Source organism: Manacus candei, unplaced genomic scaffold (assembly GCF_025592945.1).
Source record: "Manacus candei isolate 608988 ecotype Guabito, Panama unplaced genomic scaffold, ASM2559294v1 h1tg000159l, whole genome shotgun sequence".
Taxonomy (NCBI): domain Eukaryota; kingdom Metazoa; phylum Chordata; class Aves; order Passeriformes; family Pipridae; genus Manacus; species Manacus candei.
In genome coordinates, this window is record NW_026138207.1 from 3,211,759 (window position 1) to 3,283,543 (window position 71,785).

A 71,785-nucleotide genomic window follows, 5' to 3' on the forward strand; every position below is an offset into this window, starting at 1 on the left:
CTCTGCCCCTTCCCTTCTCCTGCCCCTATCCCTACCCTTTCCCTGCTCCCACCCTGCCCCATCCCTATCCCTGCACCCCTATCCCTCTCTCTCTATCCCTGCCTATATCCCTATCCCTACCCTCCCTATCCCCGCCTCCTGCTCTCGCGAGATCCACCCCATCCCACCCCCGCGCGGGGTCACGTGACGGGCGGGCGGTGCAGTGACGTCAGCGGTCACATGACAGGTCGGGGCCGTCGCCAGAGCGCCCCGAGCGCGGAGCCGCCGTCGCCCCCTGCCCGTGTCCGCCCGCGGCCCGGCCCCGCTCCCGCTGCTCCCGCCCGCACCCGGCCCCGACATGGCGCGGGGGCTGCTGGCGGCGGCCGCCCTGCTCGGTAAGGAAGTGGGGAGCGCGGGCGGCCAGTGCGCCGGGCGAGGGGCGGGCAGGGGGGGCGCCGCGGCCTGGGACGGCCCCAGGGCGGCGGCGGTGGACGCGGCAGCCGCGCACTGTGGCTGGAGATGCTTCACTCCCGCCTGCTGCGGGCATTCCCGGACGGTGACTGACCAGGGGGGTCCTGGGCCTCTGGGGGGGTCACCGGCGCAGCGCCCTGCTGGGGGGTCATCCCGCCCCCGCCGGGCCCGTGTGAGGGCCCGAGGTACGGGGGGAACGGGGGCGGCGGCTGTGCTTGGCGGGGCTGAACCGCGCGGTGCTCGGCAGCGCTGGTCTGAGCACCTGCGTTGGATCTGGGGACAGCGCTCCGGGAAGAACCTGGAAACACGCCTTCAGCTCTCACGAGGCGTGGGGACGCGGGAGCTACTGGTGTCATTGCTGGGAAGTGGCAATTTTCTGTAGGGCATGTAATGCTCCCTTTCTTGATGGTGTCCATCCTGCCGTATCTTGAGTAAAATATGAAACATGTCTGGAGTAGAGAGATTTCAGTGCCTTGATGAGGAGGCTTGTTAAGGGAGTCAGGCTGTTTTAGGAGGAAGTGTGTCTTGCTTGTTTACTGATAACTACCTTGCTCTTGGTTTCTTGTCGTGAAAGCCACATCACACAACGCTCTCAGGTTTCTGAGATGTGGCTTTGGCAGCAAAGGAAACTTCTTCAGCAGTGGCAAAAATATTTCCCGAGTAAAGTAGCAGTTGAGAATGGTTATCTGCCATGGTTTTTGAGATATGACAGTCTGAGTCTCTTCTGATGTCTCTTTGGTTGTAAATATCTTTATTACTGTTGACAGTACTTCAGTTTCACTGAGCCCAGAAGATGCCACTTGCAAAGGGCACTGAGCAGTTCAAATATCCAGCCCTTGTGAGCCAGTTTAGCGAGCATAGTGACTTACAGTGCTCCTTGACTGGCTTTTTAGGGCTGGCAACTGACGTGTTGAACTGGTGTTATGGTGGAAGTTGTTTGTGTGGTTTGTTTAATATATTTACAGCTTCAATGAAGAATTGCCTTATAGTCAGCCTGTGTGGTTTTTAAGTGGTACCACAAGTAATATTTTCTGTGACTGTAGTAGCCTTCCCCTGCTTAATCACCACTTACAAACATCATTCGATGCATTATGTTTGTCACTTTCTGGCATGTAAAATGTGTTGGCATCTGAGGCAACAGACTGGTTTATTTTACCCCAAAGTATTTACTGATAGCTGGGACTTTGTACCAGTGTCTAGTAGCTTAGTAGCTGGGTGGTGTTTCTGCATAACTTTATCCTGCAGTCTTGGGGGGAAATTTTGTGGTCTCTCGAATAGAGACCCCGTTCCTGGAATACAGCAAGCCTCCAACATCTTCTGCCAGACTGTGGGGCTTGGGTTGTAGGTGAGGGGAGAAGAATACAAGATAATGAAAATATATGAGCTGAAGTCTTCAGATATTTTTAGCTCATTTGCAGCCTTTTAGTCATCTGAGTGAACACTGATTAAGGTAAGGTAATGGTCACAGAAGGCTGAAGGATTAGTATGAGTGAGTCAAATGTGAAAGCTTGTTTGGTGATGCCTTGACTTTGGGACAAAAGAAATTTTTTCCTCTTGAATACTTCACCGCACCTCACTTTCCATTCACATTGAGCAGCAAGCACTAAGCTGAATATTTCATGTGTCATTTCATTAAATATTTTGTGATTAATTTCCTCATCAAGCATGCATATGGAATTAAAAAAAAAGGTTTAGGTAGTATAGCGGTAAATGCATGGAAGGGGGGCTGTGGGAAAACAAGTGCCCCTCAAGCTTGGCTGCTACTTTTTGAAATATGAAGTAAAATGGTGCTTGTCTGTAGTTGAGCACGATGAGTCAGTTGGGTTGTGTGCCAAACCCAGCAGAGCTGCTCGTGCTCTCTGAGTTCTAGAGCACCCACAGATTTTTTTTCCTTACTGAGCCACAGACATGTCAGAGAAAACATTTCTGAAAATCCAAGGTTAGAGTCAAACATGGATTCAGTGTTAGTGAGTAAATAACAAAGTGCTTGAGATTTGAGGAAGGAAAAATTAGGTTGTCAAAGTAGCGTGATGCCATTTCAGAGTTATTGACACATAATTCATGTGTTTCTATTGCACAACTCTAGTCCAAAGGGGAATTTCAAACCTTGCTACCAATGATGGGATAGTTGAGGGGAACTTGATAATATATTCCAGCCCATGAGTAATTTGGTGCTGAATTGTTCTTCTCAGTTTTGGCATCAGTAGCTGTATGGAACTGAGATCGAGTAAAACTCAATTTTCATGAAATGTAACTGCTTTTATGTTGAACGACTTTTGAAAGATTGTTTTTACCAAATGCTGCCCTTAACATAGTGTTTGCTTGAGAGCTGCTTGAAGTGTGTTGACATAGTCTCTAAGGATCTGAATTTGTGTGCTAATCATCATGTGACAGGTTACTTACCTTTGACTTCAGCAGCTTTTCTCACTAGTGAAGTTACTTCTAACTTGCTGTGTGAGAACTCTGCAGGCTCCCTGACACGACACTTCTGGGATATGTTCCCTAGGTTTCTGTTTAGGCTCACTGAGGAGTTTCAGTTTTGGCGTAGTCTACTTCTAGATTGTTCTGTAGTGATTAGGATGTTTTCTAATCAGTAGCAGACCATAAACTGAAGAAATGCCTCTAGGTACCGAGGAATCTGACTCAAAAAAATAATGTTCTATTGAGACATTAACTGCTGTTATCTCTAAGCCTTTCTAGGTCTTAAAGATAATAACTTATTTCTAGCACGAAGGAGGCACACCTCACCTTTGCTTGTTGCAGTTTAACTACAAGTTTGTCTTTGCTCTCAAGTCAGACATGATTATTTGGAAATTCCTTGAGAAATCTTGGATTTCTTGGTATTTATTCTCTTTTGCTTGGCAGGAGACACTTTTGGTTATGTGAGTGCTGATAGTTACACCATCTCTTTGAGCACTCCCTTGCATTATCTTAATTCTATATCATATATTTAAAATGTACCTTACGGTTTGGTAAATCAGAGTTCCATGAATTTTGTGCATCTGATTTCAAGACAGACTGGTGTCCCTTTCAGTCTCAGGGTAACAGTTTCTTTACCTTCTCTATCACTTGACAGGAACATGACTGTCAGTACTATTTCTACTGTAATTCCAAGTGTGAGAGTTTTAGGAACACCTTGGCACTAGAGTACAGAGTTTCAAATGTGGTTCAGCTCTGTACAGTGGATTTTACTGCTTTATTTTGTTCCTGAAATATTAGGGTTAGGAAATAGTGTGATCTTTCCAAAAATATGTTATTTTTAAGTTCTTTTTCTTTCTGTACTATCCCAAGGTTCTGAATCCTAAGGAAGCGATCTCAAGTCAGTCTTCTGATAAAGGACTTGGACCAGTTGTCCCTCTGGGAGTGGTGCTTACGTTAGAAGACAGGTCATTAGAGGAGAGCATAACTCCTCGGGGATTTTTCCATTCTCTTCTCTGGCATAGATTTAGGAGTCTAAAGTGTTGACTAAGGTTACCACTTTGTTCACAAAATGGCACTGAGGTGACAGAATCATTCCAAACCATCAGAATGAGTAAACTACTGGCCACTTCGTTTCACATGTACAATAGAAAATAAACCTTCTTTAGATAAGAACCAGCATTTCTTATCTCCTTGGATTAATGCCCCATAGATAGTGGCATAGCTGTGTGTGCCATCAGAACACCTGAGCAAAGGTGCAGGGCAACACATCAGTGCTATAGCTCAGGTAGAGCAGATTGTGCAGGGCTGGCATCTGTCAGCAATCACCCTCTACCTGGGGAGCTGCTGCACAGCAATTACAGGGTGTCTGTATGACCGGGCTGTGGGTGTGGTGCTCTGCACCCCAGTCACAGCGCTTCTGGGGAGGGGTACACTGGGCCCTGCTGCAGGCCTGGTGGGTACACTGGGCCCTGCTGCAGCCCTGGTTTACCTCCCTAGTGCTGTAGGCAGTCAGTGTAACTGCAAACAGTCCCATCCACTGGGTATCTGTATGGCTTAGACTACTGATCATGTGGAATATGTGACCAGATGGATGTGGATGGCTTGCTGTCCTTCATTCCAAGAAGGAGAAAGAAAAATGGTGAAGAGGTTTTTACTTATGCAGAAGAAAATAACTGTGGTAATAAACTCCAGATTATACAGAAGAAGCTTTTGTGTTTTGGATCCTTATTGTCAATGTTCCATGTTTCTAATAAAAACTGGACACAAAGTAAATCATTAACTATAGTAACTGAGGTCCTCTTTGCAAGCAGACAGTGTAAACAATTGCCAGTAATATTTCTTAGAGCACAGGACATCTCTCTCCCTTAGTAGGTTTCCATTATATGGGAGAGTAACCCAAGGGTAGCTGTGCTTGACTATCAGGATTTCAGTTATAAGAAGGTTGAAACCTGAAAGCGTCTTTATGTGGTCAAGACGTGAGGAATCCAGCCATTCTAAGAGCCATATTCGAAAGGGCTTATATTTAGATGTGCTAGATTGTTTTGTTAGCTTTGTAGTTTTCAGTTTAAAACAAACAACTTTATGAAGTAGATTTCTTTAAGATAAATTCTTATACAATCAAGGAAGTATTTGTTTTGTTTGACTTATTAACAGTCTGAGGTAAAATAAATAAACTATTTTTTTGAGTTAGATATGTTAGATAAGGGAAGAGGCTGGATTTAATTCAAGTAACGTGTGTTGCTTTAGCAGTTTTATCTTCAATATTTTCTTGCATGAGACTGTAATTGCAGAAATGAGGTATAAACGGAGAGATTGTCTTATGATTTTTAGTTGAAAGTGTGCAGCTAGAATAAATATATAAGCAGCCTTTTCTTGGGACCTAGTGGAATACAAAGGAAGCGTCTGAACTAAATGAAACATCTTTTATGTTACTACATTTTTGATGATTCCTGTACTAGATATCCATAATGTAGTGTTTTCAGCCAAGTGAATAATGCACCTCAAAAAACTTACTTTTTGCTATTGAAAAGTCAAGGAGCTCTTCAGTACTGCACTTGCTCTGCCACAGATAGTTGTCAAATAGGGCACTGCAGTTTATTAAGAGGAACTTTTAAAGTCTGAAGTTAAGAGTCTGGAAGTTGTATCCATTTTTGTGTTAAATAGCAAAGAATGATATTGTTATGAGATGTACAAACAATATTCTCAACTTTTAGATAAGCCCTGATTGAACTGAGCAATATGTTATGTAACTTAATTAGAAATATTCCCAGGATAAATTGATTCAATATAGGTTTGCTTTTCTGTATTCTTGACATTTTGACTGTAGGCTTTTACTGTTTGTGGGCCCTTACATTTCACTTGGTTTCATCTGCGTTCCTCCAAGTCTTTGTGAGCAGATGATGCTGCAGCACAGTGCTCTCTGATCACCACCCTGCTGCGTGTTGCCTTGCAGTGAAACAGCTCTCTTGCCACTTTGAGGACAGCTCAGTGTCTCATGCTGGATGTGTCTGTCTCATCACTGACACTGCAAATCCATCAGTTGCTGAACATTTCTTAAGAAGGAGTGAAGTTTTAAAGCATTTATTCCACACTAATTAAATCAGGATTCATATAATGGTGTGAACTTAATCTTGCAAAAATCTAATAGTTGTGCAGGTGGTGTTTTTTACTGTTTGTTCATGCCCCTTATTTGTTACTTGAACTTGCTGAGGGTAATTTGTCAGCTCTTCATTACCAGAACTTGTCTTCAATTTAGCGCTTTCTGGTACCTCTGCATTGTCTTTTGTTGTTCTCTGAATCATCTGTAATGGGCAGGTCTGTCACATTTTCCTTTATGTCAGCAACATTTTTCTTAATTGTTTTTTAGTATTTTCTTTCCTCTGCATTTCTTTTAAAGACTTTTTTATCTTTCGTTCTTTTACTGCCTGTTACTTGATTAATTTTAGCTCTAAAATTCTCAAGTTTTTTAATAGCTATCAAACAAGAGAGTTGGCATGCACACTGAAGGTTTTCATGCTAGCACATTTTCCAGTGATAGTGTTAGTTCAAGGAGCAATGGACTCTTATTCCCTGCCTCTACACTGTTTTCTACGCTATGCTAGGAATCTTCAAGAAAGTGTAAGCATCTTGTTCCTGAGAAAGCAAGTGCTTGAGTAAAATGTAAACAAGTTCCAGATGTAAATTCAAATTGAAGGAAACTTTGGAAATTGAAACTTCCATGTGGAAGAGCATCAACTCTTTTTAGTACTGCTGTGAATTGCAATAAATAATGAATATATGTTCCTTAATGAACATTTTAAGCTGGACATAAAGGCAAAGGTAGGACAGATTTTCTTTGAAATAAGTTTTGTACACTATATATTTGTAAGCATTTTCTTTCTTCTGTCTATCTCTGATTTCAAGTCTAGACTTTTCAAACAACTGGGTAAAGTGTATGAATTCCAGCTTAAGTTTTGCCCTGATTGGTGCTGGGGGAGGATATGTTGTTGCTAAGGGGAAGGCAACAAGGGAAATGCTTGATGGGTGCCAGAGAAATAGTTTCCAATGTTTCCCTGCAACTGATGTGCCTTCTACTAAAGTCCAACTTTTCCTAGTAATTGTCTTAATTGTACACACCATAGTTTTGCAGTGAAAAGTTTTAAAATTAGTTGGTTTTTTTTTTTAATTTCTTAGAGAGGGAAGCTAGCTAATGGATAATCCCTCATCTGGATCTTTTTGCTATTATCAACTGTTGAATGGATTAGCTCCTTGAATAGATGTTTGACTTGTTAAAGCTTATTTGCTTGCAGTAGTGGTTTATGTTTTGCAGCTGTTTTTTATCAGGTTTTCTGCAAGAGTAAAGTTGTTGCAAATGCAGACTGATAAATCTCTACCATGCAAATGGTGCAGGCTTTTTGCAGTGAAGTTCACTTTGGGGGGGCGCTGTGTAGTGACAAATTGAGAATCGGAAAAATAAAAGGCTCTACCCTAAAGACCTGGAAGCACCGTGGTATGATTTCAGGTACAGGAGCACTGTCAGTTATCATTTGCCACAAATCAAGATAACCAGCTTTCCAGCTGTATCCAGCCTCCACAACACATCCCATAGGTGAAGTTTCTTTGTGGTCCAAGTCCATGCTGCAGTCAGAAAGGATGACCCTGTGCTCCTCTTGCTGTGTTCTTACCTTGTTAAGTCGGTACTAGTGTGGTCAGTTGTACTCAGTGTGCTCTGAGTGTTGGGGCTGGAGGGAAGCAAGTGGGGAAAGGCTCTTCTCTGCTTTTCCCAGCAGCTCTGTCTGAGTTTAGCTTAAACTAGCCACGAAAATGTAACCTCAGTCTGTGTCAAGGTCTTGGCCCCTTCCTCCTCTCAAGGGCAGAGAGCGTGATGACAGTAAAAAGTAGTTCTCCTGGCAAGGGTAGCATGCTCTATCATGCTATTTCTGGCAATGCCTTCAAAACATCTGCAGTCAGTCCAAGCTTTCTAAATGCTGCATTCAGTGCATGTACAGCTGAGTGTCCTGATACAGCGGGAGTGAAGGGTGCATGGTGTGCTGTGGGGGGAAGGACGAGTATTGTAGGCATGCAGGATCAAATACACTAAGTCAGGTCTGGCTGAAGATTGTAAAATAGTTGCTGTGTAGGGTGAACTCTGAGTAGCTGCCTTGAACAGTATGACTGGTGTTTGTCGCATGTTTTTCTTACCCTCTGAGGACCCAGCATGCCAACAGTTTGGGTGGCTTTGTCTTTTTGTAGAGGAGTTGTTCAATTTGTCCTCTGCGTGTCAGTGATGTTAAAGCTAATACAGAGACCGCTAATGCTCAAGTTTCCAAATTCAGCTCATGTTGAGGTTGTACTCCCAAAATTTACAGTTGTACATATTTGTCTCCTTGGGGTCAAAAATAAAAATTTATGTGATACCAAGTTAACTACTTGTCATTCTTAACAGGCTTTTTACAGGCTTCTTCTTCATTTGAAGTGAAAGATTCAAGTGGTAGGATCTGCATAATTGCTGATTTGACAGTAGCCTTCTCAGTGGAGTACAAAAACCATGGGCAAAAAGAGGTAAGGGGGCTATCTTACTGCTTGTCTCTAGTGTTTATAAAAATGTGTGGTTATTTCTGGGCATCCACAGTATTTAAACTTTCAACAACTATTTATGCATGGAAAACTGCTTCAGCAAAGATTTTTGCCCTCCCAGTCATGTTGCATCAGCTTTTCTTTTGTACTGATGCTTCTTCTAATTAAACAACAGTTAAAGCCACCTGAAACCATCACAAACCATATATGTGTGAAATTACTTTTGTGACTGAAATTCCAAACCAGTCGTATTGATAACTAAAATGGCTTTCACTGGAACTGTAAAGGCAAAAATACTGCCAGTTGTCTTGGTGAACTTGGTCACACTCACATGAAATCTGTGAGCTTCTCACTTGGCAAGTCTCTGAATTTCAGTGTATCTATAGACTAGTGCAGTGCTTACAATATATTGCATAATCCACTTTTTCAGTGGTGCTGATGATCTGAAATCCTACTGATACTGGTATATGTGTTTGCACTCAGGGGTGACTGCTTTCATAACATTTTTTGTCTGTTTCTTACTGTAAACAGTAAGCTCAAAACTTCCCAGTAAACATTGTATTGGTCTTCAGAGACCACATTACTTCACAATGTGTAATAAACTCAAAGTATTATATCTAGACTACGTAGGGTGTACCATTTGCTTTTGTTCTTGCTCATTCATACTACAAGAAGCAAAGCTTAAAGTGTCCAGTTTTTCATGTGTCTGGAGTTTGCCAGATTTTATTCACCTAGTACAGAAGTACTTGCAAATTCATATTGTTATCTTAGGAGGAAAAAAAGTCTTAAGAAGTGCTGTGAGTATGTACTGTTCTGTCCTCAAATTTGAGAGAGCTACATTCTTAAAGCTGAGTGCCAGTACCATGCTACTTGCTGTATACTGGTATATAAGAAAACATCTTATAGCATGTATTAATGTCTGCTCTATGTTTGTAACAGTTTCATAGGATATTTAAAAAGCAGTTAGGAAAAGCTTACATGTGTTTTATTTTCTCCCCCATAGTTTGTACACTTCTTTCTTCCGCAAAATGCTACAGTAGACTCACAGAGCTCATGTGGTAAAGATAATGCATCTCATCCAGTTCTGGTATTGGATTTTGGAGCAGGACATTCGTTAAGCCTGAATTTCTCAGAATCTGCAGATAAGTACCAAGTTGAAGAGTTACTTTTCCACTACAATCTGTCAGATGCAACTTTATTCCCTAATTCAACTACAGGTAAAATGAAAACTTCCTGTTGTTATAGTATAACTCTTCCAGATCTAATTCTGCCTTGTTTCTTTAAATACTCTTCCATACTAATGCAATGTAATCTTTCTACAGGAGACATGAAGACTGTATCACATAAAAGCATTATTCAGGCACATATGGGCACAAAATACAGATGCATCAACTCCAAGCAGTTCAATATGAAGAGTGTGAATGTTACTTTTAGCAATGTCACTTTGGAAGCCTATCTCACAAATGGCACTTTCAGTGTGAACAGTAGGTATCTTGTAATAGAAAATGTACTTGACAAGCTAATATTTCCAATAATAGGTGATTTCTTTTTACGTTCTGACTAATCATATTTAGGTGGATACAAAGTGGATCTGAAGCTCTGATGGCAGCATCTTTTGAAATGAATGGACCTGCCTCAGGTTTTCTCAGTAGGAACGTCAGAATCCATGACTAGAAGATAGTGCATTGTCTTCCCATGGGTATTGTACATGTGCTGGGAACATTTCTGCTGTTGATGAGTATGGGTGTAAACACGTACTGCAGTAGGTTGACTGAACACATGGCCAAGATCTTAGTTTAAGAAGTATCTGATAAGTTCCAAGCATTATGCCTCTAGCAAAGTAATTTGAACTAGTTACTCTGTGCTCTGGGTAAAATTGGTGATATAATGGCAGACAGTTGAGAACTGGTCTGTAGGGAGCAGATATGTGCATCTTCCTACAGGAGGTTTTATGTCTACTGTAACAGTAAGGCTCTTTCTCTTTCAGGCACAATCACAAAGTGATTTTTTTTATGTTGTCCTGATTGTTTGTATTGAAAAGCAGTTTGGAATTTTACTGCTATAATGATTAGAAGATAAACTCTTCATGGTGTTCATGTCCTTTGCTTTTGTGGCAGCACTCCTCAAACATGAAGAACCATGTAAACTGATCAGCCGTGCTATCTTAAGGAGTGATAAGTCTTTGCCTTGCTTTTGGAGCACAAAAAAGTTTTCCTCTTCTCTGGGAAATGTAGAACTTTTCTTATGCTGTTAATCCCATTTATGTACGTGTTAAGTTGAAACAAGTCTTAAAAACTAGGGTAGTCGGTGCTAGCGTGGAATGGACACAAGTGCCTTCTATGGGAATATCTCTACTTTGTCCCATGTCTGTGAAAAATACCTTGCCTGATGCATGGTAACACTGGCATTGACTCCTTTTATGGCTGCTTCACGTGACTGGCTCAGATTTCAGTGCTTATCATTCTCTTGATCAGTTTTTTCCATTCAGTGAACTGGTTTGCAGTAAAGATGCAGACCTGCATTCGTCCTTTAAAAAAATCTCAAATTCTGATTTCTATTACTGCAGTTTTCAGAACTGTCTGATTTTTTGCTTATGATATCTTGATCCAGTTCTTATATTGGATAAGCATGAGAAGTGGTTATTTATCAGCAGGATTGAACATAAGACATGATACTGGGAAAAACTGGTTTTTTAACTTCTGCAAAACTTAGAATCATAGAATCAGCCTGGTTGGAAAGGACCTACGAGATCATCAAGTCCAACCCTTGATCCACTACCACTGTGATTACTAGACTATGGCACTTCAATAAAATCTCCCTACTGTGTAATACTACTCTTTTTAAGACCACCTATTACCTGTTCTTACATAGTCCTCTGGTTAAAAAAAATTGAGTATTGCATTATTTCTAGAGGGTATTTCTTATGGAACTCAAATTTGTCAGCATTTGCTTTGTTTTCTATTCCTATGCTTCCTTCTCTTTTTTTAAGTAAACATAAGTGCTTTAATTTGTCATGATCATATTCTCAAAGTTGCTTTTTTTCATCCTGTGGTATCACTGTCTTGATGAAACTATTGATCCTCATAAAAAACGAGTCATTTCCTATGATCTTGGGGTAGACACTGGTCTGAGTTCAATGGGGAGGTTTTGTGTGTTTTTCTTGTTCTTCACATTCCTGTTATCCATACTACCATGCACAGCTTTTTCTTTAAATTATCATTTTCCCTAAGTTTTTATTAGTCTTGGATCTGATTTTGCCATTCCTAGTGCACATTTGGTTTTGGTTGAAACAAGTCTGTCTTGGTTTTGGTGTTTTGGGGTTTTTTTAGTACAGATGGGTAAAGAATTCTCACTTTATCCTTTTTTTTTTTTAATCTTCTTGACCCCAAAATCTTAGTTCCTTCCCAATCTGTTCCTTCTTTCCTCTCTTGTAGGCTTGAGGCTTCCCTTGTGCCTTTGGCAGCTAGTTATTGATAAACTTTAGTTCTGGGTTTTTCTCTTAACATTTTTTCTCTGCAAATCTTTAATTAAAGGATATTTCTGCTAGTGATCTGGACAAGGCTCATTGAAGGGAAGAAGAGAGTCATTATTCAATGCATCCGTGCATCACTAGAAATGGTGACTTCCATCAGTGTACTAGAATTTAGTGATTGAGCTGATGGTAGTGATTATCTGCAGCTCTGAGAGGGAGGCTTTCATTTTATCTGTGTTAGTAGTTTTGTCAGCTGCTTTCCTGTAACTGTCAAGAAAAGACATAAGAATTTGTCTCACTTTTCAGGATAGATCTGAAGATTACTAGAAACTATGCTGTAAATCAGTTCAGTCAAACTAATGTATCAAGACTCCACCTAGGCTAAACTTCCACTTGATGTGGTTGATGTGATTGTGTGTGATTTAGTTTCCATCTCTGCCAACTTGAGTATGAGGTTCTGTGTGTTGAGGTCTTGCAGATAGAGGGAAATTCTATACTGAAGTTCCAAGACAGCTGCTTTTTAGTTTCTTAGGAAATTACTGTGTTTTGGGATCAGACCAGTATCAAGCTACAAAAACATAGGGTCACTTCTCCATTCATCCATCTTGCCTCTGCTGTTTGACTTTCCAGAAATGGAGTAGAAATAGGAAAGCATGCTATGTTGGAGTGTGTGTACCTTCAGGTGTGATTAGAGTTTCTCTTTCTGAGCCATAATCAAAAGGTAAGTTGCTGTTTAAATTCAGAGGCTATTTATTAGGTATCCCTGCAAGATATGTATGCCTTCAATTTTAGAAGTAGGCCCTTTGAGTCAGAGTCAGTCAGAGCTGCTGTTGCAGCTGCTCTTGTCCTTATAAAGTTGCAAGCTGTTATCCCTGACACATGGAGATGACCTTGGCTTGGGACATGAAAGTCTCTACTACAGTAATGTCTTTGTTATGACCTTTGGTTTTGGCTTAGATGTTCAATGCAGGAACCTTCTTGGCTCCCAGATCAAGTTAAGATCTTGCTGCCAGGTGTTTCTGAGTAAATAAATCAGTCACTGTTCCCTTGGAAGTTGCTGCTAAACTGGATAAAAAGGCCAACTTGCACATCTTCACTCAGTCTTATTACCCTCATGGAGGGTGGTTCCTCATGTGGGACTAAAGGGAGGATGAATGTGAGAGGATATAGCCATCAGCAGCAGTGTCTTAGAATCCCCTTGTTAAGGACAGAAGAGCCAGAGTATTATTTTAAGGTTACTGTGGCTATTGCCAAAATAATGATACAGGGTCCTCACAAACTGGTAGTATAACAGAGGGAGGGGAAGAAGAGCACATCTTCTGGAAGACCACTTTTAACAGTGGGCAGGAAAGCTGTTCTCTGCTTTTAGCACGAGTGCCCAAAGTGTGTGAGGGGAAGGCATGCCAGCCTTGCTGTGAGCACACAGCAGGAACACTGGGTCTGTCAGCATAGCACTGTCTAATTTACCCGGATTTGACAGCAATGTGAAATGATGGATATGAATGAAAGGACATGAGGTGTCTTTTTCACATCCCAGGCTTTAAAAGTGTCTCAAACTTTGCAGCAGGTATTTAGGTAATGCTTTACCATTGTGTTTCTGAGCTTCTATTGTCTTCGGTTAGGAAAAGCTACTTGGAATTGTCTTCATTTCCCTTGAGGATTAAAAAGGTAGATCATCCCACAGCTTCATTTTGTTTAATATCTGTTTTCCTTTCTCTGCAGAGACAGAATGTGCTGAAGATATGGTCTCTACTACTACTGTAGTGTCCACAACTCCTAAACAGACTACTAGCCAGGTTCCAACAACTAGCCCAGCACCAACATCATCTCCCCCAAACCCTGCAGTTGGGAAATACAATGTGACTGGTCCAAATGGAACCTGTGTACTTGCCTACATGGGCTTACAGCTTAATATCACCTATCCAAAAAAAGATGAAAAGGTACATTTTGGGTTTTTGTTTCTTCAAAGCCTTCAGATCCCTTCTTTTGGGGAAGACTTGGTAAATTATTATAAGCTAAACTTTTTTTTTTTTTAAAGCCCAGGTCTTTGTGGTGTTCATCTATCATTATCCTCTATTTGAGTTGCTTTAACTTGGTCTAGGCTAGTGACATTCCAAACAGTTCAACTAGAAGTGGTTGTTAAGGATTTTTCATTCACTAAGAGCAGTATTAAACTTGTCTATTGAATCCAGAAGTGTATGTGACCATTTCACAGAAGCAGTAAAAGTTATCAAGAGTAGGGAGAATCCTGTTATCCAAGTTGCTATCTAAACAAGATTTTTAAACTGTTAAATAAAATACACAAATTCGGCCAGAGGCATCTCCATGAAAACAGGGAATGACTATTATTAGAAAGGAAAATTACTACTGTAAAACTGGACAGACTTGTGACTTAGTTACCTTCCAACCAGCACTGAAGAGGTTTGGGTTTGACTTCAATGCTTAAAAGCTACTTAACGGCTGATTTTAATAGCAAAAAAAAAACATTTAAAAATAAATGGGTTATTTAAAATCTAGCCCTGGCACAGGTTCTTTCCCTCAGCTTTTGATGCAGAGCCCAGCTTGCCAGCCCCATGGACAAACCCGAAGTCCCAAAGGGACTGCTGAAGACCCTCAATAGGAAACAGTGGTGTTGCAAAGAAAGCTATTATATTTATTTATGATTTTGATGACTGAGAGGTAAAATCATGAGCACTGATAGCTAGTGTGTGGCTATACAGTGGCTGGTTATGATGGCAACTGTGTTTTAGCCACCTTAATTGTGTGAAATTCCCTGAGCATGGCATTCTGGCTCTGCTGGAACAGCTGATTTCTAGTGTAATGACCATTGAGGAGGTGGCAAATAGGTTTTCCAAAGTCACATGAGGATCCATGTAAGAGCTACTGAAAGGTTTCTGTTTAATTGTTTGGAAGTATGCTTAACTCACTGCCCTTTGAAGATGCAAGATGGTATAAAATCATGTACCATGGACAAAGCTAAAGCATTTTGAACTGAAGTGACATGCAAGATGGCTGTGCTTAGAGGTGGTTCCTTTAATTGCTTCTACATTATGTCAAAGCAGTATTTTATAGTGTCTTGACCCTTGTGTAGTGTGGTGGCTCTTGAGGTTTTTCCTTATGCTGCAAGGACCAAAGCAGTGTACTGTGGAGAAAGCAGCAGGTTATTGGCTGCAGCCAGTCAGAGCTGCAGAAGGCTTTGTTAGACGTGCAGAGTTGCCCTGAGTTCTCTGTGTCAGCCTGGTAACTGGGTGCGGCTCTCACCAGCCTGTAACCTGCACAGGTGTCTGTAGGGAGCACAACACTGTGAGCACGTGATACAAGCCAGCTCCACATCGACTGAGTGTAAGGTGATGTGTTAGTCTCTTCAGATGTCATAACTGATCCTCTTCTCTCACAGATGGGCCTGGATTTGCTGAATTTCATACCACATAATACAAGTGTTTCTGGGAGATGCAACAGTACATCTGCCTTGTTGAATTTGACTTTTGAGAAAACAAGGGTTATCTTCCAGTTTGCACTGGTAAGAATTTCTGCACAAAGCATGTAACAGGGTCTGCAGGACTTTTCATGTGGGAAAACTAACTGGGGCAAGTACAAGAGGAAAAAAGATGCAACTACAGGAAGGGGAATAACTAATTCCTTTGGTTGTAATACTAGAATTTAATGGGTTTTATACTTGGCGAGTTTTGTGAGAAAAGAATATGTTCATGTATGTATGCACATATACATATGTATACACAGAAAAGTAGTTTGTTTGGAATGGGAATTTCTTTTTAAGATTATATTGCCTGCTAAGGCTTCTTGCCCAAACTGGGAACAACCTGTGACAAGTAGATAACTTATCTAATTGTACAAGTCTGGAACTGGATTTAAGTCCTCACCAATATTCTGTGTACAGCTGAAGGGCTCTGTGCTTCTGGTCTCCTATGATGGTTGGGAATCCTGTTTCCCACAGCTCTGCCCCAGCGCTGTATTGGATCTGTGTATCCTTGAGGACTGAATCCACTGTGTTTGTCAGAGAGCTTCATGCTCCTTTAATGCTGATGGGATTGATCAAATGTGATAACCTTGATGTGTTGCTGTCGAATGACTGTCCTCAGCTCTGGGGTACTGAGATCACTGCAGTAGGCTGGTTAAGGCATGGGTAGAACTATGCCTGCAGTGTGGAATTCAAATCAACAGTTTGAGGGGTAACAAGTCCCCCTTCCTCTGCCTCCCCCTCCCTTCCCCTGGCGTAATCTTTCCTAAGGTGCATAATTTCCTGTAGTTTTTCTCTCCTAAAGTACAATTAATAAACTCTTCTTTGGATGCTAATCCCAGTTCTGGATTACCCTTTGAAAACCTTTCTCGAAATGCATGCAGAATCAAACCTGAATGTTAACAGTGTATGTTGTATATCATTACCTTAAATCACAACTTTTGGGGTTTTTTTTGTTTTTTTAAAGAATGCAAGTGCTGAAAAATTCTTCCTGCAAGGTGTGAATGTGAGCACGACTCTGCCTTCTGAAGCAAAAAGTAAGGACTGTTAAGAAGTCTGCGTTCAGTGACTACTTCTATAAATATTAGGGGTAGCCTGTATTAAATAATGTGTTAGAAATGTTGGGGATGAATGTATCAAAATTTAGCTCTATGAGTTTACAGCTCCTGCTCTTCAGGTTTACATAAGACTTTCTCTTACACAGATCCAAACTTTGAAGCATCAAACAACAGTGTGAGTGGGCTGAGAGCTACAGTAGGGAACTCTTACAAGTGCAATTCAGAGGAGAATCTGCAGGTCACAGATGAAGCCCTTGTCAATGTATTTAATGTTCAGATCCAGGTTTTCAAGATTGATGGAGACAAATTTGGGCCAGGTAAGAGGTTTACATAGGGCAGCTCTTGCCAAACCTGAGATTTGTGAAGTACACTTTGATATAAATATAATATTCTGTGGTCAAATGCCATCTTGTGGGTGCTATGCTTAATTTCTGCCTGCCCCTACAGATGCTGTGGGGAATGATTAGGATGTCCGAGTTGAGGGTAGTGTGAGAAGTATGTAAAAACCTTTGAAATAACTCAGATTTATTCCTGATGGTCCAGAGGAGAGTTAAGGAAGAGTGCTAGTTTTCCCTCCTAACTGTGTGCAGACAGTTGTATGAAAGGGGCAAAGCTGTCCCTTGTGACTATGGTTAAAGCAAAACAGCTTTAGGAGAGTAACACAGATATTTATGATGGCTAAGCTTGTGTGTGATAGCAACAGCTTTTGAGGAGGAAACAATTAGTATAACTCTACATTGTGCATACAGGTAGTTCTAGAAAGACTTCATCCTGAATGATCATAGTGGACTTGGCTTCCTTTTCATTGTTGACGAGAAGTTCACTTAAGGTAGTTTTATCTATGTGCTGAGAGCAGAATCCTGAAGTTCTGGATGTAGCCATCTGTTGGTGCACTAATACCTAACGTGGATCTTTTCCTCTCTTTTCAGTGGAAGAATGTCAACTGGATGAAAATAACATGCTGATCCCTATAATAGTTGGTGCAGCCCTTGCTGGTCTTGTTCTGATTGTGTTGATTGCCTACTTGATTGGCAGAAAGAGAAGTCATGCTGGATATCAAACAATTTAATGACTTGCACTAAAATCCAGTGTAGATGAAAAGCAATTGCAAGAGGCTGGGGAAGAAAAACCCCACACATTTCCCCTGAGCTAAGATTGATATTGTCAGGTAACATCTTTTCTTGCAAATTGCTTCTTTAAAGTCTGCTTTATTAAATGTGAAATCATCTTGCAGCATTTAACTATGCACAAAAATAACTTCTGAAAATTCTGGTGTTTAATTTTGCTAACTAGTTTAAATATTTACCCACTTAGAAACAAGCTAAAAGTTTTTAAGGGTGCTTTTTTGGAATTGGCATAAGATCATGTCAGCTAAAGATTCCAGAGAGGGATGTTGCTAACTCACACTGACTCAATTTCAGAACTCTTAACAAAGGGAAAAGGTTCATTCTTTGCACCGCTGCCATCAATGATGTTAATTATACTGATGATGCATATAAAAAAATATAGTAACAACTGACGAAATTGAAATTTAAAATCTGAACTTCACCTTGTCTCTTAGGTGTGTATTTTTTACTAAGCTTTAAACTCAATGCCTGGCACATGCAGGGTGTGAACGACGCAATACTCAAACCTTACAGGAACTCTTTATGATTGGACAACTCCCCTGTTTGATATTTTTGATGCTATGCCAGCTTGTTAAGAGCTGGTACTTTTTTAAAATGGGTGTTATTTTTATTTACCTTTTTTTGTAAAGTGATTTCAGTCTATTCTGTTGAAAGGTTCAGAGAGATCCTGTTACTGCACATGTGTACAATATAGATCTCGATCTGCCGATTCTTTTGCTTTAAACTTGGCTGGGGGGTTGTACACTTTAAGGATCAGTTCTTATGTATGCATTGCCTGTAACAATGCTAATAAAGACACTTTTTTTTCTGTATTTCTTAGTATTGCTGATCATTCTTAAAACATTTGACCATTTGTTAAGTGCTGAAGTCAAGGTTTGGCTCTGCTTGGGAAGCTTCAAACAATCCTTAGTGTGGAGTTAGGTTAAACAAGTGTATAAGTTTTTTCTTTGTGGCACGAAGGTGAACCTTAACTGTGTTTTCAGAACAGTCCCTTGTTTTGGACTTTGTGCTTGGAAACAAGCAAAGCTGTGTTTCAGTAACGTGAAGCCTGGAGAAGTTAACTCTTCTATTACATTGCCACTTGCTGAGACTTGTCAGTCTCCTACTGGTCTACCCTGCTCAGCGTTGCTTCCTGAAAATGCTGGTAAGGTTCTCAGTGAAAGGACTGTGCAAAGGACAGTTTGTGCTTCATTTTGAAGGTAGGCTCTTTCCACAAAGTAGGAAACACATCTGCTGAGGGCTGTGTGTAGTGTAATGGGCTGGAAATGACATGGCTAGGCTTCACGAATGAAGATTTGGGAAAGGCTCCATCCACATTTGTTACAAGCATGCTGGTGGCTAATAAGGCCAATATGAGATAGACAAGTCCAATTGCAAAAGGCACAGCAGAAAGACTCCTTAGATGGTATATTCTGCGAGGCACGATTCTTCCTGCGTTGTCTTTTCTCCTCAAGAGTGATCCTGCGTGTCTTCTCAAAGGAAGCAGCAGCGTTATAGATGGTGTGTCTCCAGGCCTCCCGATTTGAGGCCAGAGTAGACCAGTTATGGTGATCAATATGGCCAAGGCTGAGATGTTGTTTCAGGGAGTCCTTGTATCTTTTCTTTAGGGCTCCTCTCATGCGGCAGCCGGTGGCAAGTTCACCGCAAAGCAAGATCTTAGGGAGGTGTTGGTCCTTCATCTTTGAGACGTGCCCTGCCCAACGCAGCTGTGTTCTCAGTAACATGGCCTCAATACTTGTGACTGCTGCTTGTTCTAGGACAGATGTATTGGTCACATAATCTGACCAGTGGATGTTTAGGTTTGTACAGAGGCAGCGTCGATGGAAGCGTTCTAGGAGTCGCAGGTGGTGGCGGTAGATGACCCATGATTCGGAACCATACAAGAGAGCAGACAGCACTATGGCTCTGTAAACACTGATCTTGGTACTTTTCTTCAAGTGTTTATTACGCCATACTCTTTTGTGGAGTTTTCCAAAAGCACTATGTACCTTTGTGAACCTGTTGTCTATTTCTCCATCAATCCTATCATCCAAGGAGATGAGGCTACCTAGGTAATTAAACTGCTGGACTGATTTGAGCTCTGATTGGCCAATGGTGATATGGGGATGATGGAAGACTTCCTGAGGTGCAGGTTGATAGAGAACTTCTGTCTTCTTTAAGCTGACTTCCAGCCCAAAGAGCTCAGCAGCGTCTGCAAAGCAGGATGTTAAACGCTGCAGAGCTGCTTCTGTGTGGGCCACAAGGGCGGCGTCATCAGCATAAAGCAGCTCACTTGGAAATGAACCTCTGTGTTAAAAGCTTCCCTGACTCCCTCCTGCAGTCAGGCTTTGGTGTTAACAGTACCAGCTCCAAAGGGCAGGAACTGAGGCACACGGAAACACTGCACAGGACACTCCTCCTGACAGAGAGAACACATGGCAGTAAGGCTGATATACTTTGGACCATCTGCCCTGCTGCCTTGAAGGTATCTGGAAACCATGGATTTTGCCAGTGGTGAATAATACTTCCAATACCTGCTGACATACTAGGACTATGGTACTACTGATGTCTTTATAATTCAGTGCTTGAGTAAAAAGGTGGATGTCTGATACCAGAAAGGGTAGGATAGCTCAGAATCATACTGCTGAGTAGCAGTCTTTACTTGTCTGGAAGAGCATTCATCTACTTTCTCTGAAAAAAGAGGAATGAAAGAAACTTAGTCTGCAGGGTGGGGGGAAGCCTTCCTTGGCAAGGAATGAAGTAAAAGGTGAGGTACTATCCACAGTAGTATAGGGAGCATAAAAACCCACAAATTGCTGATCTCTCCAGTCGTCTTCTCTCCCTTTGGGCAGAGATGTTTGGCCACGAGAGGGCTCTGTAGGGACAAGAAAGCAATTCCCGGCTTCCTGGCCCCAGTATGGCTGGAAATGGGCCGGGGCCAGGAAAGAGATCACATATTTTACTCTCTTTACACCAAGAAACAGGTTCTGACAAATTAAATTACTTTATTTTGTACAAATGGTAGTGGTGTCACAGTTAATACAGTAATACATAATTTCATACACCTATTTTTTTCTAATATTACAAAATGCCCTGGGACTTTTTTAAAAGGAGGGTCCTGACATTTATCACATTCTATACTCTGAAAACACTTTAATCCTTAAAAAATAAAAATAACACACCACCACAAAACACTAACGGAACCACCACTTCCAGTTATCAAATCTGACATACAGTACAAAGTGTTAACACACTTACTTGAAAGGCAGGAAAAATTGGTCAAGTGTCAGTTAACTCATGGAAAGCTTAAAGTGTGCTTTAGTCAGTGCAAATAGAGGAATGTGTCGATTGCTGTAGAATCTGACCACCTAGTTATATCTGGCGAGTTATCCCTGAGAAAGCAACTTCTCCCTGCACGTCTCTCGGAGTTTGTTGACTGTTGTCATGGATAAGCTTCCAGGATCTGTGAATATTTTCTGAGGGTAAAAGGAGAAAATTCTTAGTTAAAATGCTGGCTTTGGACAACGTGCTAGAATTCTCACATAATTCTCTGAAGCATGAAATCCCTGCTTTGATGTCCATACTCTGAAAATGCTTACTTGCTGTTTGGCCTTCCTGTAGCAGGGTAACATCTTGATCTACTCTGGTGTAAAGACATGGTAAACCTGCAGCTTGTAACAAGTGTTGCAAGTCACGCAAAAGCAGCAATACAAAATCTGGCTTGAATGTGTGTCCAGTTAAAATTATTTTAGAAGGCAGTGGTGGTGGTGGAAGGCAGGCATATTTAGAACATATTAAGTTGTCCTGGGTACTGCTACAAAGCCCCAGTGTACTTTTAGTGTGGTGCTGGCAGAGGTAGCTCAGGCTCTGGAACATACATAAATCAATATGTTCCTACTGCAAAAATCAGTCTTGATCCCTCGTTATACTACCTCTGCTCCTCTTCTCTACCAGGCTTTCCAGGGTAGTAATATATGGATGTAGGAACTTGATGCATTTTAAATGCCATCACACATCTGCAATTAGTTTTTTTTCTTTTTTGCTTTGACTTGTTGCTCAAGAACAATACACTGTTGTTTCCACTTCTTACCTAAAACTTCCGAGTGAACAGAACTGTGAATCAAGCTACAAGTTTATGCACTTTAATCTATGGTTAAGATGTGTGGGCCCCTTAGTTCCCTGGAGTTGTTAAATGACAGCTCTGGAGATGAGATTGTCATTGAACCAGTTCTAAACAGCTTTCTGGTGAAAGAGCCTGCATTGCATTAAACTAAAAACAAAGGTTCTGTTGGGGGGAGAGAGGCATAAAATACTCAGCTGTCATTGCTTGTATCTGTACTATTGAGAAAAACCCCAAACAAATCCAAACACAAAAGTATGTGTTTCAAAGTTACAGAAGAACCTAATGTAAATGATTATTTAACTGTCTTCAAAGCCCCCTTACTACAGTAACTAACACAGATAAAATAAATTGTTTTATTCAGGATAACTGCAAGAAAAAGGTAGTTGATTTTCTAAAAACAGTTGATGTAAAATTTAACATAATTAAAGGGGGCAAGGAAAGTCCTTCAAGGACAAATGTTAGTATCAGCCTCTGAATTGGTGTTCTCATGGCAGTTAACATTTAATAAAATTCTAAAGTGTTTATGGAATTGGAAAACCTCTCAAACATCTCCCTTCTGAATTCAAGCTGTGATTTGTTTTTCTCTTACTCCTTTAATCAACTCACAAACACCAGTAAGATTAGCTTATTTTTCTTCTATATGAGCAAAAGTGAAACAATATAAATGGCATCCTACTACGCACAGACATCTGATATGAGCATGGAACTCTTGGGTGGTAAAAGTCATCCTCTGGGATATAGTTCTGTGTGCACTTAGCCAATGATAGTGGAGTTGACCAAGTGATTTATGACAGATATGCTCCTGTTACTTTTTGCAGCTAACCTCTTTTACGTTTCCATCTTCTGAGTTAAGCTCCAAATCTAATGTTTTATACCAATTTGGCACCCACTGTATTAATAATTCTTAGTGTGCAGATTGTCATAAGACTTACACACTTAATGATTTTTTTGTCTGATAACTTGGTGCTACTGTTTTGTTCTAAACAGAATGCTTTATATTCTGGCACCACAGGAATTTATCACCGCAAGTTTAAAATGCACTTTGTGTCTATTCTACAATACTCTACTGCAATTACCCTCAAAAAAAAAGCACAGGAACACAATCCATAATCCACTGAAAAAATGCACTAAAATCATTATTTTCTCATCAGACTTTCTGCCTTAACTGGTAAAAAGGGCAAAAAGAATATTTTCCCCAGTATGACAAATAATGTAAATGGATTGCTATATGTGGAATTACATAATAATTATTTAAGACAAGTTCTTAGAAAGGTTTGAGTTTCTTATGTAAAAACATTCATCATTGTTTTGGCAATCCCAACAGCTACATTTCTCCTAACTATCTTGCCGAATGAAAAACATTTCTAAGTCAGTCTTGGGTTTAATTTGGAATAACTAAAAGCTGCAGAGAATTTACCTGCATGAAACTGTGACACTCTGTTACAAATGCTCCTTTGGTGATCTGCTTAAATTTTTCACAAATGTCAGGGAAATTTGTAGCTTCCAAAATAAAAGCTTGGTGTTGCTTAATCAATGTTAAGGCCACACGGAAGATGATCTTTGACCCTTCATAGAATAAACAATCCCATATTCGGAGCACAGTCTGCAGGAAAGGAGAGAATTCAGATTACAGATTGACTTCCAGTAGGTAATTATTACTAAAGCAGTACAAATGAAACAAGATGGAGTGTATAGTAAGAGAACTCTATGTTACCAATTACCTCTACTGGAAGAATGTCAATGAACAAGCATATAAACCAGCGTGACACCACTAGGGTCCACATGACTCCGTGTCTTTCCATCAGCTCTGCCACTGCTGGAACTTTCATTTTCACAAGTTCTCCAAGGACTTCCTGATCAGTTTTCAGACCCAACATCGCAGGACTGTAATAATCTTGGAGAGAAGAAACCAAAATTCAGGAATCTGTGGACATGATCTTTTCATGCAATTGAAGAGAATGTTCTGTGCAACTGAGTGTATAAAGGCATGTTAAGCCTATGCATCCCAAGGTGAAGTAAATTAAACCACACCACAGAGATCTCTGCACTATGGACATACAGTGCTTCTCTTTCAGCCAAGGCTGATCTTCTGCACAAACACCTCATTCATGCCTACCGAAGTATCTTCTTTCTCTCTGATGTTTTTTGGCAATTTCCTCTTCCTTCCTAAGGAAGGGTAATCTAGGTAGTTTTTAAATATTAGTAAAAGTCTTGTAGTTTAAGCTAGCAGTTAAACAGTTCAATATAACCACCCCCTCCTTCCCATGTTGGGGGGCTGCACAACTCCCAGTCCACACAATACCCAGACAGGTAACAAAAAAACCCCAAACGACCTATAGCCTTTAGGCTGGGTCCAGTCACAAACTGGAAATGTGAACTTCAGGATGTGTCAGCTGTGCAGGAGTGCTGAAGGCCAGGTACCCCTTCTCCTAGAGTGTGACCTAGCCATTAATTTAGAAGTTTTCCTCTCCTTTCTCCAAGCCGCAAAAATCCCACTTTTCACAGAATAATCCTGAAAGGAAGTGAATGACAGATCCCTCAGACAACATCTCTTCCTGCTTAATTTACTTGCAAGACAGGGATTGAAATTAGACCTCCTCCTACTCTTCTGGTCACTGCACTAGACCAGTAAGCTCACAATAACAAGAGAGTACACTGGCTGTCACTCCACAGCCTCTTTGTCAGGGTAAGCATTTTCATTACCAAGGTACAGACTGAATACCAGGCATCTCAGCTCTATAAACAAGTAGTTCAGGGTATACTTAAGGGAAGAAAAAGATTGTTGCAGTTCATAAGAGTTCAAATGCCCCATCAAGGGACAAGAATTACACAAACGTTTAAGAAATTAATATTTTGGGTTTATATGTTGACAGAAACATTTAAGTTGGATTTGAAGGCTCCAGTCCTAGGAAGCAACCTTTGATGGTTCACTAGTGCTTTGCTGACAAGACCTATGTTATTTTAACTTTATTTGCGGGAAGAAATCACTGGTAACACAAAGCACCTTTCTATGCCTTTTTTCCTTCACTGATTCTGGAAAGCTGCAATTCAGGTTTCTCTGTCTTAAATGGTTTCTGCCAAGGTTCCCAGACACACAGCATAGGCTAATGGTTTATATGAAGGTGAAGGAATCAGAAAGAGCAAAGTCCATTTGACTGAAATAATTTTAAGAAAACCTCCCAGTTCCAGAAATAAGTTTAAAAATATGTCCAAATTATGCAGTACATTTGTAACCATTTTAATTTCTGTAGTGAAATCAAAAGAGCAGTTTAATACTCCACTCTTTTCTGTGTCAATGGTTTTCCTGAACTTCCCACCTCACAACCTATTTGCTCTTCATTTGTCCTGTCCAAACTGCAGAAAATCTACAGGAGCTTTTAATGGCGCTATGAAGCATCACATTCAACCTTTAGGAATCAGGAATCTGGCTTTCTCCGTCTGGGATTCTTTTCTTTGTTCCCACTGAAGACTGAAGACTGTAAAACTCCTCTACAGAGTTAGAGTCACTGCCACTATATACATTCCTTTTAACCATTTGCCTTTCAATTGCTTGTAGGGAAAGCTCTGAGAGCTAAAACACAAGTATTCCCATGAAAAAGTGTATTAAATCCAAATGCAGTTGTCACACGACTATTTCAAAGCCAACACAAAACCCTCTCTTTCTCCATATGTTGTGTTAGTGTTATGCTCCTTTGTGAACTGGAATGCATTCATCAGCTGAGTAGACCTTTTTTAAAATGCTTCTTTATTGTAAGTGAAAAACTAATCACATCTCAAGTAACAAATTACAAATAACAGAACCTTTCCTACCCCTCCTCCTCTTCTCATACATCCACAAACTACTTTTTTTTTTTGTGCTCCTGAGACGTGTGAGCACTTAAACTTCTTCAAGTTACCACTGTTGAATGTCCTCTGGAGGAAGGACAACAGCCCACTCGCTCTCTGCTCTGCTGCAATCATCCGATACGTGAAACCAACAGCAGCTGCTATTTTTAATTTGTACAGCAAAGCAAATGTCAGGATCTCAGGAACACAACCAGACACCTACCCAGCCTTCTGCACACTGGCAAGCAAAAAGTTAATAGACAGGCAACGTGGATGCATCACTCTGTGAGTTACTGAAGCAGCCAGGAAGCTTTGGCATAAATTAAAATTTCGTTCAAGTCTGTTAGATTGTACTGCTGGACAGAAAGGAAAAAAAAGAACTATTCATCTATCTGGGGCAGCCTCCTGCCGTTCCTCGTGCAGCAGGAGTGGCTCCCATGTGCCCGGGGACACAGCACTGCAACGTTCAGCCCAGCGCCGCTGGGAGGAGTGATTAACGATTTATGCAAATACCAGTAACTGAGTAGCAGGGTTCCTCCAGGATATCAATTGCCACTTCACAGCAGGAGTTAGGTTAAAAGAATCTACATCCAAGACATTCTTACATGTAATTATTATATATTAATTGTAGTTACTTTGGGTATTATTACACATAATTAATATGCAATTATAATTTTATATTTTTTGCTGTATATACATACATAAATTTTACGCATAAATGTATGTATATAAAGTTAGCTCCTCAAATTAGGAAAGACACATTTTCAAATCCTTCAGAAATACTTCTGGAGGACCCCATATTTGTGCAAAACTTACCCACAGATCGTTTACAAGGAACACCTTTCACAGTCCACATCTGGTTTCACTAGGGAAAGTGATTCTGTAACTTGGTTCAGTGCCAAAGTGCTTGGTAACATTTAACCTACATGGTTCTTCTATTCCCTTCTTATTTGCTCGAGATTCCCAGTCACTAAGCCTTCCGGAAATGTCCCCTCGGCAAAAATCCTGCAACTCTCACTTGTTGCAAATGCTTCACTGTGTGCCCTATTTTCCTGATATTTTATAATTGCCTGCTCTGCCCGGAGTCTCTCCCTGAAGTCAAAATATCCTTGTTTATAAACAAGCCTACACAAACCAACCTCTCCCATACACCACAAAACTGTTTTTCACAAGATACAGTGCAGTATTTTTACTCACCTGCCATCAAAACACATTAGCTTTATGTTCCTTCCATATCTTGTCTTACAAATTACTTGAAATTTCTAGATTTGCATGATCCACATTTAATTAGCATCTTAATTTTTTTTTCCCTCTCAACAATCTGGCAAAATACTGAGAGCAGCTGATGACCCAGAACTGACCCGAGTCAGTAACAGCTCCTAATCTGCCACTTATTAATTAAAAAAAAAAAAGTAGGCTAATTATGTTGTATATCTGTTGAGGTAGGTTGCTTAATAGGAAAGTCCTCTGACAATATCTTATTCCCCTGAAAAAACACAAAGCCGGATTGCTTCCTTTTATTCTTCAAATTGTCAAATGCAAGTGATACTGTTAATTTTTAGGTGACCACACACTACATTACTTTTCATCACATCTTCTTCTGGAAGGCAACAAATACTGTATTATCAATTATTATTGTAATTTCTAAATTCCAGAAAAATGTCTATATGAAAACTTTCTCATTTTGCAACTGTGCTTTTTCAAGCTCCTGTAGGCTGATCCAAGGCCTTCCATGCTTTCCTTTCAGCTTTCCTTTGTGTGTTGCTTACCCACGTGCACCTGCTTTGCCTAGTCCATTGTTCTGAGCACCTGCCTATGGATTTTGGGTGCCTTGCAAAGTTTAGGAGTGCAGCAGAGGGCAATGTGGGCAGCACCCTGCATGGAATTCACCCTTCCTCATCAAAGTCCTGACCACAAACAGCAGCACCTCTGCTGAGATCATCATGCTCTTCCTCTTAGAGTCAGGCAGCTAACAGGAAAAGACGGATTCACCAACTGCCAGGTACTTGATTGCTACAGTATAACACACGTGACTAGATGAAGGGACTTTTTTCCTTGTTCAAAGGCCTTTTTGTTACTAACACTGCACCGTGGCATCCAGTCACTGAGCTGGAAACTTGTTCTAGCTCTGCAAAGAAATATTCCTTAAACTACACATCACTGTCTCCCTGTCACAGTAATTAGCACCTCTCTGAATCCTACCAGGATGTCCAGGACTAAGACATCCCTGTCTGCTTGTGCTCCAGACAGTAATGAGATTTGTAGGAAATAAGGATAAAGCTTGTAGGGACTGTATGACCTTGTTCTCTGATACAAATAGATTAAGAGCTTCCAAAAATAAAAGTTTAAGAAGCAGTACTCTTGTACAGATAATTTAAGGCTATAAGTCAGAGCTGCATCAGTTAAAAAAAGAATGCTTCAAGTCTGTTGTGCATATGTCAGGTTAAATATACATACTCCTACTGGGACTAAATTCTTAAGTGTTACAGAAATACCCAAAACAAGACCTCAGCTCTGCTGCTTATCTCCCAGCATTTCTAACTATTTAGTTCAAGAGCTTACGTAGCCCAGCCTGAGACAGAGTGATTTGTCTTGGTGATCCAAACCAAACTGAAAAATTAAAAATTAGCTGATTTAACTTTTCTCACAATCAAAAGCAATGTAAAAATGTTTTATTCAAAAGAATATGTTTATAACGTCCATGAGAGTTTTTTGTGTGTGATGATGAGGATGATAACATTCTCTATCCTCTCCAAAGAGCAAAAATAGTTTCTTTTTATACCATGCAACATTCAAAAATGTCTCTTCGCTGGAGATGCACGTTACCATTTGCTACCAGACTTCACTGGAATCCAGAAAACTGTTAAATAGAGCAGGCCTAAGTGTTGGCAGGCAAAAATCAGAGGTTTCCAGGAACAGAATTGGCCAACTTCATGAAAAGCACTTAGTTCTACATCTTCTACATTTGAAGTCTAAACAGAAGCAGATTCCACCATGTGCATTAGTAAGGGGGGGGGGGGGAAATCTTTTCTAGTAATCCTTCACTTTAAAATGGACCATTTTTCATGTCTAAGTATCTACATCATGAACCTGGTGTACAAAGTTGAACAACCTGCGTTTGGGAAGAAATCAGAAAGCCACAACAGGAAAAGGAGGAAACCCAAAAAAGTACTGCCAATTCCTTCTGCAGTATCAGGCCAGAGTGACCCCCTGAAGATGTCCTGGCCAGAGCAATATCCTGCAGATACGTGGTTAAATGGCAAGATAAAAACTCTTAACTATGTTATTTTTAAAATACAAGTTCCTAATCTTCCAAGGAACTGAAAAAAAAAAAAATTCAAACTCAAAACAAGCTCAAACCATATTTTATCTTTTCCTTCATCAAACCAAGCTGACCCAGAACTTCTGTCCTATAGTACTGAACTCACACAAGAACCAGCCGTAGCTGTATCATTCACACTGAGATTACACAACATTTAGCATAATAATATTTTGACGAATAACTTACTATTAATACCTTTTCAGCAAGCACAAAAAGGCAGTGGTTGGTTGTTTCTACATAATCCCATCCCATCTGCCTGTATCCATCTTTTGCTTCTGGTCCCAAACTTGGAAAATGGATCCTTTGGAGCAGAAAGAGCCCTTTGGTTTCCCATTTCCATTTCACACAGCACAGGGGGATTCCAAGCAGATGTAGTAGCTACCTACCCCGTGGAAACTGAAGAAAGATGCTCTTTAATTAGGAAGACAATGGAAAGATGACATCCTTCCAGACACTGCAGAAGGCAGAGATGAAATACAAAGAAACAAAGACTTCATAGGTAACCTCTCAGAGAAACAAACTGAAGGTTCAAAAGCACAAATGAAACTTTCAGACATTCTAGTTACAGAGAATGAAACTGGCTATGTTAATTATTTATTGACATACTAGCTCTGTTATGTGCTGCTCAGTAGAGACATTTGCATCATTAAAAACTAGTCTACTTTAAAATTATAGCTACCAAAATGCTCTCTCATACCTTAGATACAAATCTGAGCAAAATACTATTGGGCCAGCTCTCCTCTCTTCCCTCTCTCCCCTCTTCATATCCACTACCATTGGAATTGCTCCTGTTGTGGATAGTGGTTTTTTCATAGTATCACTTAGCTGACAGACACCAGGGGACACAAGGTATTCCCCACTCAGTTGTTTCCAAACAGCCTGGCCTGACTCCAGTCATTGCACTCCCTGAATTGTGCCTGTCTAAAGAGCTGCATGCTTTGGAGAAGTCTGCAGCTTACTGGGCTGACAGTGGCCCCAGGAGCCAAGACTTTTAATTCACAAAACATTGACAGACTTATCACCAATTTCCTCAAATAGAGAGGAAATTCATGAACAAGCATTAAAAACTACAATTGCTTATCAGGCCTGTTGAGAAAACAAACTAAAAAAAAAAAAAAAAAAAAAAAGAGTTTACAATTGTACAGTGAGTCAATGGCTGATGACTTTGGCTGAATAAGGATTCCTGGGTTTGTGCTTTTTTAATTCCTCCATGGGATTAGGAAGGATATTATCAGTTCACTGCACTGACAAGATTATTCTTAACACCTCAGCACAAAACACAGCATTTATATCCTCTCACACTTAAGAATAATAACCCCAGTGCTACATTTTCTTCAGCTCTTTACCAGAACACTATAGTCATGCCATAGGGACCACTGAGCACATTACTTCAGACTAGGACAGAAGCAGGCACCTTAAATTGAGAGTTGGACCAACACATACAGTTCTAGCCTGGTATTGGAAGAGGGAAACCAATCCAAGCCATCTGAAGAGAAGGGGAATGAAAGCCACAATCCTCTTACTTAAAGCTAACAAGAGAATTAATTGTAATCATGAAACTACAGGTTTTCAAACTATAAGAGGAACAAGTTAGACTTCTCCCCTAGCCATAAACTGGCAGCTTAGGAAAGCATTCAAGTCTTCTGAACATAAAACACATGAAGCAGGCAGGGTTGTATTTCCCAGGCACCGCTCTAAAAGCAACAGTCACTTCTTGTACATTTAGGTGGACAAAAGTTACCACTGTACACTGCACACAATTTTCTTAATTTCCTTTACTCTCAAAGCACATCTCCTTCCAAAAACACATTCCTTATGTAGCCAACTATGCTGCATGTGCATTTTACTATATTTTGGAACAACATCAAAGCCTGCTGTCAATTCTTCATACTAATACATATTTCAAAAAACCCAACACTTAGTAATAGAGTTGAGCAATTGAAAAAAAAGCAACCACGATTTTGCAGTACCTCAAGTTTAAAATACAATAAATCCAGAGTAAGCACATCTTAACTCAGAAAAAGCCAAAGGAATCCTTGGATATATTAACTACTGAGGAGAGGGTATGTCATCTCCGTATATGACAATAGCAAAACTGAGGTTAGAAAACTGCATCCAGCTCTGATATTCACATTTAAGGCAGGAAGTTGAAGTGGAAAGGACATGAAAGAAAAGGTTATAAACACTACTAAGAAAAGCTGGTCTCCATAGGGAACTTCTTTGTAGAATTTATACAAGCAAAATGAAAAGCAAAGTCGACCACTTCACAGAGAAAACACGTGAGCCATTATGGGCTTTTCAGTGTAGTAAGAGAAAGTCTTAAAAAAAAGTAATACCCACAAATTAGGACAAGACAAATTCCAACAAAAACATAGCAAGGATTTTTACTAAGAGTGATTTATAGTTTGAGTACACTACTAGCAGTGGTCCTTGGGTCTCTCTTTCAAACCAAGGCTAGGAAGTTTCACAAAGACAAGCTGTGGTCAAATGAGTCTGCTGCAGAGGCACTCAGAAGGGTTTGGAAGGGACCTTGCAGGTATCTTGGCTTGGCCTTGAACACTTGTAGGGATGTGGCATCCACAACTTCTCCGGGCAACCTGTTCCAGTGCCTCACTACCTTCTGAGTAAAAATTTCCTAACATCTAATCTAAATCTCCCCTCTTTTAGTTTAAAACCATTCCCCCTCATCCTATCACTATCTGCTCCTGTACAAAGTTGCTCTTCACCTTTTTTAAAAGCTCCCTTTAAGTACTGAAAGGCCACAATGGGAGGGAATTACTGCTGTTTCCTCACCTGGCTTCTTGTATAGCAAATCCAGTTACATTTCCAGTTTTATGAGTCTTGGTATTTTATACACAGCTTACTTCAAGCATATGAATACATTTTACAGGAATTTACAAGTTAAAACACAAAACTGTATATTAGGATCTGCACTCAGCATGTATAACCCCATCATACATCTGTCAGCAATTATATTATGCTTCTTACTCTAAAAATGACATATTCAGGAAGCTTCTATTATTAAAATTATAATTGAACATGCAGAGCCCTGGCTGACCATCAGAAAGCAAACAAACAAAAAACCAACAGCTATGTGCAATGAAATAAGCTACTTGCTTTGGCTCTGTGCCTTTGCTGTGTTAATTCCACAGGTAAAACAGCACAATCCCTCTAACATGGAGATGGCTCTGTCAAAACTACAGTCACTAGCTAAAACTAAAAACCAAAATAGAACATTCCTTCAACATGGCTATTCCAGTAAAATATAAAGCATCCATTAAGAAAACCTTGTGCTGCATGCCAAGGCTTGGTTGCTAATTGGTTTTTACACATCCAAATAAAAGGTGACTTCTTCTCCCAAATCTACACTACTGTGTTTGTACCACTCTACCCACATTCCTCCTTTGTATGCAGCCAGGGAATTCTACCTTTGATCAGTCCTGTAAGATTTCATCCGACAAGTTATTTTGCTGGTAGCTTTTGAAAGGGATGAAACTTTGATTTACTAGGGAGATAAACTTGCAAATACCACTGCCTGCACAGAGAGCCAAAGGCTGTAGTCCTACCCAGAGTAGTACCATGGAAGGCCTACTGAAGATACTTCAAGTTCAACATAGTCAAATTACATCAGTAGGCAGCTCGCTCATCAGAAGGAAAGAGGCATACTTTTTTGGTGGAATAGTTCCTGCTTCCAGTGTAAATACAGCCATAGCAAGGAACACAATATTTTTAAACACTATGGGTGCTTTTGCTGCATGACAAACTTAGCATGCTTCCTCACAAAATTAAGGCTGACAGCACGTATATTCTTCTCATATACAGCAAACTTCTATTTCAGACAAAACTGTAAGATTTCTACCCAGCCACCTAAAGCACACCTACTAAATAATGGGATTTTTCTTTCATTGATGAGGTTTGTGACTGGAGGGGAAAAAGGGGGATATGATACATAAAGTTAATAAAATATTTCAAAGGTATAAATACATACATAACTTCAAAGAGAAAAAAACCCCATCAGTTACTCATTTCCTGCTTGCTCAAGTCTCACAAATCTCTTAGCAGTTTAGATTTGTAAGTAATGAGCATTTCAGGCTTATCACAGTTTCTAAATACAGGCACATGATTCCTTCAGTCCACCTTCAGCTTAACAGGACACTGCATACTTAACTCCTAGGTAAATTTGACTGACCTCTAATGTTCAATGATTAATGCTCTCATCATGGCTGGTGGTTAACAGTAAAACATGATTAAGTCCCATATTTCAAAGCTCCTAATTATTCAGCCAACGAGCCAAACATTCCTGTCTCCTAGTAGTAGCTGGAGTAGATGTTGTACTCCAGAGATGTGCACCACTACAGCTTCACAGGAAATCACAGAGGAACTCTAAGGATGAGCAAGAATTCTGCCAACCCATGGCCCTGTAGCTGACTGCTGCCAGAGGAGGAAGATAAGCAAACAGCCCAGAACTGATCAATCTCCTGAAATTTTCTGGGTTGTTGGGGCTATAAAAAAAGCTTGGTCACCAAATTCTACTTTGCAAATATGATGTTGTCTATGTCACACATAGCCTTGCAAGGGGTTTTCCACACCAAAAGCACATGCCTGTGGTGCTCAAGCCTTCCCTGTGAAAGGACATGCTTTTCCTCACAACAGTCCCCACTGCAGGCTGCAAATTCAGCTCAGTTCAGGTCAAGCAGTGATTTTACCCACACAGCTAAATAAAGTGCTTTGTGTGAAACAGTTCTACTCCCCTTTCAAGATGCACGTCTTAAAAGACAGCTGCAAAGCCAGTTCTGCATTCTGAGGTTCTCTGGCAATACCCAATTAAGGTATTTAAATAAATTAAATATAACAAATACATGTTTAACTGCAATTAAAAGCAAACAGTCTAAATAAAAATACTTCACAGGTTAGTACAGCATTTTGCATTTCTCCAGTGGTCCTTCCCTTCAAACCTGGAAGTCTGTATCATGGGGACTTAATGTTGTAACACGAATCACTCAAAAGAGAAGGACATACAAGAGTTTGATATGTAGCTATGGTATCATTCAGTTAAAATATTCATGTCTCTATTCATTACTATGCCTAGCCCTCTTGTGCAACAGTACCTGCAAGTCTCTGGCTGATACAACTGCAAACCATAGAGAGCTCAGCAGAAATGTGTTAGATAACCATTATCTCAGCATCCAGACATTTGCCTTAACCAGCAGTCACCAGGCTCCCCAGCAAAGTCACACCTCGCTTTGCACCTTATGTCCTTGCAGATAGTGCCAGTTAGTTCCCTGCAGTCCACTACTTCGGTGACTATTTCATCATTCACAACTCTGTTCTCATTTTTAATAACTGATAAACAACCAGGCAGTACATGTGGGTAAATAAATTTTAAAACAAAAGGCTAAAAAGCAGCCAGCTAAAGGAAGGTTGTCAGACTTATCCTTGAAGAATGCTAAACCTCATGTAAGATTTTTATTTAGAACACTGGAGAAAAAGAAAAAGCTAGCATGTGTTAACAATCCCAAACTAAGAGATACTGTCCCATGCTAATACATGAGGCCCAACAGAATAACATAGTGAAAAGACTGGAATAAGAGACACATGATATTTAAAACAACAAGAATGTGCAAATAAAGTTTAGTGAAAAGGTGTTATGAATTCTTATACACTGTGTAAAAAACATGTTGACAATGAGAGAGGAGCAATAGCACATGCATTATTACAGAGATCACAAATAACAACCAAAGTGCCTCAAGGGAAAAAAGGAAAGGGAGGTCCTACAGTTTTTCTCTCTAAAATAAAACACTTTCTGCTGTGAAAAGAGCCACTGCACAAGGCACTAGGTGATTTTCCACTGAAAAAAGAAAAAAAAAAAAAAGAAGGTGCCATTGTGATCAAGTTTCAAAAAGAAATAAAAAAAAATCAATTCTGATCAAAACTGGAACAAGCGTGCAAAATAATTATTAAGCTAAAATGGGAACAGAGAAGAGTTTCATGCAAGAGAAAAGTCTGACTGCTGTAGCTTAGTTAGAAAAAACATAAAATTAATTGACTGTACCCTACAAATACATGAAGAGCAAGCACAAAAGGGGACCTTTTCACCCCCAAAAGTCAGCACTGACATAAGATTAAAAAGATACAAAATTGGCTGTGAACAAGCTAGTGCAGAAATCATGAGACCTCTCTAACCACTGGAGGAGTAATCTACAACTGGTTTTCAGTAATTCCATTATAATAGTCCAGTAGACTAATTTTAGCTTGATAAAACACTGCTGCTTCCAGAACCACTGCGGGGAGGTGGAGGGAGGGGAATTATTCTGCTATATATAAGCATAACTGACATGCTAAAGTGAGAACAAATTGTCAAGTTTTTCTTCTCTTAAACTCACCATTTAATCACAAATATGTAAGCCATGATAAATATACTCCTTAAATTACATCCTGAAGTACTACAGTTCAAAGGTCTCACCTACAGGGTACTTTCTAAAGCAACCTCCCCAGTATTTCCTCAACAGAACATAAATTTCTCAACGAGAGTCAGAGTAACAAAAAGAACAGAAACATTAGAGCTATGCTGAGTACAAACTGCAGGCACATCCACTTTGAGTTTGAATTGAATCCATACTGCTGCTTGTGGGCAATACTGTCTGCTCCAGCCATCTGTTTGAATGAGCCTAGGAATAAAAACAAGCTTGATAACACCCAAAACTTCCGTTAAAACAAATAATTCTCCCCCCCCTTGCTGCATTTAAATGATATGCTCCTAATCCCTCCAAAACCCTGGCTGAGCAGCTGACAGGCTGTTCATGAGCTTGCCTTCAGGAGAATCAGGAACGTTCTGGCCTCACCCAGCCGTACTCAGTAGTGCTACATACAGGCAAACAAATGGCATGCACACAACTCCACACACCAACAAACCAAACCCCAATTTTTGTTGGCTCTCTCTTCCAGCTGTGCTAACTCCATTTGGATGTAACAGAACAATTCGGCCAGAAAATTTCTACTGATGGGCTCCCATTCTCTGTCACTTCCCCAGAATGCTCCCATCTGTCCCACTGTGCATTTTCCCATCAATGACATTGATCTGTGGCTGGCTCAGCTCATGGTTGACCAAAAGGCCACTCTCAGCATCAAGGTACTGGAGCGGCTGTTTAATGTAATGAAACGTGTGTGGGCAGGGGAGGGAGCATCCACAGGGACACTGCAGAGGGCAGAGGATGGTTTTCTAAACTGTCCTAAATCACCACTGGCAGCAACAGGACACACTCAAAAATGAGGACATGACCTGGAGGCGTATTTGTTGCAATGACAGGGGGAAAACATGGAGATTATAACGTAAACAGATCAAGAAAAGAGCATCCACAATGGAACTAATGGAAAAAACGTTGGCTGATCGAACTGTTAGCATCCAACAAAAATTATTGCTAATTTTCCCTCTGAAGATATGGAAAATATACAGTGCTTCTCTGCTTTCCGAACCAATATCTGTATGGCTTTAAAACTGAAATGTGCCTTACCTTGCACTAGTAACAGAAGGGTAGTAACTACTTAGCCCAGTAAATTTCTTTATTGATACAGTCTGTCTGTCTGATTCTCTCTCTCACATATGCACACACAGTATTTCACTGAAATTATGCCAATTATCCATCATGCTTTTAATTTTAAAAATACACAAATCAAGGACGATATAGGAGAGTGGTGGGAATAAAAGGGATAAAAATATTTTTTAAAATGTTATGAGTTTCTTCTCATCACCAATGCCGCTTGCCTAAGATAAATTCAACAACTAAGAGGGAAAAATAAGAGCAACTTTTGTCACTTCAGTATCAGCAATGCATAGAAGAAAGATATACAAGAGGAACTGAAGGTTTTATGACAAACTGAGTTAAGTTCCCTACTAAAAACAATGAACATAAAATTCTGACTCTACCTCTCTTGCCTCAAATAAAACCATATAAGACTACTGAGAAGATTTACAGCAAAAGTTTCTACACATCACTTCACAATGAAACTTGTCTTTTACTGAGGGACTTATCCTTCACACAGTGGTGTTGAAAAAAAACATCCACCCATGTCAGCCAGTGACAGGTCATATGGCAGACAGCAGCCCCATCCCCTACCTGTTTGTGCAGAACAAAAGCAACAGACAGTTGATTTCTTTAGACTATTTTTATAGCTTGAAAGTAAACTTTAAGGCTGCAAAATGTCAAATATTTGCAGATTGATTCAACAACTCAATAGCACTCCCTGCCTCCCTCTACTTTTTCAGTTTGGAAACAAAGTCCACCCACCCTGGTCATTTGCAAGGAAAATACAAGTTCCCATGTGGTGGATTCAGTGTAAAAGATAATTTCTTACAGTCATTCAAAAACATGAAAAGACTCTCTCAGCTCTTCCTCCTTATTTCTGAAAGACGTTTCTGTTAATAAGAGAACAAAAATTATACCTTTTTTTTTGTTTAAAGTTAAACAAGAAAAGAAAGAAGGAAAAGTGAAAGTATCAACCTTGATGTCCTTGACCAGCACTTAGTTGACAGTATAATACTGAATTCCGCCTTCAACCACTTGAGATAAAGATCTGTGCAAAAGCAAAACTGGGCCAATAAGGAATTAGTCTTCCATTTCCTACTAGTCTTCCAATTAGACTTTCCATGTACATTACAGGTATAGCTGTAGTCAGTCCTGTGCAATGCTAATGGGAATTTATGATGAAACCATTCTCCCTCTAATTAAATCTCAAGAAAGAACATTCCCAAGCGTATTTTATTGGAGTATAAAACATAGCTGTGCCTGATGCCCTTTGGTTTTAAAGTATCTCACCTGTGCAGTGAGGTTCAGCTTACACAGTGGACAAAACTGATTGTATAAACACCTCCTGCAAACCCAGAGATCCAGGCAAGGAAACCCAAAGAGCTACTGAACAGACCAGATGCAGATATTGTCTATAGCTTAGGGTGTGCTGAATTTCCCTCTGGACTCTATTGACCAGCCTGGCTAGATCACCATGGATTGTAACAGAGCCTTAACAAGAACTTCCCATACAGACAGAGATTTTGACATTTGTTTGCTTTGTTGCAAAATCACGCTGTAAAGTGTCCAAGAATTTTCCACTCAGAAGAGGGAGACACAGCAGGAACTACCACCACCTTGTCAAAAACCTCTGAAAAAAGCTCACATTGCCTCCTGCCGAGCCACTGGGAAGTCCTACTTCAGGCTGGGTGCTCAAATTGTGCACATCTCCCATCTTCGCTCTGCTCTGCCACCACTGTCTGTGTGTTGTGTTACATTCCTGCAAACAGAAGTACCAAATCCCAGACACCTTTCCAAGCCCTGTTCCCCAGTTTCATACTGACAGAGGAAGACACCTACCTAACAGATATAAGTAGGAAGTGAGAAGACAGAGTGCAAATTGACAAACATAAACCACTGCTTCAGAACTAAAATCTGACCAGAAAACATGGGCAAATTTTGCCTGTGTGCTGTTTTTCCAGGACCCTAGAAAAATCTTCAGTCCAGCAAGTCCATTTTAACATCTAAACCCTCTAAAACTGGAGAAGAATGCAAAAATAAAAGCCAAGGTCCAATATATGAATACAACTATCTATGTTTTTAGCATACCAGGCAATATTCTTCCAATAAGAGCATCTAGCAACCAGAAGGACTCCTCTTCATTCTTTGTAATAAGAATCAGGTATCCAGCAATGAAGTTCATGCCCTGAAACAGAAAAAAGGGTTTTATGTACACACTTATCTTAACAGTTTCCAGTTTATTTCTTTTGATTAAGGGCTAAGTTACTGCAGTTCTACAAAGTGTGCATATTAAGTAAAATCTAATAATGGAGGCCGCTGGTTGAGTAACCTGTTAAACCTGCATGACAACAGCTAACAAGAATTATTAACAAAGATCAAGGAGAGGAAAATTAAAAGTTTAGTAGTCTACACTTTACTTTCAATTTTCCTTTTTTTTTTTGTAATTCCAAAGCCCTGGCCCAGTGTAACTGAAAACTGCTTTGATCAGAACCAAAACACAGCTGTATTAGATGAGCAATACAAACACAACACACCTCACCTGCAGATAGACAGTGAGGCTACAGGAGGAGAATGCCTGATGCAAACACTCTTTAAACTTGCAGTTCCAGCAGCTTTTACAAGCTGTTGCTGCTTAAGTCATCCAAAGGCTGTCTACAAACCACTTGCTCCAGTACATATAATAACACTTATCCTCTGAGGAAACCAAACACGTAAAGAAACCACATAAGGTTTTTTTAATCTTCTTCTTTCATTAGCCCATTAAACAGTTAATGTACCAAAACATTTTAGGAACAATTGGACATCTACTTTGAGCAGAAGCTACCATGGTTTAGAAGTTGTGTATGTGTTATGGTGTGTAAAACCACCTCTACATAGGAGCCTGACACTTGCAAAAGTGAGTCTTCATAATTCTACCCCTTTTGTTATTATAAAAATAATAAAATTATATTTTAATAAATATATCTTACTGACAATAATAAAAATCACTCATCTGTTGAAGAATGGGAGTAAGCTGCTTGGGATACACAAAAAGGTTTTTTTAGTGACTTCAGTGTAGGTTTAAGTCCATCTAAGTATCCCTCTCTCCAACTTTGGAGCAGTTGTATTTACTGTACTAACTTTCTCAACTAACAAGAAGTATATGTTAGCACACATATCCTTGCTGAGGAAGGGAAGGAAAAAGGAGAGGACTTAAGTGAACTGAAAACATGTTCTGCTTATGACAATTCCCACTTCTTAATGATCCTTAAAGATAGACGCTTTTTTTCTTGACTGTCAGACTGTCATGAATCAGCTTTTATCTTCTTTGTGTCCCACAGGAAACTTTGCAGTACTTGACAGTAACAACAGAAGCTTTTTTGAGCTGCCATCAAAGCAGTATCAGGTTGAACTTCAAAGAAATTTTCTTCCTACTTGCCTTATCTATATTGGGAGACTGGCACCAAATAAATGCTACCAGCCCCCAACATGATGTCACATTAATGTTGGTCTTTCTGTATTTTGAAAAACATGACAGTGAAAACAAAGGAAATTGAGATCTCATGATGCTTTGTACATATGAAGGACCGTTTTGGGAAAGATGGCAGGAGGGAGGAGGTGGGAAAGGCAAACTCACTTCCTCTCCAAAGCAACTAATCTTGGTATAACCATGCATGATAAAATATTTATTTTGCAGCTAACAAATGGAGCCAAATATGATCAAGCTAGCTATGAAAACAGCCATGGAGTAACTCACAGGGATATTTGAATTTGCCTGAAGCAATTCATACCCCACTCCCCTCCCCCAGAGCAATTTTAAAAACAGAAATAATTTGTGGATGTGCTTCTGAAAAACACACACTCAAATGGACAAGAACAATTACCATGCTGAAATGCAGTACTGTCTAAAGAACAGTGATTACATACCTGACAGTATCCTACTGCTTTATTATGATGCCCATATGCCACCAACACGTTGTAGAGTGAATGCTGCAAACATGGATCAGCGGTTTTGCGGAATTTTACGTTATCTGGAAATGTTCTGTTCATGTCTAGACAAAAGGAAAAAAAGACCGAAATTAAGAGCTGTTCCCTCTTTCACATTCCAAATAACTTCTACAGCTCTTCTGAAGTACAACTGAAGCTTCACTATGGTGCATTGAACTGTTGTTTGGGTGGATTAATTTTAAGAAACAGCTTTACTTCCATTTTGGCTAAAAGGGCACTTGCATTCAAGGATAATCCATTCCTAGAAAGAATAATCCTATTAGTGTACAGAAACCAATTTCAAGCAGGCCTAAAGAAATTCTCCTGCAGATTGGACTCTCTCAACATTTGACTGCAAAGGCTTAAATGAAAGCAAACCAGGTATTTAGACTGACAGGAACAACACACGCCAAAGGTATCAAGTCAAGAGGCATGAAATGAGCTGTGCTTCTGGGAAAGTATAGTCTCCCAACAAATCAGATGAACTTGCAATTGATTTATTCATTGAACTGCTACCAAACTCCCAAACGGCTAAAAAACCAGCCCTGTTCCTGCAACTGGTGACTTCCACTTAAAAATCACTTTTTAAAAGTTAATTTTTCTCCATGATGTGACCATGAGAAGAGTTGTCTTCATTGGTGCAAGACCATAGAGAAGGAGAGCCATTTTTAATATCCAAACAGCAGAGCACATTCTTACATGCTTCAATCTCAGTAAGGATTATGCAATTACTGACATTGCCAACCATTAATTTCTTTCAGACCTAACCTGAACAGTAGGACTAATCTCTTATTACAAAGGTCTAAAAATTAGACATAGAAGTTTGAGCTAATCACTCCAAAACACCCTTTAGTTGTTGGAAAGAAACAGGCAGAGTTAATTTTTGGCCTGCTTCAGTCTACAAGGGAGAACCCAAGGTCACTAGTCCAGACTTGTGCATTTGATTTTTGAACAGGATTTTTCTCCCCAACTTAAACTTCTAAATGTAACTTTGGAGATTTTCAAAACCCAAGAGTTATTAATAAAATATGAATAGTTGCTTGGGTTATATTTAACAACAACAAAACTAAATTGGGTTAAAGTTAAAAACAAAATTCAGGAACAGTACCTCTGTACAGATCTCCATGTCCTAAGAATTATCACTTCTTATCACCCTTTTCCGGCATAAAGGAAGAAGTCTGTTACAGCTTTGACACAAAGTTTAACTGGAAGCAACCAAAGGAAGAAAGCTCCCCAAAATCACAAGGAGTGTAATGGAAGTCACAAGCATTAAGATGTTGTCACACTAATCTGTATTTCTTCCTTTTAAAGTGAACAAATAATTTACAAGAAAATATTTCACTTCACCTCTCATGTGACTGAAAAGAAAAACACAAGGAAAAAGACAACATTTTAAGAGGACCTGAACAACAAACAGTTATGGGATAAATAGATTTGTTTTGTTTCTTGGTAGGAATAGCAGCATAGTATTTGCATAATAAAAATTCACTGTTTATTAAAGTATATGCTGGGTGCTACAGAAAAGACTAATTTTAACATTTTAGCCATGGCTCTTCTCCTCAGCTATAAAGACCAAGGGTGAGGGGGGAGTACAAAAAGTGTCATATACAGAGCAGAGACTACTCAAACTGAACTCATCTGTCATTTTACAACCTGAGGAAGGCTTCCAGTTGAGAGAATCAGCTCCAACTTGCTTTCTGATTGCAGAGCATGTTTTTCCCCACAAGGACTGGAGGAAGCCTTCCCTAGTTTTATGAAGGATTTAAAATATTCCTTTATATTTAGTAACAGTATTTTAGTTTAGGGGGAGGAGACAGAGAGAAAAACAAGATACAAGAGCTAGAAGGCTTTATCCTTAACAGAAGATACGGGGCATGGTCTCACAGGTGCACACAAACCAATACTGTAAGACAACGGTCAGAGATGACTTGGGGCAAATGGCAGGAGCGTGCAAGAGCTGTTCATTTGGCTTCAGCACTTACACACACTTTACTATACCTGTTCCAGAGGTGACTTCCAAACACCACCTCCTCACACTCTGCACAGCCTACCCGCCCACCCTCTGACTTGTTAGCCACTGATCTGCTTCATTCTTAATAGACATTGGTGTCCAAAGGAACACAGCCTCAAACTAGTCCAGTTTGGGAGGGGGAAAGTTATTTATTAAAAAAAATATATTAAAAAATATATATATTAAAAAAATTTGGAATTCTTTTCAAGCAGAGAAATGAACATTAGAGCTTTATACTGCTAGATAAATCCCCAAATTACAACTATCATGTCATTGTGTGCAGATCTACTGCTTATAAACAACTTAGGTATGGGAGCACAGAATTAGGAAGAAGGCCGCAAAGAAGGTCAGATATGTCTCAGAAACTCTGCAAACATCAGATAACCTGAGACTAGGAAAAACATTCTGAGGAAGTACCACTACACACTTTACTCCTCCAGTTCTCCCTTTAGCTGTTCTGGTTGACCAAAGACCAGAGGAGGCAGCCATTTGGATATGACCTGATATGGCTCCTCTTACAGAGAGCCAGAAGACCTCACACTGCTGTTCCCCTTCCTCTTGCATGGTTAAATGCCCTAAACTCATGTGAAAATTCCCAACCTTCACTAATTAACATTCAGAGAAGCTTATTAGTGCTTTGATAATAAAATATTCCCTGTCTCCAGTGAAATGGCAATGACCATTGTTTGAATTACTTTTTTGAACCCATCATAAACTCAACTAGGATCCTACAACTACCATCACACAGTCAGATCCTTGTGTCAGCAGTCACACAGCACAGTACAGGCTCAGAGGATTCTCTGATAAATATCAGACCTTGGGTTTCACAGCCCCTACAACTCCTCATGAAACACATAAGTGGAAATGCCAATATTAGCTGCACAGACACATCTACTCTGAAATTCAATGGCCCAGCCTAAGGGGAGATTACTGCAAGGAAGACATGACAACTTACCCCCCAGCCTTTTGGTAACTAGGACATAACTCTGAATTAGAAGGACAGCCACTTTTTATCCTGCCAACATCATTTCTCCTACTAAACTTTACCATAACAGGACATGAACAACAAAGAATAGTAGGAACGCATGCCCTTCTAAATGTGCACATAAACTAAGACATGACAATTTCCATCAAAATTTAAAGACCTGCATTCTCCACACTCTTGTTTTTATGCTTGGAATATGAAGCCTGCTCTCTCCTATATTTCTCTTTTTTTTTAAAAAAATGTTCAAACAGCAAATACTATATAAAAAAAAAGAAATCAGCAATACAGTTCATCAGTTAAGAACCAGGAAGTTAAAGGGCAAAACTGGTGAAAGAACAGATTAAAGATTTAATTAGCTGAAAGACTTCTGTTGCCATTACTAATCAGACTTTTCTTTAAAGATTAGACCACTTCTTTACACAGTCTACCTTGCCTTTTTTAACCTTATTAACACCATTAAAGACTCTCCCATATAAAAACCAGTCCCAAACATACATGAATATTGTTGGGAGCTTCTGGGCACGTAAACAAAAGAGGACACACTGGCTCTTACACATTTGAAATTGAATTTGAAATTAAGTCTTTCACTGACCTTGTCCTCCTGCCCCTCCCCTGGAAAAAAAAGTGTTGTTGCTGTTCCCTTGTTTTTAAACCACAGCATTGTGCTGGGCTGTAACTTTACAGCTAGAATGTGGGACTAAACACAGCACATTTGTGTGAAAATTTTGGAAACTGCAACCATGAAAAGTGAACAGCAGTAGGATTCCACATCTTACCTTAGTCTACTGTTAAAGACAACTACAGTAATGGGAAACTAAGAGGCAAAACCAAAATCAGTGTCAGACAATAATTCAAACTGAAACAGTTCTCAGCTAAATCGCACTATAAAATCTGCACACTCATCAGGAGCACTGAATTCATTAAATACATTAAACACAAAGTTTGCATTCACCTTAAGTACTTTCCTGCTTCCATCACTTCTATGTTCACGTTGTTTCTTCCTTTCTAAAGGGAAATCTACCACTCTGGAGTTTGAGGCCCTCATTTTATTTTTACCCCCTTCAATAAAATCTTACAAGCTGTTTTTCTTTATATTTTCCCTCACTTTAAATTTTCTCTTCTGCAGTTTTCCAATCAATGCACTAGCTCTTCCAAAAGTCTCTTTCCTCAATAGTTCACAAACAGATCTTTATCTTCTTCCAATATTTTTCCTCCCCCACAAAAATATTTTCATTTCATTTTAACCTGTGCAAAAAGCCACCTACCGACACAACATCACCCTTCATGTCTTTGTCTAGTACTGGAAAAGAAATTGTTTTCAACTCTGCTGCAGCAATTGTATCCCAACTGAATAGTCTGAACCTTCTCGAGGCCCTTACCGAGGCTGACTTTAGAAAGTCATCTTAGTAGCTCTCTCTGTATTCATAGTTAGAGCTCTACTGTTTCAAATCCTGAGCAGCACATAAGGCTGGCTAGTCTTCATATTCATAGGAATGTGAAAGTTTATGCTCCAAAATGCCTTACTAAGGCGTGTAGTCCCAAAAGCCCAAAGTGCTGCTTGTTGCAGGGAGAGGCAAAGAAGAAACTCAGCATAAACCGAAAGTGTTCAGATGATTATCCTAATTCAAATAAAAATCCATACAGCCCAAACTTTAAATACCTGGGTTTTGCAAGAGGAAGAAGACAACAACTGTACCTGCCCTTCTAGCCAAACCACCTCAGCATTGTCCTTGTCTGGAGCGCAGCCCAACCTCTTGATTTATTAACTGGGCAATTCAGCCAACATCAGCTTCTCTATAAAAGCTCTGCTGTAGCAGGTTGACTAGTTTCAGGACAAACATCACTTACATCAAACCTCTACTTCCTTGCCCTTACCTGCTGCCTCTTTTTACTCCCAGTGGCTCAGTCTAAGGTCTGGTTGCCCTTATTCCCTGTCACCAGTATTGGCCACTGATCAAAGTTCACAGAAAGCGCACATGAAACTGGATTAGTACAGGAGGGGTATTCCACCTCCTCCACTTCTCCCAGGGATTTGCATTTAGTGTTTAGTATTTTGTGTACCAGGTGGATTCCTCCACCTGTCATTTTACCAAATTCCCTCTTAAACTAGTTCATGCTTCTTGTAATCTCCGCAGCACAGTAACAAATACCACAAGGCAGTGATATGGCAAATTTCATTGTATCCTTGGTTCCTAAGTTACGAGAAACAAATAACAATTGCTCCCCATTCATCCTCTTTGCACCATTTATAATTCATATAAATCTATTAACAGCTTTTTCTTAGCAGTCTTTTTCCTCAAGCTGAAATCCTAGCATATTCCACCTGCCTCATATGGCCTGTGTACCACACCTTCAACAATCCCTGCTGCTTCTCCAGTATCCTACTGGAAAAGAAATATGGAGAAACAAACTCAAAGGCAGGTCTCATGGCACAAAGTTATAACTCTTCAATCACTTAGGACATAATACTGTTTTCTAGTTTGTTCCTTCCCAAATAATTTCTAATCTTCCTTAAATGCATTCCTTAATGCTTTTAACCACATGATGAACCTGGAGAGATCTGTGCTGGTAAAGAGCTTATGGCTAATCTAATTTACATTAATTCAGCACTTAAATCACTACTACAGAAACATTAAGTTTTCCATGACATAACTTGATCTCTAACATTTAGGACATAGGATGGGTGACATGGATAAACTGTATTATCAAGACAATAACCTGTTTTGATTGCTTCAAGCAGCTTGTCATTCTTCTCTCCTTCAAGCAGCCTGTGGTAATATCCAGGGTTTTGTTCCATGTTGGTTTGGGCCCCACTCACAATCATCCAGATCAGTGCACGGTGTTCATTGGGGATGCCTTTCCTGATATATCTCTTCACTGCAAAACAAGAAGTTTGGTTTTGTTTGTTCCTTTTTTAAATAAACAAAAAAATCCAGCTGTATCATTCTTTTGGAAATGAGCAACCAAAAGTTAAGAAGTCATAGGAAAACTCTTGATTAGAGATTATTATGTTTTCTTTCCTATGCTACCATTAAGGACAAGCATTTACTTCTCAGCTGCATAGTACAGTTTAGATTCACTACTAAATTCCTGTCACTCAGACTCCCCACACAGATCTCCAGACTCAGGCTCTCCTTCCTCCTCTCTTCCCCCACTAGAATTTTTAATCCTTTCCTCTTCTTCTTCTTCCTTTCTGGATGGAGATTTGAACAGCAAAGTTTGCCCTTGATCTTTGTTCTTTTTCATTCAGACGAGCACTGATTTTTCCTACATTACCAGTGGCCTCTGACATGACAGCTCTTTCCTTTTAGTTATGCTCTAGTATCAATCGCTATGTTAACTCACCCCAGGGTTTCAGCTTAGCATCTCACCACTGAGATCATGGCTGAAACTGAGGAATATGAAATATGTGCCTGCTGTTTAAAGGACCCCTTGGAAGAACCGGAGATGTGAGTGAGCAGCAGATGATTTTCCCTGGAATAACCGGCGAACTCTTTTCAAATCTAAAGTAGCTCTTATCTCCTGCATCGTATTCATCATTAGGGTGTGCTTTAGGTTTTTTTAAAGCTGATGATTCAGTCTAAATAACTGGGATGCAAGATTACAGGAAGAAGCATCAGGCTAATGATACCCAAAGCAGCTTCCTCCTGGGAATGGTATGAAAAATATTAATATGGAGCCAATGCTGCTCATTGGTACATAATCCTAAATCAGCATTACCTCTTCTGACAAAAAAAGAGCAGCTGAATGTTTGAGATTTTCTGGGTTTTTTTCAGGGAGAATAAAATGATAAAGCAACCAGACATTTCCTACTAAATGAATGAGACATTATGAATTAAAGCATCAACTTCTCGTCCCTAACTTCTATGAGACTCAAATGAGAGTTGGGACTTATTACACACACAAAGTATCATTACCTAGCCAGGTTTTATCCAGTCATGAAGATCTGTAAGTCAAAGTAAATGCTGCCTAAATTAAAGGCCTTAAAAACAGCAGACTTAAACAAGGTTTTACAACTCAGACAGACCTAAATACATTCCATCTAATTGCAGCCACCTCTCCTTTAGGAAACAAAGCTGCTTCCCCAGTGTCAACAGATAAATCTATGCACATATAATGGGCATTTCACCCATCTAAAATCTGGTACTTTCCCTCAAAGAAATAAATTTGTAATAAACACTTGGTCTTCAGGGTAGTTTTTGTTTATCTTTTTGATAAGGATCTATACTATGGGTTACAGTCTCTACTATTGCAGCTGTAAAGTAACTTTAACTACAACCTTCTTTCAGACAGACTGGAAATAACTCACTTGTTTCCATGGTGGCTCAATAATTCTCATATCATCTTTTTTTACAAGTTTTTGAACTCTAATGCTCAAGAAATCCTATAGATGGATATAGCAAATATAGGAATGAGTATGAAGAACCAGTCCCATTTAGGTTAACAAGAACAGACATTCAGATGACCTTGTAAATGTCTCTAGGAGCAAACTTATTGGCTAAAATACTGGATATGATCATATTTTAACACAAAATTCCAATGGTATTTTTTTCTGGAACAACTGTAAATTCTGGAAGCATAGCCAACATCCACATCCAACAACACACATTAAATTCAAGAGAAGCAGGGACAGTGGCACAAGGGGAAAGCAGCCCTGCAGCACAGCATACACTCATTATTCCTCAGTGTCATCGTTCTCATGCTAATTGCCAGAAGCTTGTATCATCCCAAGTGACTACTGACCCAGCTCCCCCACTCCCTGAGGAATGGAAAAAGCCCTTTACGTGGTGCTTTTCATCCTCACACCATTATCATGCTTGCTAGAATCTGCAAACCGGCACACAGGAGCAGCAAAGCAGTTTTGAAAACAAGGACAGTTGCAATTTTATATATAAACATATTATTTATACATGTCATATTCTATGCACAAAACTGTGTTGTTTTATACAAATACGTTCAAATACGTTCTTATGGTTTGCTTTTTTTCCCCACATTAACCTCAGGAACTGAAAAGCCCACAAAACTCAACTGCAGAATATCCTCCCACTCTAACACCTAAGAAGCTTTCACAGATGAAGCCGGATCGTGCATGAGTCTCCAGTCACGCATCCAATGCCAGCTGTAAAGCAAGGGCTTGATCTCAGAAGCAGCACTGTTGAATAACACCCAGTCCTGAGCATCCGCACACAGAATTACACTCAGGACAACCAGAATGTACACAACATAATCTAAGTTTTAAAACACACACAGTAAAGAAATATTTTTATGTAAAATTTTTCCTCTGTTCATTAGGAACAGGGGCAATACGAAACATTAATTTTAAAGCAAAAAAACTCCTCTTTTAATAATCCAATTATCTCTGACACTTAGTGACAGTTTCACAAGTTTAGAGTCACACTTTTTGAATGTGTTTTTCTCGTCACAAGAAAAAACAGGTGCATGATAGGGTAGTAGTCTAAAAGTGCTACTTTAGTCTAAAAGTAACTTCAAATATGCAGAAAATAACATTTTTCTAGTACTGTGCACTACTTATAGTAGCAAGATATAAAAGTAAGTCACACCTGCCTGTCCTCATTTAATGGTAGAATATAAGAATTTTGATGGCTTCTGCTTCTAGATAAAACTTGTATTTACCTTTTTGCCCCTTTAACATTGTTTCACTCTACAACACAGACTAGGTTTATGCAGCAAAAAACCCATTTTAAAAAAAAGCTATCTCATCTTAAAAATATTAGAAGAGTGTCATCTTGAGAAGCATCTGCACTTATTACTTTTTCAGTTACTAACAATTACTGTTGCATGCTAAGGAAACAAACAAACAAACTTGGGCCCCAGAAGAATTCTACAAAAGAACTGAAAATTTTATTTTATGAATACATCACAGAAGAAACAAAGCAGACTTGTGTCTGTAAACGTTCAAGTTCCAGTCAAACACAAAAACTGATTTTCTAAGAAGCTCCTTCCTCCAGCCCCTGGCTGGAACAGAAGTGCTCCTGTTAAAACCACTGTTTAGTACATTTACTTTCACCTTTCACTGTATTTTATCAAAGACCAGAAAGCATCTTCTGCTACTGGTCAGTTTTGACCAATCCACTTACAGCCAAATTCTGTCATGTGGCACAATTTTGGTCAGAATTAGGCTACTTTGAGCAATTATGTCAAACAGTTTGCTGCCCACTTGCAAGCAAGCCAGAGTAGAAAGCTGTATTTTGGTCCCATAAAGACAGCTGAATGGAGAAGAGAAAACATTAAGAGGATCTCAGTAGTGGCAGAGGGAGAGAGAAAGGAGGCAAGTGATGGATAATAACTAAAAGTTCTCATGTGCAGTGGAAACTACGTGAAGATAACAAGGGTAGAGGGAGAAAAAAAATACCAAAAAAATAACAAACAGACTGGAGAGTGAGTGAAAGGAACTGTCAGCCAAAATTCCCTGACCCACCCTGCCAGCAGGTTGTAATACAGAACAACAGGATACACTGCCTAATTACCATTGCTATAAACCTCCTCTAATTATTCTTCTTTATAGTAGAACAGAATTATATACATACATACCACACTGGATATGAGGCAAACACAGTAGCATGTGAACACGCCACATTTCCAAACTGGAAAATTAACACAAGTTCTCACTTCTTCCTGTTCACCCAGACAGAAATTATGAGGTTCTCTGTGTACAGACAAATGGGTGTGGAACTTCTGAGCTACCACATGTACAATGCCTCTCTCATGTCTGCTCATAGTAAGACATTTTGAAATGGCCCTGATAGAACTCAAAATGGGATCACAAATACAGCTATTGCATTCTGGGAGGGAAGTGGCAAATTAAATATTCTTCTCAGTTCTAGCTTATGGCAGAGCCAGCAGCTCCTGATCAAAGCTTCAGAGCAATCAAGGATTGGAGGAGGGAAATTCAGTGCATAACCAAGCAGACCTTCTGCTCTCCAACTGCCTGCGAGGAAATCACGGTAAGATCATCTTGCAGGATAAAGCACACACCTAAACAATTGCTTACACAATTCCATGTGCATATGCAATGGACTTTAATCTTAACACTGATATAAGAAGGAAAGTATTTTAAAAAATCAGTAATTGCACAGGTCAACCTTTCACTCTCCTCCAAGGTATCAGTTGAGGATAATGCGGGAAGCTGTTTGTAATAACTTTGAATCTACACTTGAACTACATTTCCTCAACATTGCTTATTCCTGTCACTCTCCTTAGAATTACATATTACATATGTACATGAGAATGCATAGCCTACAAATACAAGTATCTTTAGCAAAAGTTACCAATGTCACAGATGATGCACCAGACCACAAGGGTTTGTGAAATTCAAGAGCCACTGCCCATGTCCACCCAGTGGATTTACAGAATCCCCTTTATCACACAGAGCAGCCTGTTAAGAGACAATTAAAGCCAGGCTAAAGGTTACTGTCATTATGTGGCTGGTAAGGCAGCATGACCATCTGAAACTTGGTGGAGTTTGGGGCAAAGTTTTGGCTCCAAAATAAGACCAGAGGCATTTGCACCGTTTGTATCACAGTAACATTCTGTGCCTACACTGCTGGAACTGAGAACACAAAGAGAAATGAAATGAACTCACAGAAATTTCTAAAAGCTACCACTGTTACCATTAACACATTTTAAGAGGAGGAGATAAATCAAAACCTGAGATTATTTTTCCATAACAACTAGAAGACTAAGTTCTGCAGAATCTCAAAATCCTCACCAATTCAAAATACCACGAAGTTATCGCTATATTCAAACTTGACACCCCAAACAAAAACTTCTTTACATTTGTAAGAAAAATAAGATAGTAGAAGTAGATAACTTTCTGGATAGCAGCATATGATCTAGCAGCTACAGCTCAAACCTACATTTTCTGGGATTTCTCAGACTTAAAATGGACATCTATACACAAAATACACTGTTACACTTAAAAACTCTCACTAGTTATCATCCTATTCCTGGTGCCAAGAAAAAAACCCCAAAAACCAAACCCATCAGAATCACCAATCAAAGTCTGCGCCTCGAGCACAGCTCTAAATATTTAGCTATGTTACAGTCAATGCCTGATTAACTTTCGCTTAGTTTTACTCACTTTTTCTTTAACATACTTATGGAGAACTCTGCCCAACTCCAAAAGACACCCAAAAGAAAGTAAGTTGAATAGCACCATTAAAAGCAAAATTTAGATGCTTATATGAAAACATAACGCAAAGAAAGAGTGTGAGAAAACCCCCACCCTTTAGTTCAACAGGACTCTCTGGCACCTTCTGATTCTTTCCATTTATTTCTACCTGTCTGTTTTTCAAGATTACTAGAAATTCATTACTAGAGATTTTCTTGCTTTTTGAAGCAGACATTAACACTTCATCAGCAGTGTATCCAATGTTGCATTAGCTCCCACATTCATTTTACTTTCTTCACTTTATAAGGCATTTATCATCACTTCTTACTATGCACCTTGTCAGCTGTGTGGTAAATGTCATTTTAGAAAACAAAGATAAGGAAAGCTAGAACATCTCAGCAATCTAAAGAACTGTTAAAGAGTCAGCACCTGAAAGCCCTAACATCCTGATCCCTAGAGTTCAAGAGAGCAGATTACAATACAACAAACAGCTGCAAAACAGCATCTTGAAGTGCCAGTGGCCATATCTGGGTTACAGATGTAATAAGATATTATAGCATATGCCAAAAAAGGATTACTCCTTTGTAAGCTTTAAATCAAATCCCTCTAACAACAGCATACCTGCTTATGTATTATCACTGTTTCCACTACCAGTTTTCACTTGAAGACAGAAATAGTATTTAACATCCCAAACCACAAAGCCATTGAATACCATTTATATTGGTTCCAACATAATGCACTTTTACCTATAAGCAGCCACAGCTCACCTTTTAAGCTCTTCTGTATACTGTTATTCCCCTTTAGGAGCTTGGACCATTTTATTGCTCTTCTAGTGAGTACCACTAGGTACCTGGAAAAGAATGCTTCATAGGATGCATAATCAAAGTCTTCTGGCCTTTCAAACCCATATGGATCAACCCTACAAAATAAAAAAGAATTCTTGTACATGTTTCAACATACCTACAGCTGAAAAAAAACATGCTCAAAACTCCCTCCTCCCAGCAAAAACCTATTTTACACAAACTATTACACTCCATTTAGCATATCAAAGGTGCTTAAGTACATTAATTTAAACACAAACTGTTCAATCAGTTTTACAGATTTCACTGCTTTTACAAGCAAGGAGTTTTTGGACCAGAGGATGTGTTGTCTGCAAAGTGACCCAAATTATGACCACACAGAAATCTGGGAGGAGTTTTCCTCCACAATACAGAGAAACAGTGGAAAAGCATGAAGGTATAGCATAACAGCTCCAATATGACCTCAGCTCTCTTTCCACACAGTTCTGCACAGAAAAGTGACAACAAATAGTGCAAGTTACAAAAATTATTTTTCAAATGGGTAATTTCTGAAATCTTCGTAAAAATGTACGACTTGGAAAAAGAGACAAATCCTTGTATCAATCCACCTACTTCATATGTGTACCAAAACCACTTATTATCTTTTACAATTTTTCACTGTACAGCACATTATCTCAGGCAGCACGACACTAACAGAGTTCAGAACTGCATGGCTGATTCTAAGATTGATATATCAAGTCACTTTGCTAAATTAGATTTATGGCAACTTCCCAGGGCGCTTTATACCTGCCAGCTATCACCATTACAGGACACTCACAGGCTCTGTAGAAGTTAAACAGGTAGAGGGGGTCTGTTCACTCAGAAAAGGTTTCAAGACAGTCTTCGGGGCTTAACTTCCTAAAACACTGCCCCTTTCATTCATGGAAAAGGAATTAGGCCATGGAGCAGCACTGACACAGCCTTGGGAAAACTGGCTCACGGGAGCGTCACAGGTAGTAAAGCATGAATCAGAAGAGGAACAATTAAATATTCAGACCTCAAATTGTCATTACCTAGTTGGCTGTTCAGAAAAGTCACCTTAGTATTCGTGTACTCCTCGTATCCAACACAAAAGTCACAGGTGTAAAAGACATCGAGACCCCCGACACAGGTTTCTCATAAGACACAGAACGTGAAAACACCCAAAAACCCCCCCTAACACGTCAATGAACACACATCTCATATGTACGACTGCGACTGCCCAGGCAGCAAGCACAGATAAATATCATGCTCAACTCCGTTCCTGAGGTAGAAAGGCGAAACGAGTCAGGAGGCGAGGTTCTAAGGAAGCTGCCCTCCCTAACCTGCCGTCGGGCAAGGGAGGTTTCACGGTCGCTGCTCGGTGCCCTCCGCCGCGCCGTGGCCGGTTCGTGGGGGGTTTCCCCTCCTCGCAGCCCCTCGGCCGCCCCTGGCGGCTCCGAGCGCTCAGGGCGGCACAGCTCGCCCTCCCTGCGCGGGTCACCCGGCTCCGGACCCACCGCTCGTCCCCCCGGCCCTACCTGTACGCCCAGTCCCGCCCGTCCTCTCGCCTGTCCATCGGCCGCCCGCGCTCGGCCCCCGGCGGGCGGGCGCTCCCCAGGCCGAGCAGCGCCGCGGCCGCGGCCCCGGACGGAGCTGCGGCTCCCAAGTTCAACACTCCTGCCGCCTGCGAGGGGCGGGGGCGGCCGCCGGGTCCCGCCTCCCGTGCCCGGGGCCGGGCGCTGGGCAGGGCTGCTCCGCGCCCGCGGGGCTGGGCGGCGGCGGAGCGGCTTCCCTTTGCTCGGGCTGCTCGGCGAGGAGGTGCTGGTCTGGTTGATAGAGTTTTAGGTTTGTGTATTTCACATTTCTCTCGTCTTTGAAAAAAAAAATTCTTTTTTTTTTTTGGAAAAAAACCCCCAAATGTCTCACTAATACAAAGTGAGAGGGGCTTCAGGTACGGCCCTTCAAACCAAAGGAATTTCCCCATAAGCAGTGAAGAGAAATCACCCCAAATCACCACAATCGTCCTTTTAATTTCCTTCAATTATTCATTTAAGTCAATGCTGTGTTATACGGAATCATAGAATATTCTGAGTTGGAAGGGACTCACGAGGACCATTGAAGTAAAACTCCCAGCCTTGCACAGGACAGCCCCAAGAATCACATCATATGCCTGAGAGTATCATCTGAACGCTTCTTGAAGGCTGTCAGGCTTGGTGCTGTGACCACTTCCCTGGGGAATCTGTTCCTGTGCCCTGACACCCTCTGGGTGAAGAACCTTTTTCTAATAAACTGAAGTATTACCAACTTTAGCTTCTGCTGATCAGTTTCCACCATAAACTAACATTCACATGAATATGATTTAAATAATAAATGGCAGGTTGTCAAAAATGTGGAGTGATAATACAGAAAATTGTACCCAAAAATTGGCTTCCCCATTTCTAGAACCCAGCTCTAAAACTAGCACACTGCTCTTATCTTCAGAGGTATCAAACAAAGCCCGAAACCCACAAGGACTCTGCCCTACCTGACTGCCAGCAGCTTAATTCATAACACACTGTGAAACAGAAGGGAGAGAGCAAAATTATATCCCTGCTTGTCCTTTCTGAATCAAGTCCTGACTTTGCACCCAGCAAAGTGCTTGGAAAATTACAGCTACTGCTGGAGAAACATTATCTTGTTCAGCCAGCAAGTAAGAGTTGCTGAAGACAACAGATGGGATTTCACAAGGGAGATCAACAGTTGTTGGAAGCTACCTTCTCCTGTGGGATCAAAGGCAATCACCCACACAGAAATGTAAAAGTAGCTCGACTCTAATGGCAGGGAAAAAAGTATAGAGATTTGTACTTGGTTCAACTGCCATTGCAGTGCTGTAAAAGTTCGTGGTTGTTCAGCAAAACATAATTATTACCTTTTTTTGTGGGAAAATTCTGTGCTTCAGCAGGGCTAGGGCTTCTCCTGCTGGAGTGTGGTCCTGCTCAAATTACTGTGTGGCATCACAAGCACGCTCGGGTACTGGCAGAACTGGAAAGTGATTACAAACCAGCCCAGGCAGAGCTGGCCGGTGCCTGTGCCAAGCCTGTGCTTGACTTCCCGCCAGCATTGCCTTGGTGGAGCGTAGGCAGAGGCAGGCTCTGCAAACAGCTCTGCCCCAGTGAATTGGTCACAGTCTCATAGAAAATCCTTGGCAGAGGTGTGAATAGGAGGTGATGCTGTCCCACAGAAGAGAAGAAGGAAGCCTCAGTTAACCAGAATATCTTCTCCCACAAATCCTGAAGCCCCAGGCTTGTTTAGTAGCAGGGTTATACTTCACCTGACAAGGTTAAGCTCTTTGGTACATGTTCCTTTTAAAATGGATCCATCAAAGGTTTCCTGCAAACAGCACATTGTTTCTGTGATTAATTAAGAGTACATCTGCAGTGCATCAAGGGTAGCCTTGTGTATACCACAGTGCATTTTCACTGTTAGCAAGCCTCAAATGTTATATACAGTTTGTGTTGCTCTAACACTAGCAGAACAACTGAGTGGTTCACTCAGATTTATGCCTTTTACACACAAAGGCTCCCATTAAGAATACTTAGAATATTAATCGATTAATAGAAATAATTCTTAAATTTCAGCACAATAATTGGATCCCCATATTTTGTCTGATAATATGAGCCAGCCCACTGTCTGGTAAGAGATAATACCTTGGTTGTCCTTCACAGGGCATCAATGCTGCTCTCGTCTGGGCAAATGATATCATGTTGCTTTCAAAGGCATTCAAAGAAACTAGTGCATAAACCCTCAAATCTGAAAACTGCATGTGCTTGATGTTGTGATCAGCAGAAAAGGCTACTGTTAACTTTTAATCCTTTACTTCTGAAGGAGGTAGTGACAGTGGCAGACTGCAAGAGGGCAGACTTAGCTGACATTCAGACCAGTGAAGCTCACAGTCTTCCTACCTGCCACCTAGTGCAAAGGAAACTACTTTATATAACTTCTCCCTTACCACCTCACCCCCTTTTTGCATCTGAACCTTATTCCTGAAGTTTTTGTTATGATGAAAGTGTTTGGTAGAAATTCCCATCCTGCTGCTGCCAGAGTGACTCCTTAAAATAGTGACTTCCCTTTAAGGGTAGGCATTTAGATGTGTTCCTTGCAAAGGCAGATGAAGACAGCAGAGAATGCTTCATGGGCTGAGGAATTCAAAGCTTTGCTTGTCTCATACCCTGTATTTTAATGAGCAAGGCTTCCCTTCTTATGTTTGCAGAGCAGTTTATAAATAACAATACCAGGAAGATTTTCAGCCTTATCAGGAATTAGTCTGAAGTGTCTTCACACCTCCCAAGGCTGTGAAATGTGTGCTACAACACCTATGCTTGATGTATCATCAGTGCTGAAATGTAGTCCAGCTTCTCACATACCACCCCACAGCTGTTGTTACTTTTAGGCCACAACTGGGGAAGGAGCGTCAGGAGAAACTCCTCCATAATATTTGTGCTTAAAAGTATTTCTTCGGCTGCTTGTGGGGGCCATAAGGATTCTTTATCCATCCAAGAATGACAGAAATATATTTATTATTTTGTACATCATAAATGTGTTTAGAGTTTTTTTTCCTGACGTTCTTTTCTTCCTGACTCCAGGAAAGCCAAAGAATAGAAATGCATAGGGGAATGAAAAGTGCTATAGGAGTGAGAAAGGATAAGGTGTACGTGGATATATTGTGCCTAATATTTTTAAAACAGCATGAGTGAATCTGTTCATTATGAAATACCAGTGAGAAACACCATTTCCAGGCAAGGTAGCAGCTCTGCTTTTCCAGATCCAGACAGTAAGTTTTAAAAAAAAACCCTAACTACTCACAAAATGGTTAATAGCCACTGCTTAGAAAACACAAATACAGCAGCACTGGAGAAGAGATAAAAAGATAATTTTTCTCGCTACTGACTGGGTGTTGTAGTTTCCTAAGTGAGGGATGAAATTCCCACATCATATGTGGCTTCCCTAGCTCATGTGATTTGCCATACAGCCACTAATCTCTGTGTCTGTACTTAGTAAACCACAGCACCCAAGTATACCCTGCTTTGTTGGAGCTCAACTCTGCATCCATTTGGCTTGAGCTACTTTCCCATGACCTGAAATAAATCTGCTGCTCCATAGCTGAGGAAAACAGTTTAGATTAAGTGGATTTGGAGTACAGAATATCCAGTCAGAAGTAAACATATATGTATATATGTATATGTATATATATGTGTGTGTGTGCATATGTGTGTATATATATGCATACCTATAAATATATATATATTTTCTATATTCTAACCTGGGCACAATGTGCTCCAGGACTAGACAATTCATCTATCTAATAAGGTTAAGGAATGCCACCATCACACCCAGACACATTTGGTTCCTGTTACAACCAGCTACCTACCAAGTTTAGTCAACCTTCTCCTATGTATGGATTGAGGCTCTCAATCCATAATGAAATGTAATGAAATGCTGAACTTGCTCCATATTTTTGTCCCAGAAAATTGCACCATGCTTACATAATTGTAGTCTGCAGGCTTGATTAGAGCTGCTCATGTGAATTGTTCCAGCAGCAATCACTGAACTTTAGAACAGACTGCATAGCAAGAACAGAAATGTATTTTAAAAAGTTAAATTCCAGTATTCCCTGAAGGCTTCACAGTTTCATGTCTATTAAGGTTACTAGCTGTTAGGACAAGTCACGAATCCATGTGTGGTCTGGGAACTGCCAGTATTTTGATTATCCTCGGTATGACTGTGGCCCTGGGAGTCAAAGCATAGTGATATGAGCATCTATAAAAAGGAGCACTAAAGCTTGCTGCATACCACTGCAGCTGCCTGGAGAATCAGCATTACCCATGGAAATCTCTGCAGAAAAGTTTTTGTACTCGGCTACCATCCTCCACCTGCATCAGAAAAGAAGGCTCAAGGCTGTAAGTGACAATACTGGAAACAGCAGGGACAGAGAAATGATATGGTAGTGCCCTCAGTGTGAAAAACATGGCAAAATTGTATGTCAAAAGTGATATGGAAAAAATACTTGACCATTATTAGCAGCAAGGGTTCCTAAGACAGGGACAAGGGTGTCCTTAGAAAAAGGTCAGTAGCTATCACAGACTGGTAACCAAACGGTGTGGAACTGAGTAGACCGGGTTCTGTGGTTCATAGTGACCTGATGAATCTAGCTTAGGTCAGGCTGCAACTCTGTAAAATGTGTTTGTTATTTCAACTGACAAAACGAAGTATTTTCTAGATGGCTTTATTCTGTTTTATTTTCTCCTTATCTACTTGAATGATCATGAGGGGTATGCTGAAAGCCCTTTAAATCATGCTGATGATGTTTGCCTTATGAGTACAAGGCTTATAACTGAACTTTGAAATTTCCTAGGAAGAGATGACAGACAAGATTGGAGATTATTAACTCCTTACTTATCCCATCCCCTTTTTCTTTCTTATCCCCAATTGTAAAAGTATCATGCATAGCAAATTTAGTAGCTACAAGATCTACTGTTTAGAGATAGGGTTTAACCTGGCTAGGGTTCTCTGGCTGTCTGCTACAATTTCACATTTGGTCATAATTGAGAAAAGTGAACGCAAACCTTCTCTTGCCTTCACTTGCCTCTGCATTAGGACTCCTGCAAGGAGTCTTATTTCAGTTGTCTCAAGTATCTCGTTCTGTAAAGAACAGGCAGAGTTATGATTACAGGTATTTACATACAATAATTGCATGTAAATACATAGTGTTAGCTGTAAAGAACATTATCTATTTCACTTAATTGTCTCTATACAGGGTTTCTCTAAAAATCATGCATTAAGGAAAAATATCCTTAAAGTAACAACATGGTTTGGTGTAAGAAGGTATAGCTACCCAGTCAGGAACAGACATCCATTTCTCTCATGGAATAAGGCAAGAGTTTTCTGGGAGCACAGATTTTAAGTTTATATAATTAAATACTATTTTATAATGCATACATAAAGAAGTACTGAGTTTAAGTCAGATCAGCATATTCCCTTTCTATAAATTCCCAGCTTTGGAGTGCTGAACTCTGCAAAGGTAGTGTGCTCCCAGGGAGGTTGTTCTTCACCATAGCTTTCTGTGTATTTATTCCCTACGCATTTTTCAAACTCACAGACTGAAAGAAAAATAAGATTTGTGAAAACCTAAAACTGGGTTTAACAGCAAGAGCAGCTGAAGCTTCTTGGAACTGCAGGGTTACAGCAACAGCCATCAGTACAGACATGCCTCAGTATTTACATGGGATCAAGATATCGGCTGAAGTATCGTGTTTTTAAATTCCTTTGAGAGGTAAGAAACTTTGATTGCAACATCTAGGATCAAATTATGCCTTTCTTCTGGCTTATTTTGTCACGTTAGAGATTATATAATATGACTAATAGCAGAGGAAAAATATCATTCTCATTTTGTTTTCATTCGTAATGTCCCCCAAATACTAATGCTCTCACAAACAAATACATTGTCAAAATTGAAATAATTTAATTTAAATGTCCTTTTTCTTATTTCAGGTACTGCTGTCACTGTTCTATCTTGTCTCAAAGTAATCAAATAGAAGAGGGAAGTGTAACACTGAAAACCATCAGTAACATTTTGGTATTTCCATGGTTTACTGCATAATTAGTTACAAAAATAGTATGTTCTCTGCCAGCTGTTTGATTCTTTTTTCCATTTAAAGTGTAGCTCAGTTGTCAACAGTTCAGCAGCTTGTTTTTTTTCAACTGAGAAATTTTATTTTAGCTGTGTATGAATTTAAGAAAACCATAAAAGTTAATATACTGTAATTATTCATTGAACCATAGCAGTCATTGAGTGCAATAGTGTTCTACATTTGTGTTGCTTCTGCAACAGGTACCTTCTATTTCTGTGTTTTCTCATTTCTCCGCAACATATTTTTCATGAATTTTCTTCTCAGACAATCCAATTGTACCATTTTTATAATAATTTCCTTTTACATAATATCTTGTCACTGCCAGTCCTCCATGAGCAATTGCTTAATTTCCAAACACAGTCAAGTAAACTTTACAGCAATTATTATCTTTTCTGATCTATGCAAAGTATTTTTTATATGGTTGCAAAAGTGTTGTCTTATTAGATGTTGATGGAAAAGTGTTGATGAAAAATGGACTGTAGTCATAATCCACATGTAAATGCAAATTATCTCACCAAAATACATTAAGTAATAGTTAGAATTGACATTACAGTTTGCCTGCTGTGGACATACCCTGATTCTCTGCCCCACTCAGTTACGGTTTAGCCCATGTTATCTACATATGATGACACCATTTAGCATTCCAAAGAATGACTCTATAAGTAATTCCAGCTGCAATTCTCTTAAATATGCTGTTCTAGAAATCTCTATCGGACATAAGTTTTTGTATTTTGATGGCAGCAGTAGTGCCCTTTATAAAATTTGTTGAGAATTAGACTTTCAGAATTTAATGTTTCTTTATATGTGTGCTACAGATTAGGTTGTGTAAATGAATCACCTTTCAGCAGAGATAGCTCAGATTTGATCCCACAGAAGTCACTGGGATGGAGGAGGGAAGGGGCTGAGTGTTTGTCATGACTCTCCTAATAATTTTCAGTTCTTCGTTTCAGCCGGTCTGTCTTAGTCCCTGGGGTTCAAGCAGCTGTGGCAGTGCAGGATCAGAGGGAATGTATGGATCACTCAAGAAGAGATGATTCTCCTCCAGTGTGAAAAACTGTCACTCAGGCCTTCACCTAAGAAAAAAGGTGATTTCTCTCTGCAGCTCCAGTGCCCAGCTCTGAAACCAACCCAAGTCTCGGAACCTTCCAAGGCTCAGTAGGGAGTTACCAAGCCAGAAAAAAACCACTGCTGGGAAGCTCTAGCACTCCTCCTAGGCAGAAATATCCAGGAACCAGCTTGAAGCAACCAGCTGGCTCTCACAAAATATATTACATGTGGCTGTTCTGTCTCTCATATATCTTTGCTTGTGTTACAAAAAAATAGAAGTAGGGGCTGTATGTTAAAGCAGGCCAGATCATAAATGTGAAGGTATAGCCATAGTTTTACTCTGCAATTGAATAGTCTGGGAAAGTAAACAGAAGGAGCTGCAAGTAGAACAAAAGCAAGTTCAGCCTTCCATCCAGTAGAAAAAAACCTGCTGGTGTGTTGGATATTGTACAGAACACCTCAGAATTTCTCCCCTGCACATCATGGGATCAAATATACCTCACAGCTGAGTTGCAACTCTAGCACCTGTATGCAAACTGAGAATCAAATGGTCAGATACCAGGAAGAAGGATACCTTGCTGAGAACTTCCTCAGATTCACCCAGTGCTTCAGACAAAAAAAAAAAAAGAAAGAAAGAAAGAAAGAAAGAAAGAGGGCACTATTTCTTGGAATTCCTCTTCTAGGACTCAGCTTTCAAAGTGCACCATCAGTATTTGTCAGCATGACTGGGACTTACTCTTTGTGGAAAAACACCGGTGGCTCTTTTGATTGCACTGGATGTATTTGAGAGTACTGATGTGTGTTTACTACAGTGGGTGGTTAGCATTCACGGTGTTGTTTCTAGCACGGAACAAATGCCAGATTATCAAGGTATTTTATTTCCCACAGCAATGATAGTGTGTCCCTGACAATACCGTTCATATTCCCCCAGGGGAGAAAGTTAATGCTGCTCCTTGCAGTCAAGCTTATGTAGTGATAATAAACAGCACTTAAGAAACTCACAGTTGCTGTCAAGGGTCTTCACAAAGGGGTCATTTGTAATGAAACAAAAGACATATCTGGTGGACTGACTTCTGGAAAGAAAAAACAATTAGATAACACTTACATGAGAATCAGTGGCTGGTTTTAGCTCTTCAGTGGTCTGATTTGCTGCTCGAGCACCCTTCAGTACCTTTTATAAATACATCCCCCTGTGCAGTTATTGGCTTTTGCAACTTGCACTTCCTTGACCCACAAAGCTATCTTCAGTTGTCTGAGTACAGCCTGCATCTAACATTGCTCGCTAAACAATTTTGAAAACCAGTGGCGTAACATCAAATAGTATTCAAGAAATTGCAGCAGATGATTGCAAGGAGCAAAGCTGTGAGCACTGAAATATTGATAATAAGGAAATGCAAGATGCTTATCTTGTTACTTCCATTTTAGCACTTACCTTTAATAAAAATAAAAACCAAAGGCATCTTGGATCTCCTCCCTGAACAAACATACTTCAATACAGTAATTGAGTTGATAGCCTGTGCTATTAAAAATGGGTAAAAATAGTTTAGAAGAATGTGAGACAAAATCTGTCTTTGATGAGTGTGAGGAGAGATGAGGCAGAACACCACGGAGTTTCACTTCATCATGGTTTTTGCAGCTCTAATTTGAACATGGCTATTTTTAGAAGACTTGTACATATCAACAACACTAATGACTGCCAACAGAGACAACCATGTTCTTAGAGCCAGCGGCATCGTGTGCAGCTCTCGGGATTTAACTAAACCATGTTTTTGGCAAATAGTAATAAAAGTAATTAATTCTGTTTGTTTCCAACAAATTGAATTATGCTTTTATTTTACCTCTCTTTCCCTCTGGGAAATTAGTCCAGAGAGTAATTTAATGGCCTTTAGTTCTTACTATTTAATGTGGTGAATGGCTTTTCTACAAATTTCTGACTTTTGTGTGTGTGTATGTATGCGTGCATTTGTATGTTGTTGATGGAAGCCATGACTTTCCCATTGCCCTTATTTTATTGCTATTCTGTGATCCTTCTAACATTTTGGGAAGCGAAACAATCCCTACCAAGAAACTTGTCTGCCTCATTACTAAATGGTGAAAACAACACAGACCAAGACTGTAATCTCTGTCAGGGGACATGCAAACATGTTTGCTATACAAACCCACATTTGTAAGAGAGGCATCCTGAGTTGGCTCAGAATAAGGGAGCTATCGCAGGTCAATATTCCATGTGCCTTTGCCAAAGGCATCTTTCTTATCAGCATTTCTTATTAGCAAGCTGCTCACTCATAGATCTATCCACAGTGCCGAATGATAATATTCATAAGTGATAAAGCAACCTTATTAGAAAAGTTTCTGACTAGCTATGGTGGCTGGGGAATGCAAGTTGAATGGTAAGCAATGGGGAGTCAGAGAGAACACCTTGACCTATGCCTGCAGCAGAATAACAGCTAAAGAAATAATTGTGCAGGCATTATCAATGAATGTCAAAAGGGCCTTGAAGTAAATTGCAGAGGATTTGATTGCTGATCTCAGCAAAACACCATCTGGACCTTGTCAGCTGTGGAAAATGGAAAGAAAGAGCCAGAACCTACGAAATGCAGGGTATCCAGCTAGGCAAAGCTCTTTAGCTGTTGGTTTGTGCTTAGTGCCCTTTGCCAGCAGCATGCTCTTCTGAGCAGAAATCAAGATTTCCTGTTACCACTCAGCCTTTGCTGTGCATTTCTCCTGTACTGTAGGAAACCTCCACTCTTTTCCACCTCCACAGCTGCTTGTTTTTTCAGAGAGCGTCCCTGCAGCAGTCCTCAAGGCAGCTTCCACCATGGCATCAGCCCTGCAGCACTGGATGTTGTATGAGCAGAGGGAAACCCACGGGCAGATACACTCATGTATGTGTCCAGGTTCGGGGACAGTGGTGGCTGAGCAAAGGTAGGCTGGTATTTATAGGAGGTTTCGAAGCAGTGCATTACAGCACACGGCTCATCTGGTCATGAGGCCTGTAGAGACAATCATGAGGGCAGAGTCACCTTGTGCAAATATAACAGGCCTGTCTGTTATATTATGCAGAGGACCCGGCCCTCCTTACTGCCAGGTTCCTCCTGCAGCTGGGGTGGTAGCAGAGGAAAAAATCCCAAGGTATGGAGAGATGAATGGGTACTGCCCCGGAGTACAGGAGGGGTGAAAACATCCCGCTCCCTGTCCTCCCCACCCCCAATATTTCAGTTGTTTGAGCACCAAATTGTCACCAACTTTGATATTTGCTACCAGAGTGCAGTATATGTGTGCATCTGTGTAGCTGATCAAAATAGCACATTCAAAATCAGGTTTTCTTTTAATGTCTCTGAGTGTTTTCTTTAAAAAAATAACGATGAAACTTCAGAAAGGAAAGATTACTACGTTACTGAAAACTCTGTTTGTTTTCGGGGTTTTCCCAGGATTTAATGAGCAGCTGCATGTTGGAAAGAAATTCTTTCTCCTGAGGCTCTTTGGAGGGCTCAGAAATCTTTATTGAAAAATAACTGGAAAATTTGACCCAGAGAGCAAGTTCTCTATGTTTCTTGGAAACTCATGATTCATGTTTCAGTCTCATTTTTTGTCCCTTGAACAAGACAGAAATGTAAGGGGAGAAGTAGGAAAGTGGAAAGGAAAAGCGGAAAGCCAGCAGTAGGGAAGCCAGCAATAGGAAATGTGTGTGTCACAGGATGAGCTTAACAGAGTTTCCACATGGGCAGTCAGGGAAAAACATGTATTCTTGTGTCTATTAAAAGTACGCTTTTCAACATCATCTTTTTACTTTTGTGAAGTATTCTTTTTTTTTCTTTTGTGAATTGGTGAAGGAGCCCAGAAGAGTTCAAATCACAGATATGGATTTTGAAAAACAGGTATGGAAAACATATTTTCCTAGAAGTATGTGATAATTCAGTGGGGCCCAGACTCAATATTTTTTAACTCTTTGGAGAATTTCGTTTATGGTGGCATGGAGATCAGTAATGCTGCAAGTCATTGCTTGAGTCTTAGTCTTGGACTGTTCTGTGGGACCTTCAGAGTCAGTCAATATGGGTATCTCTTAATGCATGTCTGTATATTACTTAAGACCATAGAGGGGATAAGAAAATGATAGGATGATCATCCTATACTGTTACTTCGCCTCCTGGAAGAGCAGTCTTAATGATTTTGTGCTGTGGGCTGTGGCTGCTGCTGAAGTGGGTAGTAAAGGACCCTGTTTCCATTGCAAATAGTAATATTTAATGATCAGCTGAAGTACTGATATTAACATCTTCAGGGCAATATCCTCATGCCTGGTAAACAGCTGGTCATGCACAAAAAAATAAAGCATTGTTGGAGAGCTGTTAGAGAGGGTGAAGAGTTAACTGTTAGATATCATCTTCAGACAGAATTTGTTTTTCAGATTCCCTTAAGGACGCAGGCTTTTCCCTCATCTTGTCTGCATACAGCCACGTCTCCAAATGGCAAACTCGCCATCTGCAGGCCAGCGAGACAACTCGCAGGGGCCGGGGAAGAAACATCCCCTCAAAGATCAGGGACACTCAGGTACACTTCCTTATGGTGGTCTTAGGATTTCCTCCTCTTTTATGCACCAGTTAGCAAATGGAAATCACCCTCTGGGTGCTATCCCAAAGAAGTTGGAGTGTCTGTCTCTGGAGCTTAATCCTATCCCAGTGGATTGCTTTAAAAATGATATTCTTGATATTCTTCTGCAGCAGGCTTCTTCTACCCTTGCTAGCTTATGCCTGGTCTCAGCTGTAAGGAGAGAGCACAGCTTCGCAGCCCAGGCCTTAACACCCTCCCCCAGCTACTAGAAATCAGCACTGTTTTCCCCCATGAAACATGGTTTTGATTAGAACATACTGTTTCTTAAGCATATTTTTGCCATGAGAACATGTTTTATTTTTGAAAGATACTAAAACATGGTGTTTCAGGAAGTTTGAGCTTTCTTTGTCAGGCTGGAGGAACATTATCGGAATGCATTTTTCTATTTAAAATAAATTTTAAGGAGAACATTTACCTTATTTCAGTGGTTATTTTGTAGTGCTCTCGAATCACAGCTGCATCCAATTAACCATAAAAAGTCAAAATCTAAAAAAAAAGTTTAATTTTTATAATATTACTTCCATTCAAAACTCAAAAAAAACCCCAAAAGGAAACTGAGACAACCTCAGTTTCACCCTATTTTGAATAAAAGCTATCTCTAAGCTGCTGAAAGGAAAACACACATAATCTAGCTCCTCCAGGAACAGAAGGGTTTGAAAGCACCCCAGCGAAACCTGAGAATCTGCAGCCCTGCCTTTGCCAGCCCTATAAGCCATGTCCTAAGTACCATCATATGGCACCCTAATGAGAAACACAGAGCCTTGTTAGTGCTACGTCTCCTGCCTGTAATGTACCACTCATTTGGCCCTGCTAGTCCTAGCAACTGTGGGTGAGATTCATGCCTATCTTCCATGGCCTCCTTTGGCTCTTACCGGAGGTTTTGTTGTGGTCTTGTCCCACCTGGAGCTTCTGCTGTGGAGAAAGCTGCTCTGTTGCCATAGGATACAAGGAGGGCAACCACCACACAAGGGGCTGCCTAGCAAACCTACCAAAGCTTTGGGGTCCTGTTGTTGCTGATTGACTTATTACATTCTTACAATCCTTCATCAGTCACAAAACATTCCAAATGGAATTTTAACCATTTTCATGGAGGCTGTGGTCATCTTATGATCTTCAGAAGTGAAGCTGAACTTTTCAGCCCCTGGAACTGGGTAATTATCTCGTTGTACTTTGTGCCCTGAGATTTGCAAAGAGATGATTTTTCATTTAAACCTGGATTTCTAAAGGAGAAAACATGAGGAAAGACCTGATTTTGCATTTCAGTTTGTCTAGAGCTGGGCACTAGTGGTGTACATTGGAGAGCAATGCCCACTTATTTTAGAAAGATATTTAAAGAAGTCATTGAACCAATTTTTTAGTTTATAACTAAGCCTCAGTGTTAGCTTGCTTGAAAGGGAAGTAGAGAAGCACCTAGAGGTTTTGCCTATGCCACATGTTTACTTCCAGGTGAATTCTGAAAACGAGGGACTTAGGTTAATAGAAAATAATAAATGTAATATTCAGACTGAGTTTTCACATCGCTGTGAAACTCCAGGTGAGCTCTTGGTTATAGTCAGAAGAGTAGTACATCCCTGGTAGTACACTTGTTGCAGACTGCCATGACCCAAAGAACTTATGTGTATAAAGACAGGCACCAAGGTGAAGGAAAAAGTCATTCATTCCTCTTACGCAGATGGAGAAGGAAGGCATAGACTGAAGCTGATTCTTTTGACATCAGAAAACCTTACTGCTTTGGGAGGGCAAAATCAAGACTTGACTCTATTTTTGTTATATTTTCTTAGGAACAGGTTGTGCTGAAGTGTTTGCTTCCATGTGGTGCTCATACAAGTCTGTTTCTTCTAATTCTTAGTGACATTCAGCATCATACTCACTCTTGTGAGAATTGTGTTCTCACAGAATTTACACACAGTCTTTGTACCTTTTTCAATTATGGGTTGTACGAGTCTGTGAAGAGAAATACCAAAGGAACATCAAAAGTCCCCAAGCATCTGCTGACGTTAGTTCAGGTAATAATAGGGGAATGTTATTACCAATAATAATTTCTTCAGGTGGGGCAAGGTGAACCCACAGCAAGATCCTTCTCTTCCCTTCACTGTTATTTGTGGAAGCAAAAGAAGGGTCCAGGGAAAGTGTTAGGGGTCTCCCCAGGATTTGCTTCTCACAGGCTAGCCCTGGGTTTACCTGACTACTCTGGCCAAGCAGTAGGCAGGGCTGGAATGCTTGTTGGTCACTGTGGACTACTCAGTGGGTAACTGTATTTCCACGTTCAAAGGTTCAGTTTTGCCGGAGTTTCGTGTTCTGGGGAGGACAGCATCTGGCAACCTCAACTATAAAAGCTCTTTTCCTTAAAGGTTTTATATAAAGGAGTAGCTGCCCAAGGCCTTTCCACAGCTCAAACGTACTTATGTGGCCACCAGGTTACTGACTTCTTCTGCCAGCCTTGAACCACAGGCACCAAAACCTGGTCCAGCCCTGTCATGGCACCAGGTTAATTTCAGGTGTGCACTTAATCTCTGCCCTCACCAAGCAAAGGCAAGGTAGGCAGTCATGTCAGGTCATGCCACCCTGGCCAGCCACCCCCACACGATGGGCTGCATAGGAGGATGAAGTTGGTCCAACCAATCTAGTCCTTACCCTGTCACTGCTCCCATTTCAGGGCTGGAGTCGCCTCTCTGACACACAGCCTGCTTTTTACCCAGTTCTGAGGAGCCAGTGCGGACAGGGCAGCAAGGAGCAAGCTGCAGAAAATGCAGTTAGCCAAGGTCTTTTCAAAGCCATGACATCTGTGTAATTAATGTTCCATGTTTTCTACCTATTGTCAGCTGTCTTATGAAACTTGTCATGTGTGAGCTCTCTTGGGCATAAGGAAAACAGTTTGTATACTGATGAGACACAGGTGCTGTTTGTCTTTGTTTCTCATGCTCTTTCCCTAATAATGACAGAATAATTAAAAGATTGTTATTTTATATGCTTTTATTATTTTAATCTTCTCAACACACAAGTAAGACTCAATGGTACAAATAAGGAACCCATCTAAGAAGGAAAACAGTTTTATTAAGAAATCTGTATGGTATGACAATGGTACAGACTTTCCTGTTATATGATGTGTGTAATTTAAATGAGTTAATAAAGAAGATGTCTTTTGGGGATTTCTGGTCTTGTGAATAAGTGTCCTGAAGCTTGGAGACAGTTAAAGTTGAGATACATTTGGTGGGACCTTATTTGGGTGTTTAGATCACCGCTGTCAGCACCGTTCCCATTCCTCAGAAGAATGAAATATCTCAGTAACTGGGTTAGCAATCCAGAGCTGCCATTTGGTAGTCCATTGTATTGGTATGAACCCCAAGGAGCACAAGGATTTCACTCTGATGATGTAACTTGGCTGAACACAGTTATTTCTTGATAAGGATGGACTGGTTCTACAGTGTCCAGGAGTTTCTTTCTTAGATTCCTTCCAAAAGTCCTGGGGGTCGCAGCAATGGGAAGGACTCACCTTCTTTTTAGACTGCATCTCAACCAGCAACTGCAGCAACTACCATTGTGCAGGCCAAAGAAGTTGTGTGATCTGCAGAAAGTGGTTGCAATTCCTTGTGGCAAAAGCAACCTGCACTGGCTGCTTTCACCTACAGAGCTGCAGTGAGCTGGCCAGTCCTTGCACACCAATTCTTTTGTTCACATCCTTTTCTTTTTTAGATGCTGGGGCCAGGAGGTACCTAGGAAACTCTCATGTATTTCAGAAACCTGGGGCAACTTATTTAGAAGGCACTTTGGTTGCCTAACATGAGGCATCTTACGAAAGAATCTTGATTTTTAGAGGGCAAATGCTGAGCAGTTACTCCAAAAATCAGATCTTTGATAATATGTCCCGTTTTGGATATTTGGAGTCACTAGACTTTTTTTTAAATAGAGCCCACAACAGCTATTTGGTGGCTTTTCAAGAATAACCAGTTCAGTGCATTATTTTATTTCCCCAGGAATTTTTCCCTGTGGCAATGCATTTCTGCAGTTGAATGACATGCATCATTGGGAGCCTGCTGTAGCTCTTGTTTGACAAATGAAAATCCCACCATCTTACAAAGTTGTTCTTCCACCTACAACTGAGACACATTGAGGATAAACCAAATGCAGTAACAGATGTGTAGCAATTCCCAGAATTTTTCAGGTCCTTGAAGTAATAAGAGGTAAAATACTGACCTGCTGATTCTCTGGTTATACAAAAAGTCTTTTGGGTGGGCAGGAAAGCAGATACTTAGCATGAATTTTTGCCCTATTTTTCCTAAGTTCTCATCAAGGAGTGAAAAATGTTTCAATTCTATAGAAAGATGCTCCTGGAAATTAAAAGGAGAAATAAAGCTTACAGGACCTGATACATTTCGGAAACCACACAGTGAGTGCACTAGTTAAAGTTGTTTTGCTGATTTATTTCTCAGGCTTGTGCTGTGCTTATTTCTCAGGTAACAGAGATTTACTTTAGTCTTCCAGAGAAATCCCCCACTCCCAAATCCATAAAGATCCCTAGTTATCACTTTTCAGGTTTCTCTGGTCACCCAGACAAACTTCTTCTGGATGATGTCCAGTGCTTACCAGCACAGGAATAAGAGAATAAATGGTTTCCTAAATGTCCTTGCTATTCCTGCCAGTATTCCTACGTTTTCTCTGCTTTCCTCACTGCTTGCCTGCAGCCTGCTTTACAAATTCAACCATTAGGTGGGGCTTTTCTACTGTCAGCAGCCCAGAGATTTCCTCTGTGGTATCTCGGGCCTGGGGGGGATGTTGTATAGTCCCTGTGTGCTGGGATATGAAGTCTTTTGTGTTATCTTTAGTGCTTTCTTCCATTACCAGCTCCACTGACATCCAAAAGAGTACAACGGGGAAAACCTGAGTCAAATTGTGCCACTTAAGGTCTTGGTCTCTGTCTTTTTTGTCATGTGTGATGTGCTAAAAGGTTATCCAAATGAAAAAGATGCTGATAAATTGCTAAGTTATTTCACAGTTCAGAGCCAAATGTATGTATTAATTAATTTTTTTATTTCATTTGAAAAATTTGGAATCGGACAGCACTACAGGGACAACTGTTTCTTCCTGGTTATGAGGTCTGGAAGAAAGTAGTGACATATTTTCTAACTTTGCAGTGGACCACCTGCACCTCATGGTACAGCACTAGCCTCAGTTCTTCTACAGGCTAAGCCTTCACAGGGTTTAGGATACTTCTGCTGAGAATAGCTATGCTTTATGTGCCCTCTTTTAATTTGAAAAAAAAATCAAGGAGAAGCTCTTTATTATACTTATATGGAGACAATGCTCATCCAGCACGGCTTAGCAGCCCTTTCAGAGCTGGGGTGGGAGAGGAAGCTCTCCCATGAGTCTTCTGACCTCTCCTAGCACCTGAAGCCCCAGAAATATAGGCATCACATTTTCTTTGTGAAACTTCTGGAAAAAGTGGTGGTCTCTTTGCAAAGCTGGGACTCTGGAGCCTGGGTTTGTCCCACTCAGCCCCAAGAGCCTTAGGACTGCATTGCCGTAGGAGATGGAGGGAGAGCAAGGTGCATCCAGTGGGCAGTTGACCTAGTTCTGAGTTTGGGGATCAAAGGCAGAGATTAGTCCTTCAGTCAGAAATCTGGGAGGATGTGTGGGGCTGTTGGAGATGATGAGCACTTGTTTAACACTGTGAAGGGGACTGTACTGTCACACTGATGTGCCAGTTGCTCAGGTCCAAGTTTGACTATCCGAATCACCCCAAACCAATCCTTTTGTGATTTCCATATTACTAAGCCCATCTGAGAGGTGCCCTGCCAATGTGGAGTGCTGGGGGTTATTTGACCTAATTAGAGAGGACATGAAAAGTGAAGGACTTTACTGATGGCTGCTACTGAGAGCCTGCCTGGCTTCTCTGTTGCCAGCCTCTACCCCACCACTAACCACTGAGGTTCCCTCAAACCTGCTTCTTCAGGTGGGACCCTTCAGGTGCCCCAGTTCAGCTCAGAGTTTGGACTCCCCTTAAATGACTCTTTTATTTGGGCTTTCAAAAACTCCTGGAAAACTGCATTTTGGAGACTCCAAAGAAATGGACTATGCCCAGGGCAACAATACTGTCATTAATCTAATTCTCTCTCCATGAGTGTCTAATTCTCTAAGAATGTGAAATATCAAAATATGTCATCACAGAAGAGGAACCTTGAAAAACCTTGTCTACCTGTCTTTATTTGTCCTGTGCCTGTCCTGTGCCTTAAGCCAGG

At 40.3% G+C, this 71,785-nt stretch overlaps 2 protein-coding genes and 1 long non-coding RNA gene across 7 annotated transcripts; 2 read left to right on the forward strand and 1 right to left on the reverse strand.

Moving 5' to 3' along the window:
- The first annotated feature begins 207 nt into the window (after positions 1-207).
- Positions 208-18,374, forward strand: LAMP1 (lysosomal associated membrane protein 1). The gene is made up of 9 exons (XM_051772717.1): positions 208-374; positions 8,297-8,412; positions 9,431-9,644; positions 9,750-9,911; positions 13,622-13,839; positions 15,297-15,419; positions 16,345-16,414; positions 16,582-16,752; positions 17,365-18,374. The coding sequence occupies exons 1-9, from the start codon at positions 338-340 to the stop codon at positions 17,502-17,504; spliced, it is 1,251 nt and encodes a 416-aa protein (XP_051628677.1). The 5' UTR covers positions 208-337; the 3' UTR covers positions 17,505-18,374.
- Positions 18,375-20,529: 2,155 nt separating this feature from the next.
- GRTP1 (growth hormone regulated TBC protein 1) lies at positions 20,530-53,905 on the reverse strand. 3 transcript variants are annotated; one of them, XM_051772718.1, is made up of 8 exons: positions 53,766-53,904; positions 52,195-52,346; positions 46,015-46,173; positions 40,241-40,365; positions 38,423-38,519; positions 23,386-23,558; positions 23,082-23,267; positions 20,530-21,017 (listed from the first exon to the last, which is right to left on the reverse strand). In XM_051772718.1, the coding sequence occupies exons 1-8, from the start codon at positions 53,801-53,803 to the stop codon at positions 20,928-20,930; spliced, it is 1,020 nt and encodes a 339-aa protein (XP_051628678.1). In that variant the 5' UTR covers positions 53,804-53,904; the 3' UTR covers positions 20,530-20,927. The 3 variants fall into 3 exon arrangements, with proteins under 3 accessions (XP_051628678.1, XP_051628680.1, XP_051628679.1); XM_051772720.1 differs by lacking the exon at positions 52,195-52,346 and having other exon boundaries at positions 53,766-53,905; XM_051772719.1 differs by lacking the exon at positions 46,015-46,173.
- Positions 53,906-58,060: 4,155 nt separating this feature from the next.
- Positions 58,061-62,762, forward strand: LOC127463416 (uncharacterized). Of its 3 annotated transcripts, XR_007900825.1 has the most exons (4): positions 58,061-58,163; positions 59,363-59,536; positions 59,755-60,253; positions 60,354-62,762. It is a non-coding gene; the product is annotated as an uncharacterized LOC127463416 (long non-coding RNA). The 3 variants fall into 3 exon arrangements; XR_007900823.1 differs by having other exon boundaries at positions 59,755-62,762; XR_007900824.1 differs by lacking the exon at positions 59,755-60,253 and having other exon boundaries at positions 60,845-62,762.
- Positions 62,763-71,785: the final 9,023 nt, after the last annotated feature.

Bases quoted from the DNA above. Each gene is read 5' to 3' on its own strand.
- LAMP1 (XM_051772717.1), top strand. From the start codon at position 338: ATGGCGCGGGGGCTGCTGGCGGCGGCCGCCCTGCTCG. The intron at 13,840-15,296 runs GTACATTTTGGG...CTTCTCTCACAG, and splicing joins ATCCAAAAAAAGATGAAAAG to ATGGGCCTGGATTTGCTGAA. The intron at 16,415-16,581 runs GTAAGGACTGTT...TCTCTTACACAG, and splicing joins TCTGCCTTCTGAAGCAAAAA to ATCCAAACTTTGAAGCATCA.
- GRTP1 (XM_051772718.1), bottom strand. From the start codon at position 53,803: ATGGACAGGCGAGAGGACGGGCGGGACTGGGCGTACAG. The intron at 38,520-40,240 runs GTATGTAATCAC...TTTCTGTTTCAG, and splicing joins AAGCAGTAGGATACTGTCAG to GGCATGAACTTCATTGCTGG. The intron at 23,268-23,385 runs GTAATTGGTAAC...CCTTTCCTGCAG, and splicing joins TTGACATTCTTCCAGTAGAG to ACTGTGCTCCGAATATGGGA.